This window comes from Chiloscyllium plagiosum, unplaced genomic scaffold (assembly GCF_037043375.1).
Source record: "Chiloscyllium plagiosum isolate Xiang-an unplaced genomic scaffold, Cpla_swu_hap1 HiC_scaffold_4, whole genome shotgun sequence".
Taxonomy (NCBI): domain Eukaryota; kingdom Metazoa; phylum Chordata; class Chondrichthyes; order Orectolobiformes; family Hemiscylliidae; genus Chiloscyllium; species Chiloscyllium plagiosum.
In genome coordinates, this window is record NW_028270142.1 from 74,644,472 (window position 1) to 74,716,560 (window position 72,089).

A 72,089-nucleotide genomic window follows, 5' to 3' on the forward strand; every position below is an offset into this window, starting at 1 on the left:
TAGTCAACATGGCTTTGTGTGTGGGAAATCATGTCTCACAAAGTTGATTGAGTTTTTTGAAGAATTAACAAAAGGATTGATGAGGGCAGAACGGTAGACGTGATCTATACAGACTTCAGTAAGGCATTTGACAAGATTCCCCATGATAGACTAGTCAGCAAGTTTAGATCTCATGGAATACAATGAGAACTAGACATTTGGATAGAGAACTGGCTCAAAAGTAAAAGACAGAGGGTGGTGGTAGAGGGTTGTTTTTCAGACTGGAGGCCTGTGACCAGTGGAGTGCCACAAGGATCAATGCTGGGTCCTCTACTTTTTGTCATTTACATAAATGATTTGGATGCAAACATAAGAGGTACAGTTAGTAAGTTTGCAAATGACACCAAAATTGGAGGTGTAGTGGACAGTGAAGAAAGTTACCTCAGATTACAACAGGATCTTGATCAGATAGGCCAATGGGCTGAGAACTGGCAGATGGAGTTGAATTCAGATAAATGCGAGGTGCTGCATTTTGGGAAAGCAAATCTTAGCAGGACTTATACACTTAATGGTAAGGTCCTAGCGAGCATTGCTGAACAAAGAGACCTTGGACTGCAGGTTCATAGCTCCTTGAAAGTAGAGTTGCAGGTAGATAGGATAGTGAAGAAGGCGTTTGGTATGCTTTCATTTATTGGTCAGAGTATTGAGTTCAGGAGTTGAGAGGTCATGTTGCGACTGTACAGGACATTGGTTAGGCCACTGTTGGAATATTGCGTGCAATTCTGGTCTCCTTCCTATCGGAAAGATGTTGTGAAACTTGAAAGGGTTCAGAGAAGATTTACAAGGATGTTGCCAGGGTTGGAAGATTGGAGCTATAGGGAGAGGCTGAACAGGCTGGGGCTGTTTTCCCTAGAGAGTCGGAGGCTGAGGGGTGACCTTATAGAGGTTTACAAAATTATGCAGGGTATGGATAGGTAAATAGACAAAGTCTTTTCCCTGGGGTCGGGGAGTACAGAACTAGAGGGCATAGGTTTAGGGTGAGAGGGGAAACATATAAAAGAGACCTAAGAGGCAACTTTTTCATGCAGAGGGTGGTATGTGTATGGAATAAGCTGCCACAGGACATGGTGGAGGCTGGTACAATTGCAACATTTAAAAGGCATTTGGATGGGTATATGAATAGAAAGGGTTTGGAGGGATACGGACCGGCTGCTGACAGGTGGGATTAGATTGGGTTGGTATATCTGGTCGGCATGGACGGGTTGGACCGAAAGGTCTGTTTCCATGCTGTACATCTCTATGACTCTATGACTGTGCAAACATTCGCATTTGGGACACAGTTGTCTCCTGTATCTGATTTCTCTATGCAACCAAGTGTGTCTGATTAATGTTAGTGGGTCCCTGATGGCATCCCTTCATTTTGGGAGAGGTGTGCATCAGCGTTGCTTTATGTCCAGTGTGAGGGGGATAAAAACACATGCCTGGAAGCCATGCCCTCAGGAAGGGCTCGCAGCACGACTTATGGCGGAATAACCAAGAACAGCCAGGAGAACTGCCCCCTAAACCTGTGAGATTTAGTTTGGTGGAAGAGAACCAGTCCTACATTGGAGAGGAAAGAGATTCTAACATCTCAGTTCAAGCCTGTAGATCAGTGTGGGTAATATTCTTTCTCAGGCAGATAGGTAGAGAGAGAAAATATTGTGAAGTTTGGAAAACGATCACGTGGTATTTTTATAAGGAATATTTTGTTAATAAAACTGAGTTAAACTGCAAATCAAATTTTTGTCCTTTTGTCCGCCTCACCGACAAGAATAATGAATTAGGTAAAGTATTTTTAATATATAAATTTGTCAAAGTGTCCAAAGCACTGGCAACAGAATACTACTGGCAAATTGGCAGAAAAGAATTGGTACTTCTGGATAATAGGAAAGCAATGTACTGGAAAATGACTGTGCATGGGTTCTGGAGGAATGTTTTGTGGCCAGTGATAATGTCACTGTCTCTTAGTCAGAAGACCTGGGTTCAAGTCCCAGCTGTGTCAGATGTGTGTGCTGACGTGCGTGACAGATTGATTAACATGTTCCTCTTAAACACATAGAAAAGGTCAAAGACTTTGTGTGCAGTGATATTGTCCCTACCTTTGTACCAGAACGTTTAGGTTTAAATCCTACCTGTCATTGAAGTGTGAGGTAACATATTTGTTAGGGGAGTTTGGACTGTGGGAGTTGAACAGTGCTTTCGCTCTGAAAACAAAGAGCAGATTTCAATTGTGCATTCACTGCCTATTATGCATCCTAAAGGATAATATTAGCAATATCATTGTAAGCTCCTGTGCAAACAGGAGGCAATTAAAAGAAAAACTAATTCTGAGAAGGTTTTGGGAAATCAAAGCACAGTAGGGAAGGGGGGAACAAACTTTGATAAAGTAGGAGAAATATTCACTGACTACTCACTGTCTTGATTAAGGAGATGTTAACAATATTAACCTATGACACAGAATGGCCATTGTGTTCTTTGTTTGTAATTTGGAATTTAGATAATGCAATGTATGTAGTACAATGTCTTTCAACTTCTCTGTGTACTCCAGAGCTTTGTTTCAGTTTTATAACTAAGGCAGATTTCTCCTTGCATAGCTGGAATAAATGATCATAAAACCTGTACTGCAGTGTTGTTCCGATGACTAAGATGAGCATCTTGCGAGGCATGCCAAATGCTTTCTGAATGGCTGAAGCCACCAATCACCAATTTGTGTTGAAATCTGCTTTTTGTAGAGGAGGTGTCATTTGGCCCTTGCAGTCCAGAATCTAAATTTGTCCTCAAAGTCTTCCCCACTCTTGCCGGCACCAGTGGGTGCAAGCACATAGTGATTGTAAATGAGACATGATCAACTGTTTCAGTGTCAAAGCTCCTGCTGCCACATGGTAAAATAATACCTCCAATTTATACCAAATTAGTATTGGTGAAATCCTCACAGAGACTGAAGGAGGACCATGCTGGTGTTATTTATGCTAATATGATAAAACAGAATGCTATAATCTGTGATTGCATGTCAGAGGGCTTCTTCACCACTTTTATAGCAGAACAACAGTGAAAAATGATTAATGCTGAAGGATGGGTGAAACCTAAAGGGAACACATGGAAAACAAGAAAATGTTGGTGGATCTGTCGCACAAAAGAAAAAGATCAGAACAAGGTAATGATCATCACCACTTTACATTTGCAATTGTGCAAAAGAAAAGACAAAGAATCCTGGATTTTCCTTGAGAGCTGTTCTGATGCACTATCCCTACCTCTGAGCCATGGGATCTGGCTTCACATCCCACATGCTCCAAATGCATATGATAACATTGTTGAACAGATTGATTAGGAAAATATTCGCGGTTGGGACCATAGAAATGGGATTGCAGCCTATTGACTGCAGTAAAGTCTGGGGGTGGAGTCCAGAGTAGACAGAGAGAGATAGCCTGGAGATTGATGTCAGAGAGCTGAAACTTGAAAACTTAGACCTGTACTGCTCTCTGAGGGCATGGATCTGGACTGAAGATTGATGTCATTTCTTGGACCAAAGTAGGAATTGTGCACGTTCCAGCCCTTATACTGTTGCTTTGGTTGCTGCCTGGAGGTTACTTGGACTATTGCTGGTGTAGGTTAGGGCTACTTGAACAGTTACAGTTTCTGTCTAGAGGTGCTTTGGCCTTTTGCTGTGGACTCTGTTGCTCCTAACTGTGGCCTATTACTTCCTGGGGCTTGTGCAGCTGCCTAGGGGCAGCGAGGTTCATTTTGTTTGTCTTTTTCTCAATTACTGAGAGGCTGGTATGTCTTGAAATATTAAGGTGACTCCATCACCAATGCTGCCTCGAGCAGGGATTAGTTGCACCAATGGTGGGGAAGCCATTACTGCTTCCGCCTCAGTGGTGGTTGTGGCCCTATCGAGGGCTCAGAGACAATAACAGGAATGAAGTGGACTCGGATATCCAGTGACAATATATCCAACACCTCCCCCCACTGAACTCTCCCTCACTGCCTGGGGAACCCTGAAGGAGTTTCTCGAAGAAAATCTTGATTGCCACAAAAAAGTCCATCTGGCTTTGAAATGATTCAAGACATTCCTTGCTGGTCTCCTTAAGGAAGTAAGGGCCCTATGTGTTCTTCTTCATTCCACACACTAAGTGCGACAGTGACAGTTATGCAATACTGCTGACATGAAGACAATCATAGCTGGTCTCAGCATCAACAGCAGCAGGGAGCACCAACACAGGTTTCAGAATTTCTCAATCCTCCAGGGTAGGAAATATATGGTGTGTTTCTGACAGAAGCCAAAAACACCACTCTGTCAGGTGAAGCCATCTGGATCTTAGAATGGCAGGGAAGGGGTTATATCAGTCACCTCCAGTCTGGCAAGGAGGCCATTTGTTAGCTCCACATTTTCAGTCAGAGATTTTGGAGATCGAGGAGCCTGTGCCATGGTGTTTGCTTCACCTGACCATATGACTAGGGGTAGTGTGATACTTCACTTTGTGAACATGTATGCTCCTCTGGTCAGAGCAAGGCAAATGAAAGGTGTCCGCTCATCTTGCCTCTGTCGATGAAGCCCAGTGTATTATCCCCAGCAGAAATTTAAGTCAAGGAGAACCTCATGGCTGGTCTAGCATGGAAGTGAAGGAATTTAAGGGACTTGATCATTCACATTCAACAATGTGAAATTTCCATCCTGGCTTCACTTTTATGGTCAGAGCATTGTGAATGATACAGGGAAAGTATATCTCCTGTGTTTCAGCATCCTCCATGTGGTATGCACCACGCATCGATCACCACTTGATGGGGCTCACTGTAACCTGAGCCCAGCTGGGTCTGCATGCGAGCACTTTAATAATCTTTTGCTGGAGGACATGCAGTTCCAAGACTTGTTCTGTCAGTGCTAAACTGGCTGGAGAAAGAAGGAAGGGGGCTTTCCCTTCTTAAGGCTATGATGGCATCCGGGCAAGAGTTACTTCAGCATCTTAGAGCATAGAACAGAACAGCACAGGGATGGGCCCTTTAGAACATATAACATTACAGTGCAGTACAGGCCCTTCAGCCATCATTGTTGCGCTGATCTGTGAAAGCAATCTGAAGCCAATCTAACCTAGACTATTCCATTATCATCCAGATATTAATCCAATGACCATTAAATGCCCTTAAAGTGGGTGAGTCTACTACTGTTGCATGTGGCGTGTTCCATGTCTTTACTACTCTCTGAGTAAAGAACCTATCTTTGATATCTGTCCTGTATCTGTCATCCTCAATTTAAAGCAATGCCCCCACGTGCTAGCCATCATCATCTGAGGAAAAAGGCTCTCACTATTCACCCTATCTAATTGTTTGACCATCTTGTATGTCTCTATTAAGTCACCTCTCAACCTTCTTCTCTCTAATGAAAAGAGTCCCAAATCCTTTAGCCTTTCCTCATAAGATCTTCCCTCCACACCAGGCACATCCTAGTAAATCTCCTCTTCACCCTTTCCAAAGCTTTCACATCCTTCCTATATTGTAGCGACCAGAACTGTACACAATACTCCAAGTACACTGCACCAAAGTTTTGTATAGCTGCAATATGACCTCATGGCTCTGAAACTCAATCCCTCTACCAATAAAAACTAACACACTGTATGCTTTCTTAACAACCCTATTAACCTGGGTGGCAACTTTCAGAGATCTATGTACATGGGTACCGAGATCTCTCAGCTCATCCACACTACCAAGAATCTTACCATTAGCCCAGTATTCTGCATTCCTGTTACTCCTTCCAAAGTGAATTAACTCACACGTTTCTACTTTAAACTCCATTTGCCATCTTTCAGCCCAGCTCCACAACTTATCTATGTGTCTCTGTAACTTGAAACATTCTTCCACACTGTCCACAGCTCCACCAACCTTAGTGCCATCTGCAAATTTACTAACTTATCCTGTTACGCCCTCATCGAGGTCATTTATAAAAATGACAAACAGCAATAGACCCAAAAAAGATCCCTTCTGTACCCCACTAGTAACGGAACTCTGGGATGAATATTTCCCATCAACCATCATCTTCTTTCAGCTAGCCAATTTCTGATCCAAACCGTTAAATCACCCTCGATCCCATGCCTCTGTATTTTCTGTACTGGCCTACTGTGAGGAACCTTTTCAAATGCTTTACTGAAATCCATATACACCAAATCACCCGCTTTATCCTCATCCACCTGTTTGGTCACCATCTCAAAGAATTCAATAAGGTTTGTGAATCTGCCATTCACAAAACTGTGTTGACTATCCCTAATCAACTTATTCCTTTCCAGATGGTTTTAAATCCTATCCCCTTTAATCCTTTCCAACATTTTATGTACAACTGAAGTAAGGCTCAGAAGTCGATAATTTCCAGGGTTGTCTCTACTTCCCTTCTTGAAAAAGGGAACGACATTTGCTATCCTGCAGTCTTCTTGCACTATTCCTATCGACAATGATGACATAAAGATCAAAGCCAAAATTTCTGCAATCTCCTCCCTAGGTTCCCAGAGAATACTAGGTTAAATCCCAACTGGAAACGTGTTGCTGGAAAAGCGCAGCAGGTCAGGCAGCATTCAAGGAGCAGGAGAATCGATGTTTCGGGCATGAGCCCTTCTTCGGGCTCATGCCCGAAACATCGATTCTCCTGCTTCTTGGATGCTGCCTGACCTGCTGCGTTTTTCCAGCAACACATTTTCAGCTCTGATCTCCAGCATCTGCAGTCCTCATTTTTTCCTAAATCCCAACTGGCCCAGAGGACTTATCTATTTTCACACTTTCCAGAATTGGTAACACCTTCTTCTTGCAAACCTCAATCCTGTCTAGTCTAATAGCCGGTATCTCAGTATTGTCCTCAATAGCATTGTCTTTTTCCAGGGTGAGTACTGACAAAATATATTCATTTAGCCCCCCTCCTATTTCCCAGACTCTATGCACAACTTCCCACTACTTTCCTTGACTGGCTGTAATGTTTCTCTAGTCATTCTTTTATTCCTGGCATACCTATAGAAAGCTTTGAGGTTTTCCTATCTGCCAATGACTTCTCCTGCCCCCTCCTGGCTCTTCTTTGCTCTCTCATTAGGCACTTTCTGGCTAACTTGTAACTCTCAAGAGCCTTAACTGAGCCTTCACTTCTTCTGCCTCTTGACAAGTTAGTAAACCATGGGTACCTGGCTTGACCACTTCACCCCTGCTTGACAGATAAATATGGCACGGTGGCACAGTATTCAGCACTGCTGCCTCACAACGCCAGAGACCAAGGTTCAATTCCCGCCTCAGGCAACTGTCAGTGTGGAGTTTGCACATTCTCCCCATGTCTGCGAGGGTTTCCTCCGGGTGCTCCAGTTTCCTCCAACAGGTCAAAAAGGTGCAGATGAGGTGAATTGGCCATGCTAAATTGCCTGTAGTGTTAGGCGAATGGGTAAATATAGGGGAATGGGTCTGGGTAGGTTGCTCTTCGGAGGATCGGTGTGGACTAGTTGGGCCGAAGGGCCTGTTTCCACACTAAGTAATCTAATCTAATCTTATCAAGGACACGCAGTAGCTGCTCCTTGAATACGCTCCACATTTCAATTGTGCACATCCCCTGCAGTTTCCTTCCCCATCTTATACATCCTAAATCTTGCCTAATTCCATCATAATTGCCTTTCCCCCAGCTATGTCTCTTGTCCTGCTGTGTATACCTTTCCCTTTCCATTGTTAATGTAAATGTAACCGAATTGTGATCACTATCACCAAAGTGCTCACCTACCTCCAAATCTAACACCTGGCTGGGCACATTACCCAGTACCAAGTCCAATGTGGCCTCGCCCTTTGTTGGCTTGTGTCAGGAAACCCTTGCAAAACAAAAACTGACCCATCTAATGTACTCAAACTATTAGCACTTCCAGTCAATATTTGGAAAGTTGAAGCCCCCGAAACAACTACCCTGTTACTCTAGCTGCTATCCAGAATTATCTTTGCAATCCTTTCCTCTCCATCTCTGAAAATGTTTGGAGGCCAAAAGAAAACCCCCAACAGGGTGACCTCTCCTTTCCTGTTTCTCATCCCAGCCTCAGTAGACGAGTCCTCATCTTTCTGCCACCATAATACTGTCCTTGATTAACAATGCCACACCTTTCCCTCTTACCATTTTCCCTGTTCTTACTGAAACATCTAAACTCCAGAACCTGCAACAACCATTCTTGTCCCTGCTCTATCCATGTCTCCAAAATGGCCACAACATTGCAATCCCATGTACTGCAAGTTCACACACCTAATTCCTGCTGGCATTGAAGTAAACACACTTTAAACCACTTTCCTGCTTGCCAGAAAACTCTTGTGACATTGAAACCTCACAACTCCCAACCTCCTGTACAATGGGGCTACAATTCAGGTTCCCATCCCCCTATTGAATTATTTTGGCCCGTGATATCTGTGCTGACTATGATGCGGTTCTGAACTACTTCCATCTGCCTGCAAATGAACTGTACCATTCTATTCTCTGCCCACTCATGTACCTGTCTAAATGCCTCTTAAATGCTGCTATTGTAACTGCTTCTACCACCTAACTTGGCACACGTTCCAGGCATCTAGTCTGCATAAAAGCTTTTTCTCACGCATCTCCTTTAAACTTTTCCCCTCTCACCTCAAACCTATGCCCTCTAATGTTTGACATTTCCATCCTGGGAAAATACATCAACAATCCACCCTATCCATGCATCTCATAACTTTGCGATCAGCTTGATACTCAGCCCCCGATGCAGTAGTGAAAACAATCCAAGTTTGGTTAACCTCTCCTTATCGCTAGTATACTCCAATTCAGGCAACACCCTAATAAATGTCTTCTGCACCCTGTCCAAAGCCTTCACATCCTTCCTATTCTGCAGCAACCAGAACTGCTCACAGTACTCCGAATTTGGCAGTTACAACATGATTTTTTAACTTTTATAATCCATGCCCTGACTGATGAAGATGTGATGACATCCACCTTCTTTATCACCATATCTACTTGTGTGGCCATTTTCAGGGAGTGATGGACTTGGACCGCAAGACCCCTCTTTCTCAATGCTTCTCAGGATCCTGCCATTTACAGTACAGTTTGTTCTTGCATTTGACCTCTTTTGTCAGGAGTAAGCGAGGGGGTCAACAAATTCGTGGAGAAGGAGATGGTCAACCTGGAGGCACATCTCAATCAGCCTGAAGCAGACCCAGTCCCACAGGGTCTGTATGAGAAAATGAAGGGCATGCTGAGGGACTTAAAATACTTTGCATCCGGAGGCACAATTGTGAGATTGTGGATTGTGGATCTGTTTCCTCAAGGACCTCGACTGTGACACCCCTTGTATTAGCTGGAAAGAAGGCAGAAGATTCATCAGCATCCAGTCTCCTTCCTCAGCATGGATTACAAGATTTTTTCCAGATTGTTGTCCACTCATCTTGGCTACATGCTAGATTATGTGATCCACCTACCCAGTCCTATATTTCTCCAGCCCGATGACCTTTGACAATATCCATCAATTCTATCAATTAAGTGCCTTTATGTCCTTTGATCAGGAGAAGGCACTTGTTGGAGGGGATCACGAGTATCTACTTGAGATTGTGCAAGCAATCAGGTTTGAGAAGGTTCGTCACCCAAATTTGATCATTCTCTTCAGAGGCCTTAGAATAGTAGAGATTCAGAAGAATCAACAGATTTCTTTTTTGGATTAGCCTCCTTCCCACTGCTTCCCCACTGCCCTCCCCCCACCTCTCCTTGTCTCCCTATCTCTCGCTCACCATTAATGGGTTGCATTGCTTTTATCAGTGATTTTAAAAAAAGCACCCAGTTATGTGTAAACGCAATTCTGGACATAGGATAAGAGGAAAAGTAAGAAAATAAAAGCACTGAGTTCTCCCCCTCTTCTGTGCCTACATTTGTGTCCAAGTCCTTGGAGAGGGAGCACGCAGGGTGCATTAAAACAATCAATGTTTTTGTAGAAAGGTGGGAACTCCAGGAGGTGGAATGCATTATCTCCCCTTCCAACTTCACTTTGATTTAGCTCCCAACCTCCCAAAACTACTTCAGCTTTGGTGGAGTGCATAGACCTTGTTAAGCATTGCTCATAATTTGATTAATTGGAAAACAAATGTAATATAGAGATGGTGGATACCAGATAAAGGTGATCATTCAGTTATGTGTGAAATAGCAGTTATAGAATACCAAATACTGTATTAGGTTCTGGCAGATAATGGGTGAAAAATGAACCAGGTGATTTAGTGATGGAAGAAACAACATTTAGTTGTGTGCAAAGGAACTTCTGGGTATAGAGTCATAGACCTGTAGAGGATGGAAACAGACCCTTCAAACCAACTCATGAATGCTAACCAGATATCCTAAATTAATCTAGTGTCATTTGCCAGCATTTGACCCATATCCCTTTAGACTCTTCCTATTCATCCAGATGCATTTAAATGTTGTAATTGTCCCAGCCTTTACTACTTCCTCTGGCAGCTCATTCAAAACATGCATCATCTTACTACATGAAAAGTTGCCATTAGGTCTCTTTTAAATCTTATCCCTCTCCCCTTAAACCAATGTCCTCTCGTTTTAGACTCCCCCACACAGGGGAAAATACTTTGTCTATTTACCTTATTGTTATGAAATTAAAGACTTGTACTGTACTTTTAAGAGAGAGTGAAGGTTGTTTTGACAGTGAGAGTTTGCAGGCAACTGTCATATGACTGTCTAGCAGTCTCAGACTGCTAGAAAATTGAAAATATGTAACATTTTGCTGTAAACTAGATACCTCAGCTGTTTTGACCACCAATTAGTTTAAATTATGCCCCAGGATACTAAAACCTAATTGAATTTGAATATTACTGTTTCGACAACATTGAACCAATAAGACGATCCAATGTTTGGGGTATAAATAAGATAACATTTTGAGAGTTAGCCAGAGAAAGCCATCCAAAACAATCTCAGTGAAAGGTACCTTTTTCATATGAAACAACTTTGCAGCAAAAGACTGAAGATGACCCAGGGAGATATTCAGCTGAAAGAAGACAGACTGCGACACTGACAGCCACTGTTTGGTTTTGAAAATCATGCTGATGTAATTTTAATAGGAGCTTTTATTGGTTCAGTGTATCGTTATAGAGTTGGAAGTTGATAATAGACCTTAAAGAGAAAGGAGACTTAAATTTGTGAATAGTTGAAGAAGTTAAAGAATAAATTGATGGGTGACATGGTGGCTCAGTGGTTAGTACTACTGCCTCACAGCACCAGGGACCTAGGTTTGATTCCCACCTTGGGCGACTGTTTGTGTGGAGTTTGCATATTCTTCCCATGTCTGTGTGGGTTTCCTCAGAGCACTCCAATTTCTTCCCACAATCTAAAGATGTGCAGGTCAAGTGAATTGGCCATGCTAAATTGCCCATAGTGTTACGTGCACCAGTCAGAGGAAGTGTGGACTTGTTGGGCCCAAATGTCAATTTTGCTGCTCGTCAGATGCTGCCTGAATTGCTGTGCTCTTCCAACACCACTGATCCAGAATCTGGTTTCCAGCATCTGCAGTCATTGTTTTTACCTCGTTGATTTTAACTGTACTGCGAAACCTCTTGCAAAGATGCCTGCCTTGAAGAAGTTTTCCTCCTCTCTCTACAAGAATCTCAGGGAGTCCCTCTCCCACTGCAACTCCCAGGTCATTTCCTCTGCCCTGAAGCTCTTCAACCATGTCGTGAAACAAACTCGGTACCACAGCCACATTTGCTTCCTCAGTGCATGCCTCCGTAACCAACTCATCCCACACGGACTCCGGACCACCTTTAAACCAGCAGAGTTCGGACCCGAACAGGACAAACAGTACAGACTACAGATTCAAAAACACCAGCAACAGTTCTCCTTCAGGATCCTCCGCTCCACGCTTGCAGCAATGCGCCGGCACCTAACCTCTCTACAGTCTGCCCTGCCTCAGCTGAGGGCCACACTCTCTCAGAATTGCAAAGGACACACTCTGTGTTCATCCTCAGGAGAATTCATACTCTCAACAAACAGTATTTCAATTCCATTTCAAACATCAAAAACTGTAAGTACAACAAACTTTAATCCACCCACCTCCATAACCAGCGCTCCTCAAACATTCCAGAAGATTCCCCTGGCCTTGGAAACGCCATTAGCCATGCGGCTGATGCAGCTACCACCCCCATGCTGATTGATGATGTCACTTCTGCCCCCATCATGGCCACTCCCACAGCCACTTCCGGCCCTCACACCATCGCCGATGCCACACGCTCAGTGACTTCCGCCACCTGTACTGCCGTGTCTGCCACCACTTCCGACCCCACCAGTGCCACTCACCTGCATTCTGCTGACACGCGCCCCCACAGACCTCACTGTCATTATCCCCACCTCTCAGAACCCCGAGGGGAACACTACCCCTGCTCATGCCTCCACCCCCATTCCCCCCACCATCACACCCACTCCAGGTACTGGCTCCGACCCCACTCCCAGCTCCACGCCCACACCAGATTCCAGCTCCCAGCCCTGCCGAGTTTTCACCATCCCTCCAGACCTCCCACTCACTGAGGACGAACGATCAGTCCTCAGCAAAGGACTCACCTTCATCCCTCTCCGCCCACGCATCAATGGATTTAATACACGCCGTGACATCGAACACTTCTTCCGTCGTCTCCGCCTCCGAGCTTACTTTCACAATCAGGATTCCCGCCCACCTTCCGAGGACCCCTCTCACCCTCACAACGCGCAGCCCTCCAATCCCTCTGCTCTAATCCCAACCTCACCATCAAGCCAGCGGATAAAGGGGGCACAGTGGTAGTCTGGCGCACTGACCTCTACACCGCTGAAGCCAAACGCCAACTCGAGGACACCTCTTCCTACTGCCCCCTCGACCATGACCCCACCACCCATCACCAAACCATCATCTCCCAGACCATATAGAACCTCATCATCTCAGGAGATCTCCCACCCACAGCTTCCAATCTCATAGTCCGGGAACCCCGCACTGCCCGGTTCTACCTCCTTCCCAAGATCCACAAGCCTGACCACCCTGGCCGACCCATTGTCTCAGCATGCTCCTGCCCCACTGAACTCATCTCTACCTACCTCGACACTGTCCTATCCCCCCTAGTCCAGGAACTCCCCACATACGTTCGAGACACCATCCACGCCCTCCACCTCCTCCAAGATTTCCGTTTCCCATGTCCCCAACGCCTCATCTTTACCATGGATATCCAATCCCTCTACACCTCCATCAGCCATGACCAGGGCCTCCAAGCCCTCCATTTTTTCCTCTCCAGACGTCCCCAACAGTACCCTTCCACCGACACCCTCATTTGTTTGACCGAACTGGTCCTCACCCTTAACAATTTCTCCTTTGAATCCTCCCACTTCCTCCAGACCAAAGGGGTAGCCATGGGCACACGTATGGGCCCCAGCTATGCCTGTCTCTTTGTTGGCTATGTAGAACAGTTGATCTTCCGTAATTACACCGGCACCACTCCCCACCTCTTCCTCCGCTACATTGATGACTGCATTGGCGCCACCTCGTGCTCCCGCGAGGAGGTTGAGCAATTCATCAACTTCACCAACACATTCCACCCTGACCTTAAATTTACCTGGACCATCTCTGACACCTCCCTCCCCTTCCTGGACCTCTCCATCTCCATTAGTGACGACCAACTTGACACTGACATTTTTTACAAACCCACCGACTCCCACAGCTACCTGGATTACAACTCTTCCCACCCTATCTCTTGCAAAAATGCCATCCCGTATTCCCAATTCCTCCGCCTCCACCGTATCTGCTCCCAGGAGGACCAGTTCCAACATAGAACATACCAGATGGCCTCCTTCTTTAGAGACCGCAATTTCCCTTCCCACGTGGTTAAAGATGCCCTCCAAAGCTTCTCGTCCACATCCCGCACCTCCGCCCTCAGACCCCACCCCTCCAACCGTAACAAGGACAGAACGCCCCTGGTGCTCACCGTCCACCCTACAAACCTCCGCATAAACCAAATCATCCGCTGACATTTCCGCCACCTCCAAAAAGACCCCACTACCAGGGATATATTTCCCTCCACACCCCTTTCCGCCTTCTGCAAAGACCGTTCCCTCCGTTACTACCTGGTCAGATCCACGCCCCCCTACGATCCACCCTCCCATCCTGGGAATTTCCCCTGCCACGCAGGAACTGTAAAACCTGTGCCCACACCTCCTCCCTCACCTCTATCCAATGCCCTAAAGGAGACTTCCACATCCATCAAAGTTTTACCTGCACATCCACTAATATCATTTATTTGTATCCGTTGCTCCCGATGCGGTCTCCTCTACATTGGGGAGACTGGGCGCCTCCTAGCAGAGCGCTTTAGGGAACATCTCCGGGACACCCGCACCAATCAACCAAACTGCCCCGTGGCCCAACATTTCAACTCCCCCTCCCACTCTGCCGAGGACATGGAGGTCCTGGGCCTCCTTCACCACCGCTCCCTCACCACCAGACGCCTGGAGGAAGAACGCCTCATCTTCCACCTCGGAACACTTCAACCCCAGGGCATCAATGTGGACTTCAACAGCTTCCTCATTTCCCCTTCCCCCACCTTATCCTAGTTTCAAACTTCCAGCTCCGCACTGTCCCCTTGACTTGTCCGGACTTGTCCGACCTGCCTAGCTCCTTTTCCACCTATCCACTCCCCCTCTCCTCCCTGACCTATCACCTTCATCTCCTCCCCCACTCACCTATTGTACTCTATGCTACTTTCTCCCCACCCCCACCCTCCTCTAGCTTATCTCTCCACGCTTCAGGCTCTCTGCCTTTATTCCTGATGAAGGGCTTTTGCCCGAAACGTTGATTTTGCTGCACGTCGGATGCTGCCTGAATTGCTGTGCTCTTCCAGCACCACTGATCCAGAGTTGTTGGGCCAAATGGCCTGTTTCCACACTGTAGGGAATCTAATCTGATATTTTTCTTTAAATGTTGCAATTTGGGAGTTCCCTGTCACTCATACTTTAACAGATTATGAGGCAAGGTGAGCTTTTCTGGCTGTTCTGTTTAATTAGCAGAGGGGTTCACTGTTGTGTAGTAATACTATCCATGCCCCTCATGATTTTATAAACCTCGAAAAGGTCACCTCTCAGTCACTGACACACCAGGGAAAATAGCTGCAGCCTATTCAGCCTGTAGTTCAAACCCTCCAAACCTGGCAGCATCCTTGAAAATCTTTTCTGAACACTTTCAAGTTTCACAACATCTTTCCTTTTGCAGGGAAACCAGAATTACATGCAATGTTCCAAATATGGCCTAACCAATATCTTGTACAGCCACAACATGATCTCCCAACTCCTATACTCAATGCATTGAACAATAACGCAAGCATACCAAATGCCACTATACTGTCTACCTGGGAATCCACTTTTCAGGAACTATGAAGTTGCATTCCAAGGTCTCTGTTCAGCCACATCCTTCACATATTTACCATTTAGTGTATAGTCCTGCTCTGACTGGTCTTTTCAAAATGTAGCACCTTACATTTATCTAAATTAAACTCTGCCTGCCACTCTTTAGCCCATTGGTCCTTCTGATCAAGACCCCGTTGCTCACTGAGGTAGCCATCTTCCTCCGCTGTTTAGTGTCATGTGCAAACTTACTAACCATGCCTCCTATGTTCACTTCCAAATGATTTATTTAAACAATGCAAAACAATAGACCCAGCATCGATCCTTGTGGCTCAACACTGATCACTGGCCTCCAATCTGAAAAGCATACAAATAAAAAGAACACCACAGAAACAGGCCCTTTGGCCCTCAAAGCCTGTGTCAATCATTATGCCCTATCTAAACTAAAAAACCTCTACCTTTATTCATCCATATCTCTCTATTCACTCTGTATTTATGCAGCCATCCAGGTGCCTCTTAAATGTCACCAAAATGCATGCTGCAACCACCTCTTCTGGCAGTGCATACCACGCTTCAACCACATCTCCCTTAAAGTTTCCCTCTCTCATCTTGAACCTGCATACCTTTGTAATTGAAACCTCAAATCCTCAGAAAAGCCTCTAACAATCCACCTCATCAATGCTTCTCAATTTTATAGGCTTCTATTAGGTCTCCTTTCAGCCACCGTCATTCCAGTGACAACAATCTTTTTAATCTTTCTTCATACCAATGCCCTTGAGACCAAGCAACATCCTAGTGAATCTTCTTTACACTGTCTCCAAAGATTCCATGTCTTGCTGGTAATGTAACGACTAAAACTACACACAATACTCCAATTGTGGCCAAACAAGGATTTTATACAGCTGCAACATCAGTTGTCAACTCGGGTACTCCAGCCGATGAAGGCAAGCATACCATATGCCACATAATCACATTAGGCAAACGTGAGTACTGCAGATGCTGAAAATACGAGTCGAGATTACAGTGGTGCTGGAAAAGCATAGCAGGTCAGGCAGCATCCGAGGAGCCGGAAAATCAACGTTTCGGGCAAAAGCCCTTCATCAGGAATCCACCTGCATTGCCACTCTTAGGGAACTGTGAACTTGCACACCAAGATCCATCTGTATGTTAATTTAGATTTAGATTTAGGTTTTATTGTCAAGTGTACTCAAATACGAGGTATAAGAGTACTGTGAAAAGTCTACAATGTCACCACACACAGCACCATTTTAAGTACGAAGTACCTAGGCGCATAATCTTAGTTACAGAAGTCGAAAAATAAGGAAATAATTTAAAAAGTTCAGCACCACAATTTTCTTTGCATAAAAGTAGAAAAATGAAGAAATAAAGTTAATAATGAACCATTATGCTCCTTTCCTAAGCCTGCAGATGCACCAAACTCACAAGTTTAATGATATCCTTCCTATAGGAGAACAACCAGAATTGTATGCAGTACTCTTAAGGTGGTCTCATCACTGTCCTGTATAGCTGCAACATGACATCCCAACTCCTATACACAATATAGGCAAGCATGCCAAACACCTTCTTCACCACCCCGAATACCTGCAACTCCACTTTCAAGGAACTATACATCTGTGTTCCTAAGTCTACTGCACTCCTCGGTCATCAGCAACTTTTTCAGCAATTGAAATTATTTTTTGTCACGCAATCATCAGGACTGGTATGCAAGAATCCAAGCTTTGAAAGTGAACACCAATTCATGTAGCATACAATGAGGTGCTGATTGGTTGGATCATTGTTGGCGTGGAGATGCCACACAATCCGTTAACTGTCAATCTTAGCCAGCTGATGAGTGGCAGACAGGGTAAGTGGACTCTGATTAGTCAGGGGTTGACATTGGGAATGCAGCAGGGTTTGGCAGTTTCTTTCTCAATGAAAAGGGTACAATGAATACACCAATTCATTTTTCTTCCACAGACAGAATCCAATACTTAAATAGATGTATCTCTTAGAATATGTAAATAAATCTCACTACAAATCTAACTGATAATCTTAAATTTGTTTCTGCTGAAATTCTTGGTGTAGTATGGAATTATTTAGTTACTGTTGTCCAATAGCAAAATTCCATCTTTTATTTATTTTTTTCCTTTTTTTTTAAATTTTAACCCCCACACTACCACCTAAGTGCGGTAGTGCTTATTTTATCCCCAGAACCCATGGTGTGTGTGTGCAGGTGTGAGACACAGTGAAAGACAAAGTGCACGAATCTTTATTCAATTTCCACCACCAGGAAGATAGGAAAACACCCGGGTGGCCATTGACAAGCACTGCCCTTCAATTCCATCTTTTATTGAGTTTTGCAAGCACAGCTGGTTGGCTCATTGTCTGCTGCAGACAATCAAAGGAACTTGGTATTTGATGTGGTCCATCAGTCCTTATGATGTACAACAGACATATTTGGCAACACACAAGATTATTCTTTTCTGTACAAAATGTCATTGTGGTTTGATGGCAGCATTCTGTTCATGGAAAATATTACATCGGTGTTTACATAAATTGGCAATGGAAGATAGCTAATTTCACCTGCTGCTGAAATTTATGAGACACCCTCCCTTGCAGGGTAATCTGAGGTTGATTGTGCACCTGTCAGGGACATCCATGACAACCATTTGCTCTTTCATGAGGTTGTGTGAGTATACAGTATATCAAGCAATTACTTTCAGCAAAGATGAAGTGCCTCATTAACTTCTCCTGTGGTGATAATCATGTTTTCTGAAAATTCCTAAATGACAACATTTAGTGATTTTAAGTTGACTAATTTTTTTAAGTTATAAATGGGAAAATAAAGAATATTGTAAACAGCTATTGAAAAATGAATAAATAGTGCTTAAAAGTATGATATATATCTATTGTCCATAATAATGATTGTCAAAAGCTATTGAGCAAGTTTAAGGCTCAGGAGATATTTGTCTTGATAATGGAATATAAATTCCAAACCACACTGCATTTCTAATTAGTCAATAATGGTAGAATATTAGTTATTTTCTGGTATTCAGAATGAGTGTTAGTGTGGCCATTGACCATGCATCATTAAGATGGAGTACACTTAACATCTGTCCATAACAAATGGGACATAATCACCCTGCAACCCAAAGGCAGTTGTTTGAAGCAAAGCACCCATAAAAATCAATGCTGTGAGCTACTTAATTTATTTTCCAATCATTCATCTGCTGGTATTAATAGATATTAATTTCAAGCCAGATTAGTGAGCTTTTTATTCAGAAACTGACATATCCAATCTTTTTTAAAAGCCCCCGAGTGCATTTGTTAAAACTTCATATAAAACTAAAACAAAGAACTGAGGATGCTGGAAATCAGAAATACAAACAAATTGCTCAAGAAACTCAGCAGGTCTGGTAGCATCTATGAAGATGAGATGACGTGGCGGCTCAATGGTTAGCACTGGTGCCTTACAGCACCAAGGACCCATATTCGATTCCACCCTTGGATGAATTTGCATATTCTCCCTGTGTCTGCATGGGATCCACTCTGGAAGTTCAGGTTTCCTTCCACAGTCCAAAGATGTTCAGGTTAGGTGGATTGGCCATGCTAAACTGCCCATAAGGTCCAAGGATTGCAGGCTAAATGAATTAGCCATTGAAAATGCAGGGTTCCCGGGATAGGTGGATCTGGGTGGATGCTTTTCAGAGGGTTCGTGCAAACTCGATGGGCTGAATAGGCTGCTTCTGCACTGTAGGGGTTCTTTGATTACATAAGAAAGCAGGGTTAATGTTTTGAATCCAGTGACACTTCTTCAGAATTGATTATAGCTTGGAAAAAATTAGTCTATTTGCTGAAGATGAGGTGAAGAGGAAGGCAAAGGAGTAAATGATAGATGGAGATGGAGCCCAGAGTGAGAGAACAACAGTTGGGCAGTCAAAAAATGGGTAAATATCAGCCTGGGAGGCTCAATAGCTGCTGACAATCAATTGTCTTCCAAGGTCCCAGACATACTTCCAGGTGAAGCAGTGATTTACCTGCACTTCACTTGATTAATGCTCATAATGTGGTCTGCTCAACATTGGGGAAATGAAACAAATGGGGTGACTGCTTTGCATAAAATCTATGTTCTACCTGTAAAATTGACACTGACCTTCTTGTAGCTTGTCGCTTCAACACGTTATTGTGTTTCCCGGCCAACATCTGTGACTCAGGATTACTGCAGTCCTCAAGCCAAGCTCAATGCAAGCTGGAAGCACAACATCTCAGTTTCTATATAGGAATCCTGCATCCTTTAGGACTCAAATCAACTTCAATAATTATAGGGATAAGTACTTTTTCCCATGTCCTAACTCTAACCCCCAAAAATCAGCTCTTGTTGTCACATGAACTGCTACCATAATCAAGCCACTGTGGGCTGAAGGACTTATTCCTGTGCTTTAATGTTCTTAGTTCTGAAAAAGGGTCACTAGATCCAAAACATTAACCATGTTTCCTCTCCACAGATGATGTCAAGCCTGCTGAGTTTTTCCAGCAATTTCTGTTTCTGTTAAAACATTATGGTTAAATGAATTCACTATGAATGGTAGGATTTTATGCTATCTTCCTTGCTGATCTTCAAAAGTAAAGGGCTAAGAACAATGTGTTGTGACATTAAAGTTGTAAAACTCATTCTCAAGTTAATTATGCTATAAAATTCCAACCACATCTGTCTTTGGCTTTGAAATCTGACCACAAAACAACATGGGTTATTATCATTCTCAAAATTAGCTTTTTCTTTCCAAATACAATTAAAAGAACAGTGCTATAGAGATAAAGAGAGAGACCAAGAGACCAAGAGAGAGACAGGAGCATTCCCCTCTCTCTTTATATACACATATATTTTTATTTGGCCTAGTTGCATTATCGCTGGACCTTTAATCTAGAAAGTCAACTAATGTTCTGGGTACCCAGCCAACAACCTGCATTGACAGAATTTGGTGGAACTTGAATTCAAATAAAGAAAGGTCTGGAATTAAGAATCTTCTGATGATGGCGGCATGGTGCCTCACTGGCTGGTACTGCTGCCTCACAGCACCAGGGACCCGGAATAAATTCCACCCTTGAGCAACTGGCTGTGTGCAGTTTTCACATTTCCCAGTGTCTATGTGGGTTTCCTCTCAGAGCTCCGATTTCCTCCAACAGTTCGAAGATCTGTTGGTTAGGTGGATTGGCCATGCTAAATTGCCCACTGTTCAGGGATGTGTGGTTAGCTGCATTAGCTTTGGGAGGTGCAGGGTTACAGGGATAGGGTAGGTGGGTCTGTGTGGGATGCTCATCAGAGGGTTGGTGTGGACTCAATGGGCTGAATGGCCTGCTTCCAAAGAAGGGCCTGTGCCCGAAACGTCGAATCTCCTGTTCCCTGGATGCTGCCTGACCTGCTGTGTTGTTCCAGCAATAAAGTTTCAACACTGAATGGCCTGCTTCCAAACTGTAGGGATTCTTTGACTCTAAAATTCAAGGATGACCATGAAACCATAGATGATGTTGGAAAAGTTAAGGGGTGGCAAGGTGGCTCAGTGGTGAGCAGTGCTGCCTCACAGCGCCAGGGACCCAGGTTCAATTCCAGCATCAGGTGACTGTCTGCATGGAGTTTGCACATTCTCCCCGTGTCTGCATGGGTTTTCTCCAGTTTCCTCCCACAATCCACTTCAGATGAATTGGCTATGCTAAATTGCCCATAGTGTTAGGTGTATTAGTCAGGGGAAAAGTTAGTGTAGGGGAATCATTCTGGGTGGATTATTCTTTTGAGGGTCGGTGCGGACTTGTTGGACTGAAGGGCCTGTTTCCATACTGTAGAGATTCTGTTGCATTAATTGCCATGAAGTCTCAACAAATAAATGAAGCCGATGGACCGCCAGACATAAACCAAGGCACCAGAAAAGATAACAGTAGAAATAACCCTAGTGGGTAAGGGGTTCAGATTTTTAGATCACTGGGATCTTTCCTGGGGCAGAGATACCTGTTGAAGAGGGACAGTTTGCACCTGAAATGAAGGGGAACCAATACCTTGGCAGCCAGGTTTGCTAGTGCTGCAAGAGAAGGTTTAAACTAGATTGGCAGGGGTTGTGGGATCCTCAACAGCAGCGAGGCAAGTGCAAGGCTCAAAGGAGATACAGTAATCAGAACTAGTAAATTGAATAGAAAGGTCAGGCTCAAACATGACAGAGAGCAAGGAATGACTGTGGATTGAATTGCATCTATTTCAATGCAAGAGGGCTGACAGGTAAGGCCGATGAGTTCAGGGCATGGATAGGTACGTGAAACTGGGACATTATAGCAATTACAGTCACATGGCTAAGGGAGGGGCAGATTGGCAGATTAGTGCATTCAGGAAAATTTTCTCAAGTAGTACATAAAGGGTCCTACTCAGGAATGGGCAAAACACAAACTATTCTTGCAAATTAGGGCAGGACAGGCGACTGAGGTGATAGTGGGAGAGCACTTGAGACCAGTGGCCATAGTTCTGTTAATTTAAAATAGTATGGAGAGTGACAAAACTGGTCCACAGGTTTAAGTTCTTAATTGTGGCAAGACGAATTTTGATGGAATTAGACAGTGGCTTGCAGAGGGTGATTGAGTTGTTTGTTTGCAGGCAAAGGGACCTCTGGGAGGCCTGTAAAAGTGAGATAACTGGAGTTCAAGGTCTACATGTTCCTGTGGGGGTGAAAAGCAAGGAATAGAGAAACCTGGATGGCTAGGGATATTGAGGCTTTGACCAGAAAAAGGAGGCATGGCTCAGGTACAGGCAGCTGGGATCAAGGGAACCCTTAGAGGAATATAGGGGATACAAGAGATTACTGAGGAAGGAAATCAGGACGGGGAAATGGGGAGAAGATTAGGGTGAATCCAAAAAAGGTCCTTTAAGTAGATGAAAGGAACAAAGAATAACTGGAGAGAGAATGGGACTCCTCAAGGACCAAAATGGACATGTTTGTATAGAACCACAGAAAATGGGTGTGGTCCTCAATAAATATTTCTCCTCTGTGGAGAAAGACATGAAGACTTGGGAACTTGGGTCAGTTAGTAGTGATATCTTACGGACAGTCCATATCAGAAAAGAAGAGGTATTGGACATATTAGAATGCATGAAGTTGGATAAATCTCTTTGTCCTGACCATAGGTATCCAAGAACACTGCAAGAGGTAAGAGAAGAAACTGTGGGGCCCTGGCTGTTATTTTTGCATCATTGATGCCCACAGGTGAGCTCCTGGAAGACTGAAGCTTAGCGAATGTTGTGCCCTTATTCAAGAAAAGCTGCAAAGAAAAATATGGGAATTACAGACCAGTAGGTCTAATATCTGTGGTAGTTAAGTTACTTGAGAAGATTCTGAGAGATAAAATTTACATGCATTTGGAAAGACAGGGTTTGATTGGGAATAGTCAGCATGGCTTTGTGTGTGGGAGACCATGCCTCACAAATTTGTGAAAGTTCTTTGATAAAGTGACCAGGAAGGTTGATGAGGGCATGGTGATAGATGTAGTCTATATGGATTTCAGGAAGGTCTTTGATAAGGATCCACAAGGTAGATTGCTCTGGAAGGTTTGATCGCATGGAATCCAAAGGGTTCTGGCAACTGAATACACAATTGTCTTGATGGCGGGAAACAAATGGTAATAGTGGAAGGATGCTTGTCAGACTAGAGGCCTGTGACTAGTGGAGTGCATCAGGGGTCAGTGCTAGGCCCATTGCTGTTTGTTATCTATATCAATGATTTGGATGAGTGTACAAGACATGGTTAGTAAGTTTGCACATGGCACTCAAATAGATGGTATTGTGGACAGTGAAGACGGTTATCAGAAATTGCAGCAGAGCCTTGGTCAGCTGGGGAAGTGGTCAAAAAATGGCAAATGGAGTTTTATGTAGATAAGTGTGAGGTCTTGCATTTTGGAAAGTCAAGTCAAAGTAGGACCTTTATGGAGAATGATAAGGCCTTTAATGAGTGTGATGAGGATGAAGCCAATATTCCACTTCTGATTTTTTTTTCACTTTTCAAGTTCTTAGCGATTTCTGTAAATGGGCATCTACATCGTTTTGTTCCTGCAAGCCTCTCTTCCTCAGGCAACCATGCTAGGTTGCCATGCTTAGATTCAAGGTCAATGACTAACTTAATCCGTCCATAACCTTTCGTAATTTCCTACCCATAATCTTTACCACTTTTTGTGTCTTAATTTAGTATCCCCTGTAAACAACTCTGTTTCTTCAACAAAGTCATTACAAACATATGCAGTGAAACTCCAGGCCTGATCCCTCAAGAATATTATTGCCATTTCTCACTAATAAATGCATTATTTCTATTTACTACATCAGATAAATTACAAACCTATGTTCTTAGATTTCCTGTTACTAGTTACCAGTAGTTCCTACTATAGATCCAATGATGCTAAACCCATTGGGATAAATAGGCAGAGAGTGGATGGGGATGTAAAATAAACAAAATCTGAAATCCAACCCTAAGTACCTCCCACTGGCCTACATCCCATTTCAGTAGAATTCCAAAGAAGAGTAATTCTGGACACGCAATGTAAACTCTATTTCTCCACCGATCATTCCAGATGGGATTTTGCAGCACTTCTTATTTTTATTTCAGTTGAGGCAGTTTGGTGTGCAAGACCAATCTGCTCCTTGGAAGTAAGTTTCTAATTTCAAAACTGTAAAGAGGCTGCAAACCTCACCAGTTATTTCCATTTCATACTGGATTGGTTTCTTGGACCTTGGCTAACCTGATAACTGTAAGGTGTTAAGGCCATCTAGAATGGAACAGTTAAATGTGCTTCCAGCAGTACTCATGGCTGAGGTGACAGCATGGTGGGAATGTAACTATCCCAATAATCCTGAGGTCCGGTTGGTGGAATTTGAATTCAAATAATAAATTTGAAATTGAAAGCCAGAATCAGTAATGATGACTATCATCAATAGTTATAAAAACCATTTTGGCACTTAAGGAAAGGATATCTTCCATCCCTACCTGATCTACATTTGACTCTAGATCCACAACAATGTGGTTGACTCTTAAATGCGTTCTGAAATTTTGTGAGCAAGCTATTCAGTTCAAAGGGAATCAGGATTGGGCAACAAATGCTGACCTTGCCAACAAAGCCAATGTTCCATGAAGGAATAAAGGCAAAAAAAAGAGAACTGGTATTTATCCCCTGGATCCACAAGCTTAACTAGAAACCACCTTGCAATCAAAATTGCAATTAAGTCCTTCCATTTCTGTTCTTTTCCTAAATTCAACTCTCCTACACATGTCTTCAGTGTCGGCTTGAATCCTGCCTACCTCCTCTAACTCTAACTCGAAAGGATCAATCTTGTTCCAACATCAGATTTCTCCAACACATATATTATCAGCTGTTCAGTCTCAAATTTAGTTCTTATTGCCTGAGAAACAAAGAGACATAATAAAGTCATGTTCCTCAGGCAGGACGCCAAATTTCTTTTCATAAAAATTTCTCCCAGCTCCTTCTTTCCTTATCTCATAGTTATTGTCAATGTTCAAGTCTGACAAGTATTTGAACAATCAAGTCTTTCACCATGAGGTTTTGACTTGTGTTGTGCCACTTGCTTGCCCCAGGTATGGTGTTCATTGCTACATGAGACCAAAAACTGGCAATGGCAATAAAACTGTGATAATCAAATTCCAATTTTCAGACAGCATTAGGAGCTTTTTCAACAACTGATCAGTGTTCCACCACTGCATCAAACATTGAAGTATGCTTTATTTAGCAACCACATCATTTCCTCATGGAACCTAGCCGTTGTTGTGAAGAAACTAATCCATTTTATCACATTTTTCTGACAACTGCAGATGGTGAAATTCTCTCACACATGCAACTCTAATATCTTCAGCCTACTCAGCACTGTAAATTATTCAGCAGCTTGCAAGCCTTGCCTACAGCATGCAACAACAATGCTGAGTGAAACAATCTTGTGAGCAACATGTCAACAGAGCCACCAAACTTCACCAATTCTAAGTGACCTTCAGTAAAAGTCAGCCAACAAGTCTCAAGGAAATATAGCTGCATTGTTGTTTGACAGGGTGACCATAAAATGATGAACTAAGTTGATAAAGCTCTAGATAGGGAGAAGTAGAAACATAGAAAAATATAGCGCAGTACAGGCCCTTTGGCCCTCGATGTTGCGCCGATCCAAGCCCACCTAACCTATACTAGTCCACTATCCTCCATATTCTGGATCAGTGGTGCTGGAAGGGCACAGCAATTCAGGCAGCATCCGAGGACAGGCAAAATCGACGTTTCGGGCAAAAGCCCTTCATCAGGAATAAAGGCAGAGAGCCTGAAGCGTGGAGAGATAAGCTAGAGGATGGTGGGGGTGGGGAGAGAGTAGCATAGAGTATTCTTGTAGAGAGAGGAGGAAAACTTCTTCAAGGCAGGCATCCTTGCAAGAGGATTCGCAGTAGGGTTAAAATCAACGAGGTAAAAACAATGACTGCAGATGCTGGAAACCAGATTCTGGATCAGTGGTGCTGGAAGGGCACAGCAATTCAGGCAGCATCCGAGGACAGGCAAAATCGACGTTTCGGGCAAAAGCCCTTCATCAGGAATAAAGGCAGAGAGCCTGAAGTGTAGAGAGATAAGCTAGAGGATGGTGGGGGTGGGGAGAGAGTAGCATAGAGTATTCTTGTGGAGAGAGGAGGAAAACTTCTTCAAGGCAGGCATCCTTGCAAGAGGATTCGCAGTAGGGTTAAAATCAACGAGGTAAAAACAATGACTGCAGATGCTGGAAACCAGATTCTGGATCAGTGGTGCTGGAAGGGCACAGCAATTCAGGCAGCATCCGAGGACAGGCAAAATCGACGTTTCGGGCAAAAGCCCTTCATCAGGAATAAAGGCAGAGAGCCTGAAGTGTGGAGAGATAAGCTAGAGGATGGTGGGGGTGGGGAGAGAGTAGCATAGAGTATTCTTGTAGAGAGAGGAGGAAAACTTCTTCAAGGCAGGCATCCTTGCAAGTTTTCCTCCTCTCTCTACAAGAATACGCTTCAGGCTCTCTGCCTTTATTCCTGATGAAGGGCTTTTGCCCGAAACGTCGATTTTGCCTGTCCTCGGATGCTGCCTGAATTGCTGTGCCCTTCCAGCACCACTGATCCAGAATCTGGTTTCCAGCATCTGCAGTCATTGTTTTTACCACTATCCTCCATATGCCTATCCAATGCTCGTTTAAATGCCCATAAAGAGGGAGAGTCCACCACTGCTACTGGCAGGACATTCCATGAACTCACAACTCGCTGAGTAAAGAATCTACCCCTAACCTCTGTCCTATACCTACCACCCCATAATTTAAAGCTATGCCCCCTCGTAATAGCTGACTCCATATGTGGAAAAAGGTTCTTATCGTCAACCCTATCGAAACCCCTAATCATCTTGTACACCTCTATCAAGTCACCCCTAAACCTTCTTTTCTCCAATGAAAACAACCCCAAGTGCTTCAGCCTTTCCTCATACGATCTTCCTACCATACCAGGCAACATCCTGGTAAACCTCCTCTGCACCCGTTCCAGTGCCTCCACATCCTTCCTATAGTATGGCGACCAAAATTGCACACAATACTCCAGGTGCGGCTGCACCAGAGTCTTATACAACTGCAACATGACCTCAGGACTCCGGAACTCAATTCCTCTACCAATAAAAGCCAGTACGCCATATGCCTTCTTCACCGCACTATTTACCTGGGTGGCAACTTTCAGAGATCTGTGTACATGGACACCAAGATCCCGCTCCTCATCCACACTACCAAGTATCTGACAATTAGCCCAGTACCCCATCTTTTTGTTACTCTTACCAAAGTGAATCACCTCACACTTACCTACATTGAACTCCATTTGCCACCTTTCTGCCCAGCTCTGCAGCTTATGTATATCCCGCTGTAACCTGACACATCCTTCCTCACTGTCAACAACTCCACCGCAAACTTGCTCACCCAACCTTCTAGCCCCTCCTCCAGGTCATTTATAAAAATGACAAACAGCAATGGTCCCAAAAAATATCCTTGCGGAACACCGCTAGTAACTGCACTCCAAGATGAACCTTTACCATCAATTACCACCCTCTGTCTTCTTCCAGCCAGCCAATTCCTAATCCAAACCTCCAACTCACCCTCAATGCCATACCTCCGTATCTTTTGCAGTAGCCTACCATGGGGAACCTTATCAAACGCCTTACTAAAATCCATATACACCACATCTACCGCTTTACCCTCGTCTACCTCCTTAGTCACCTTCTCAAAGAATTCAATAAGGTTTGTGAGGCACGACCCGCCCTTCACAAAACCATGCTGACTATCCTTGATCACATTATTCCTATCCAGATGTTCATAAATCCTATCCCTTACAATTCTCTCTAAGACTTTGCCCACAACAGAAGTGAGACTCACCAGCCTATAGTTACTAGGGTTATCCCTACTCTCCTTCTGGAACAAGGGAACCACATTTGCTAGCCTCCACTCTTCTGGCACTACTCCTGTAGACAAAGAGGACATAAAAACCAAGGCCAATGGCTCTGCAATCTCCTCCCTTGCTTCCCAGAGAATCCTAGGATAAATGCCATCAGGCCCAGGGGACTTATCTATTTTCACCCTTTCCAGAATTTCCAACACCTCTTCCCTACATACCTCAAAGCCGTCCATTCTAATTAATTGTGACTCAGTATTCACACCGGCAACAATGTCCTGTTCCTGAGTGAATACTGACGAAAAGTATTCATTCAGTGTCTCCCCAATCTCTTCAGCCTCCACACGCAACTTCCCACTACTATCCTTGACTAGACCTATTCCTACCCTAGTCATTCTTTTATTCCTGACATACCTATAGAAAGCCTTTGGGTTTTCCCTAATCCTACCAACTAAGGACTTTTCATGTCCCCTCCTTGCTGCTCTTAGCTCTCTCTTCAGATCCTTCCTGGCTACCTTATAACTCTCAATCGCCCCAATTGAACCTTCACGCCTCATCTTTACATAGGCCGCCCTCTTCCCTTTAACAAGGGATTCCAATTCCTTATTAAACCACGGCTCCCTCACACGACCCTTTCCTCCCTGCCTGACAGGTACATACTTATCAAGGACACTCAATAGTTGCCCCTTGAACAAGCTCCACATATTAGTTGCGCCCTTTCCTTGAAGCCTACTTTTCCAAGCCACGCATCCTAAGTCATGCCTCACCGCATCATAATTTCCCTGCCCCCAGCTATAACTCTTGCCCTGCAGTGCACACTTATCCCTCTCCATCACGAGAGTAAAAGTCACTGAATTGTGGTCACTGTCCCCAAAGTGCTCACCTACCTCCAATTCTAACACCTGGCCTGGTTCGTTACCCAGAACCAAATCCAGTATGGCCTCACCTCTTGTTGGCCTGTCTACATATTGTGTCAGGAAACCCTCCTGCACACATTGGACAAACACCGACCCATTTAATGAACTCGAGCTATTGCTTTCCCAGTCAATATCTGGAAAGTTAAAGTCCCCCATACCAACCATCCTGTTACTTTCACTCTTCTCCTGAATCATTCTCGCAATCCTTTCTTCTACGACTCTAGGACTATTAGGAAGCCTGTAGAAAACTCCTAACAGGGTGACCTCACCTTTCCTATTCCTAACCTCAGCCCAAACTACCTCAGATGGCGAGTCTTCATCCATCGTCCTTTCCACCGCTGTAATACTATCTTTGACAAGCAATGCCACATCTCCCCCTCTTTTACCCCCACCTCTGACCCTACTAAAACATTTAAACCCTGGAACCTGCAACAGCCAATCCTGTCCCTGTTCTACCCATGTCTCCGTAATAGCCACAACATCGAAATCCCAGGTACCAACCCACGCTGCAAGTTCACCTACCTTATTTCGTATACTTCTTGCATTGAAGTATACACACTTCAAGCTACTTTCCTGTTTACAGGCACCCTCCTTTGAGATTGATGCCATGTTCCTAACCTCCCTACACTCCAGGTCCTGCACCCTAAAGCTACAGTCTAGGTTCCCATGCCCCTGCAGAGTTAGTTTAAACCCCCCCCAAGAACACTAGCAAACCTGCCCCCAAGGATACTGGTGCCCCTTAGGTTCAGGTGTAGACAATCCTGTTTATAGTGGTCCCACCTTCCCCAGAAAGAACCCCAGTTATCTAGATACCGGAATCCCTCCCTCCTGCACCATCCCTGTAGCCACGCATTTAACTGTTCTCTCTCCCTATTCCTCAACTCTCTATCACGTGGCACGGGTAACAAACCAGAGACAACAACTCTGTTTGTTCTAACTCTGAGCTTGCAACCTAGCTCCCTGAAAGCCTGCCTAACATCCTCAGCCCTCTTCCTACCTATGTCGTTGGTGCCAATGTGGACCACAGCTTTGGGCTGCTCCCCCTCCCCCTCCCCCTTAAGGACCCGGAAAACACGATCATAGACGTCACGTACTCTTACACCTGGGAGGCAACATACCAAATGTGAGTCTCTCTCGCCCCCACAAAACCGCCTATCTGTGCCCCAAACTATCGAGTCCCCAATAACTATTGCTCTGCTCTTCTCCACCCTTCCCTTCTGAGCAACGGGACAGGCTCCGTGCCAGAGGCCTGAACCCCATCGCTTACCCCTGGTAAGTCGTCCCCCCTACAAGTATCCAAAACTCCTGCACACATTGGACAAACACCGACCCATTTAATGAACTCGAGCTATAGCTTTCCCAGTCAATATCTGGAAAGTTAAAGTCCCCCATAACAACCATCCTGTTACTTTCACTCTTCTCCTGAATCATTCTCGCAATCCTTTCTTCTACGACTCTAGGACTTGTTCTTGAGGGGAACGGCCGCAGGGGTTCCCTGCACTGGCTGCTTTCTCCTAGTCCCCCTCACTGTCACCCATCTGTCTGCAATCTTTGGAGTTACTACTTCCCTAAAGCTCCAATCTATGACTCCCTCTGCCTCCCGAATGATCCTAAGTTCATCCAACTCCAGCTCCAGTTCCCTAACACGGTCTTGGAGGAGTTGGAGATGGGTGCACTTTCTGCAAGTGTAATCAGCAGGGACGACCATGGCATCCCTCACCTCAAACATGTTGCAAGAGGAACATTGCACTGCCATCCCTCTAAAAGTAATCTTTTTAAAAAAAAACTAGGTCTAAAGAATAGAACAAGCAAAATGCAGCACTTACCTACTTACCACAACGGGTCTTATTATTAGGTTAGAGGAGGAGGGCGTAGTGCTTCCTCCTCTGTAGTGCCTCGGGTTCCTCTCCTGCGCGCTTTTATAGGGAAAAAAAACCTACCCAGGTAAGCTTGCACTACACCAGCTTCCGGGTCCGCTCCGCGCTTTTTTTTAAGAAAAACTTTCAAATTTAAACCGTTAAACAAACGTCACCGAGCCTTCAAGCAGCCACTGTCAAACAACCCTTACCTGTTCCGCTGAGAGAGTGAAGTATTGATATCAGTGACACAAGATGGCCTGGCCTCGCAAGCAAACGTTTCCTAAGCATGGCACAAGCACAATGGCTCTAGTAAGTAGATAAAGAGAGAAAAAACATGTGTTATCTTACAATTGTCTCACTCATGGATCAAACCCTATTTTGGACCTGTAATCCATTTACCTTTTCTTCTTTCCGGACACTCAGTGATCCAAGTAGGGCAGAGCTGGGATCTGCATCTCATCCTGTTATATGGTGTACATTTTATATCTCAGACCTACACTGAGATGTCATAAGTTTTTACATGTGTAGAACATTGGCAGTGTTTTAAAATAGTTACTTTACATTTTGGCTCTGGTCTCCAGCTCTTTCAAAGTTTGTTTACTATTTTTTTAATCCACTTCTAAATTTAAACATTTAAGGGCAGAGAGCATCATTAGTGATTTGTTATATTCAAACACAAAACATTTGAGCACTGTATCTTTTCCCTTTAGTAAAACTATTATTTTAAACCATTATTATTATTATTATTATTATTAATAAAATATTATTTTAAACCATCCAAACCAATAAATGGTATCCTGTAAAGTTCAACTTCTCCATTTTCTTTAAGTCCCAGAATAATCTTTGTGACACAGAGGTCTTCAATGACTACATTGAGGTCTATACCTTTGAAGTTGTGTTTTTACATGGTCAGTTTGATGAGAATTACAAATATCACCCTCAGTCATCAGAAAAGGAAAGTTACCCTCATAATCATTGTCCTCAAAATATTGTGGTCTTGCTCACAAGCAAGCTGCATTTCATTTAGTGTTGTCATCAACAGATAAACATTGATATAGGTAGAAGCAAATTACTGCAGATTCTGTACTGAAAACAAAAAATGCTAGAGATCATAATAGGTCAGGCTGCACCATGGAAAGAAAACAAGTCAACATTTTGAATGTAGATGATTCTTCCTCAGATCTGACATTAAATTTGGAGGTGGCAGCATTTATGCAATAGTTAGGGGGTGAGGTTTGATGCCAGATAAATGTCTGATCTTCTTTCGTCCAAATGTGCTTGTGGTTTGGCTGTTTGAATGAAACCTGATTTCCAAATTCAAATCATGGTTCCCTTGCATTTGCTTGTTTGTTGGAGTGTATCTGCACTTTAGCTTGTTGCTTTGCAATTTCTTCTGCATTTGGTGTACACTACATGCAAAAGTTTCGATCCCTTGTATTTTCTAATGCAGATTTCCAAGTCAGAGTATGCGTTGAAATGATTGGTGTGAAATTGGTTTTGAATGTGTTGTTCAAATGTTTATTCTATCAGACCAGCTGTCAGATTGTACTTTATCACCCTGTTGAATAACTTAAAACCACTGTTTGAACAGTGTTGATTAATTCCTTAGTTTGCTGGAAACTAATTGGGGAAAAAATTCTGATCCATTGTCAGTAGCGATTTTTTCTGGCAAACCCCATTTTGTAAACAACATGTCTTAAGTGGTAGTTATGGGATTTGTTGCAGTGATTTCTGGCAATCTTCAAAGCGGACTGTGAGCAACAAGTACAAATGTTGATTTTGAAGCACTACATGCATTTCTCCAAAAATATGAAATTGAACGTCTTGTCGTTGCTTGTTGGCAACGGTGTCTGTTGTAGAGATTCAAAACATGGTTTAACAGATTTTTAATGGCGTGCATAAGATTTGCAGTGTCGCTGTTAGAAATGCAGGTCCCTTTAAGGGTAAACCAGAACAGCTCTTCTTCAGGATCAGCTGAGCCAGCTGTTCCATCTCCTGGTCAGTCCATGATGGGTAGATGCCTTGCTGGAGGAGTTACGGGAACCTCAGTTGAGTACCACTCATCTCCTCAATCTATGGATCTACCTCAGCCCAGCTGAGAAATCCTAACTGGTGATTTGGCGGTTACTAGAGGTCTAAGTCTTAGCTTGCCTGGGCCACTGGACAGAAATATATTGAGTGCTACCTTACAGGGGCCAAATGTTGCTCAGAAACCAACTGCACACCTCCACGCTATGGAAGTGGCTGATCTCTTTGACCCCTCTTCCTGGTATTGTCACAAAAATCCAGAGTGCTGGTTCAACTCTTCTGGGTCAAGGAGATTTTTCAGGTTGAGGCAGAAATTCTGAGTCTCTCTATTGAAGAGGGCAGTCAATCACTGGCATACCTCTGTACCCAGATGGTGGCTTTCTGCTTTCTGATCATGCAGCAATATCTTTATGTTGAGCCTCTTATGACAGTGCACTCTGGTGATGTATTTTTTCCATCAATTATGACATGCAGCCCCTGTATGTTCAAGTCTCCTTCAGGACACTCTGTGACTTTTACCAAGAACATTGACAACTCATGCTGGGCCTTTCAGCCATTGGGACTGTGACTATCATCAGAGAATCTCTAGTCCAGAATCTGCACCTCCACCATTGCGGGTTTGAGTGACTGGTTGAGGGGAGGTCCATGGTTGTGAGGGTGACCAGAATAAGGGACATGTTCAGTGGTGGAGGCCTGGGCTGGAAGTTGCCACAGGGATTGGCAATCAAGGTAGCGTTGGACATCTAGCTGATGGCTGATTCCATCCATTGTCTGAAAACGGCAGTGTTCAGATCTAATGTCATGCACCAGTTGGAGGATGCTCAGGTGTGTGATGGAATCCAGTCTGGGTGAACCCCTGCTCAGACAGAATTTTACATTGGCCCCAGCATCCTGAACCTTCTGTGGAATCTGTGGTTACTTTCATTTGCCAGGGTGTCTTTGGAGAGGAAGCATGCAGTGTGCATCAATGGTCTTGATCATTTTAGAGAGAGGGGATGTAAATATCATCCCCTCCAACATTATTTTGAGTTAGTATCTTCCCTCTCTTCCTACCTCCCCTTCATTTTTGATGGCTTGCATTGCCCATAATGGGCTTTGTTCTTAAATACTTGGTTGGGCACAGTGGTTGTAGTTAAAAAGAAAAAGACAACTGAGTTCTTCCCTGCAGTCCAGCCTGTCCATGCCGATCAGATATTCTAAATTAATCTAGTCCCATTTGCCAGCATTTGACCCATACCTCTCTGAACCCTTCCTATTCATATGAGGAGAAAGTGAGGTCTGCAGATGCTGGAGATTAGAGCTGGAAATGTGTTGCTGGAAAAGCGCAGCAGGTCAGGCAGCATCCAGGGAACAGGAGAATCGACGTTTCGGGCATAAGCCCTTCTTCAGGAAATCCTGAGACAGGGTGGGGGGAGGGGAAATGAGGAAACTGGTGAAATCCGAGTTCATCCCTTGTGGTTGGAGGGTTCCTAGCCGGAAGATGAGGCGTTCTTCCTCCAACCGTCGTTTTGTTGTGGTCTGACGATGGAGGAGTCCAAAGACCTGCATATCCTTGGTGGAGTGTGAGGGGGAATTGAAATGGTGAGCTACAGGGTGGTTGGGTTGGTTGGTCCGGGTGTCCCAGAGGTGTTCTCTGAAATGCTCCGCAAGTAGCCGGCCTGTCTCCCCAATATAGAGGAGGCCACATCGGGTGCAGAGGATGCAATAGATGATATGTGTGGAGGTGCAGGTGAATCTGTGGCGGATATGGAAGTTTCCTTTGGGGCCTTGGAGGGAGGTGAGGGGGGAGGTGTGGGCGCAAGTCTTGCACCTCCTGCGGTTGCAGGGGCGGGTGCCGGGAGTGGAGGTTGGGTTGGTGGGGGGTGTGGATCTGACGAGGGAGTCACGGAGGGAGTGGTCTTTACGGAATGCTGATAGGGAAGGGAAGGGAAATATATCCTTGGTGGTGGGGTCCGTTTGGAGGTAGCGGAAATGACGGCGGATGATGCGCTGTACATGGAGATTGGTGGGGTGGTAGGTGAGGACCAGTGGGGTTCTGTCCTGGTGGCGGTTGGAGGGGCGGGGTTCAAGGGCGGAGGAGCGGGAAGTGGAAGAGATGCGGTGGAGGGCATCGTCGACCACGTCGGGGGGGAAATTGCGGTCCTTGAAGAAGGAGGCCATCTGGGTTGTGCGTTTTTGGAACTGGTCCTCCTGGGAGCAGATGTGGCGGAGTCAAATGAATTGGGAGAATGGGATGGCGTTTTTACAGGGGGCAGGATGGGAGGAGGTGTAGTCCAGGTAGCTGTGGGAGTCGGTCGGTTTGTAGTAGATGTCCGTGTTGATTCGGTCACCTGAGATAGAAATAGAAAGGTCGAGGAAGGGGAGGGAGGAATCTGAGACTGTCCAGGTGAATTTGAGGTCGGGGTGGAAGGTGTTGGTGAAGTGGATGAACTGTTCAACCTCCTTGTGGGAGCACGAGGCGGCGCCGATACAGTCATCGATGTAGCGGAGGAAAAGGTGGGGGGTGGGGCCAGTGTAGTTGCGGAAGATGGATTGTTCCACATATCCTACGAAGAGGCAGGCATAGCTGGGGCCCATGCGGGTGCCCATGGCTACTCCTTTCGTTTGGAGGAAGTGGGAGGATTGGAAAGAGAAGTTGTTCCTGAAGAAGGGCTTATGCCCGAAACGTCGATTCTCCTGTTCCCTGGATTCTGCCTGACCTGCTGCGCTTTTCCAGCAACACATTTCCAGCTTCCTATTCATATACCCATCCAGATGCCTCTTAAATGTAGCAATTATACCAGCCTCCACCACTTCCTCTGGCAGCTCATTCTGTACATTCACAACCCTCTGCATTAAGTTAAAAATCACACAACACTAGGTTATAATCCAACAGGTTTAATTGGAAGCACTAGCTTTCAGAGCACTGCTCCTTCATCAGGTGGTTGTGGAGGACACAGTTGTAAGACACAGAATTTGTAGCAAAAGTTTACAGTGTGGTGTAACTGAAATTATACATTGAAAAATACGTTGATTGTTTGTTGAGTCTTTCATCTGCTCGAATACCATGATAGTTCCACTTATTACATATGTAAATCACAAAACTTTTTTTAAAAAGCCACTGTTTAAGAAGGGCGGTAAAGACAAGCCAGGGAACTATAGACCGGTGAGCCTGACCGGTGGGCAAGTTGTTGGAGGGAATCCTGAGAGACAGGATGTACATGTATTTGGAAAAGCAAGGACTGATTCAGGATAGTCAACATGGCTTTGTGTGTGGGAAATCATGTCTCACAAACTTGACTGAGTTTTTTGAAGAAGTAACAAAGAAGATTGATGAGGGCAGAGCAGTAGATGTGATCTATATGGACTTCAGATAGACGTTTGACAAGGTTCGCCATGGGAGACTGGTTAGCAAGGCTAGGTCTCATGGAATACAGGGAGAACTAGCCATTTGGATACAGAACTGGCTCAAAGGTAGGAGACAGAGGGTGGTGGTAGAGGGTTGTTTTTCAGACTGGAGGCCTGTGACCAGTGGAGTGCCACAAGGATCAGTGCTGTGTCCTCTACTTTTTGTCATTTACATAAATGATTTGGATGCAAGCATAAGAGGTACAGTTAGTAAGATTGCAGAGGACACCAAAATTGGAGGTGTAGTTGACAGCGAAGAGGGTTACCTCAGATTACAACAGGATCTGGACCAGATGGGCCAATGGGCTGAGAAGTGGCAGATGGAGTTTAATTCAGATTAATGCGAGGTGCTGCATTTTGGGAAAGCAAATCTTAGCAGGACTTATACGCTTAATGGTAAGGTCCTAGGGAGTGTTGCTGAACAAAGAGACCTTGGAGTGCAGGTTCATAGCTCCTTGAAAGTGGAGTCACAGGTAGATAGGGTAGTGAAAAAGGTGTTTGGTATACTTTCATTTATTGGTCAGAGTATTGAGTACAGGAGTTGGGAGGTCATGTTGCGGCTGTACAGGACATTGGTTATGCCACTATTGGAATATTGCGTGCAATTCTGGTCTCCTTCCTATCGGAAGGATGTTGTGAAACTTGAAAGGGTTCAGAAAAGATTTACAAGAATGTTGCCAGGGTTGGAGGATTTGAGCTATAGGGAGAGACTGAACAGGCTGGGACTGTTTTCCCTGGAGCGTCGGAGGCTGAGGGGTGACCTTATAGAGGTTTACGAAAATATGAGGGGTATGGATAGGATAAATAGTCAAAGTCTTTTCCCTAGAGTCGGGGAGTTCAGAACTAAAGGGCATAGGTTTAGGGTGAGAGGGGAAAGATATAAACGAGACCTAAGGAGCAACCTTTTCATGCAGAGGATGATACATGTATGTATTGAGCTGCCAGAGGATGTGGTGGAGGCTGGTACAATTGCAACATTTAGGAGACATTTGGATGGGTATATAAATAGGAAGGGTTTGGAGGGATATGGGCCGGGTGCTGGCAGGTGGGACTAGATTGGGTTGGGATATCTGGTCAGTATGGACAGGTTGGACCGAAAGGTCTGTTTCCATGCTGTACATCTCTATGACTCTATGATTGGTGTTAGCCAGAAAATAAGTTGAAGGTGTTAGACCCCTGTGTTCTCTGTTTGTGCCATAATGTTTAGACTGACTTTAATCTAAAAAGTGAGTTAACAGAGTTTTACATGAATTCATGCAGTTTTTGAGCAAAGTACACTGTGCCTCTGCAAGTACAAATTCACCCCATAAACATATATGTGTGTGTCTGTGCGTGTATGTATGTCTGTCTGGGGCAGGGGGTTGTGAGTTTGAGAGTGTATATGTATATGAATGTGAGTGTAAAGTGTCTAAGTCTGTGAGGGGGTGCATGTGTGAGTGTCGGAGTGTGTGTGTCTGTAGGGGTGTGTGGAAATCTTGCCCCTTGGGTCTCTATAACCTCTATAAGATCACCCCTCACCCTTCAAACTCCAGGGAAAATAGCCCCGGCCTATTCAGTCTCTCCCTATATCTCAAACATTCCGACCCGAGCAACAGACTTAAAAATCTTTCCTGAACCCTTCCTAGTTTCACAGCATCCTTCCCATAACAGGGAGACCAGAATTGAATGCAGTGTTCCAATAGTGGCCTAATCAATTACCTGTATAGCCACAATTGCAATAAATTCTCTTTTGTTTAAATCTAAGTGGTTGGGCCAGCTGCATCATTTCTTGAATATTCACTATACACCTGTTTACAATAACTAACAAAGTTAGGGCCTGGGCTATTTTCTTGAAATGTTTTGATGTGTTTTGGCCTGGTCCATAACAGCCTATAAATTGCATTTGCACATTGTCAACAAAGGTTAGTTCAAAATGAAAATACTTTGGCAATATAATTTCCTATTATGTATAACTAGAACAAAGAAAGTACAGCGCAGTATAGGCCCTTCAGCCTTCGATGTTGTGCCAGCCTTTTATCCTATTCTAAGATCAGACTAACCGACATACCCTTCATTGTACTAACTTCCACGTGCTTATCCAAGAGTCACTTAAATGTCCCTAATATATCTGACTCTCCTTTCACTGCTGGAAGCGCATTCCATGCACCCACCACTCCCTGAGTAAAGAACCCACCTCTCCCCTAAACCTTCCTCCAATTACCTTAAAACTATGCCCCCTCATGATAGACAATGCCACCATGGGAAGAAGTCTCTGGATATCCATCTATGCCTTATCATCTTGTACACCTTTCTCTCATCTTTCTTCACTCCAATGAGAAAAGCTCTAGTTCCCTCAACCTTTCTTCATAAGTCATGAGCTTCAGTCCAGGCAGCATCCTGGTAAATCTCCTCTAAAGCTGAACACAATATCCCAACTGTGGTCTAACCAGGGCCCCATAAAGCTGCAGCATAACTTTACGGCTCTTAGACAAGAGAGAGGTGACCAGTGAGAGGAGGAGGTGAACAGAGAGTGGGTTAGGAGTGATGTGGATAAGGAGGTTTAGAAGACATGTGGATGAGGTGATTTAGAAGACATGTGGATAAGGAGGGTTAGGAGAGATGTGCATAGGAGGATTGGGAGCGATGTGCATAAGGAGGGTTGAGAGAGATGTGGTAAGGAACGTTAGGAGAGATGTGGATAAGGACAGTTAGGAGATACCTTGTCCTACCACTCAACTCCCGACCCCCGGGGCGGGCTGCTTCCTAGCAAGGAGAAGGAAAACTTTGGTGTCAAATCTCTGCTGCCTTGCGGTCAGACCCACACATGGGAAAAGCGTTAGGAGTAAACCTCGAGGAAAAATCTGGTGCCGGGGCCCCGAAGGCAGTTTGTTGTCATCTACAACCTTGTTCTGGCAGCTCCTGCAATGGTAACAACTGTAACATCTTTCCTGTTCCTTTGGATTAATTTGTGTCGTGGAGAGGGGAGAAGGTGCTTCATGGGCAACAGCTTGTTCTCCATGCCACACCACCTAGGCTTGCATCCTACCAACACTGCACCTGGAGAGGACACTCCAGCTTCGCATGCAGTGTCAACACAACATGGGGGAGGCAGCAGATACCGCTTTTAAGTCATCACTAAACTGCCACACAGCGCGATGCCAGGGGTTGCCCCTGACGGTGGGACAAATTTTCAGATCCCACTGGACAGCTAACACCCGCCTCAAGCTGGGCAGCCTCCAGCTCGTAAGATGCAGTCCTGCCATAATCTGCTATCCTCACTGAGTACATGGGGATTAGGAATTATCCAAACAGCAGATTGCAATCACTGCACCAAGCAACAAAAGAAAACAACTAAAGAGACCACCTCTAAAACTGGGAAATTGGAACATCCAGACAATAATGAACAACCTCTCAGAAAACCTTCAGGACATCATCGACTCTTGGAAATCTGCTGTCATAAATAACGAGCTCAAGAGACTCAATGTGGGCATAGCTGCCCTCCAGGAAACAAGGCTGGCAGAGGCGGGCTCACTGAAATAGAAGTTCTATATGTTTGACTAGCTGGGGAAGGGCTCGAATGAGCCCAGAGAGCATGGAATCGGCTTTGCAATAAATAATACCCTGATGAACACAACAGAACTATGGCTCAGAACAACTCATGACTCTTCGCCTCAACACCACCACAGGCCTGGTCACCCTTGTCAGCGTGTATGCCCCGACATTGTCCTCCATGCCAGATACAAAGGACGAGTTCTACGACAATCTTTCCAGGGAATTTATCTGTCCTTTTTTAAAAACTTTTTTAGCGCATCCTCCTTCCTAACATTAAGCTGTTCAAGCTGCCCTCAGAAACATCATGGTCCCTCTCAGTAGTGAATACTGAAGCAAAGAATTCATTAACGATGTCCCCTAAATCCTCCAACTCCAGGTGCAAGTTCCTTCCACTATCCCTAATCAGCCCTACCCTCACTCTGGCCATCCTTTTGTTCCTCACACAAGTGTAGAATATCTTAGGTTTTTCCTTAATCCTACCCGCTCAAGCTTTTCATGCTCCCTTCTAGCTCTCCTAAGTCCATTCTTCAATTCCTTCCTGGTTACCTTGTAAACCTCTAAAGTTCTGTCAGATCCTTGCCTCCTCAACTTTATGGAGAAAGTGAGGACTGCAGATGCTGGAGATCAGAGCTGAAAATGTGTTGCTGGAAAAGCGCAGCAGGTCAGGCAGCATCCAAGGAGCAGGAGAATCGACGTTTCGGGCATAAGCCCTTCTTCAGGAATAAGGAAAGTGTGTCCAGCAGGCTAAGATAAAAGGTAGGGAGGAGAGACTTGGGGAAGGGGCGTTGGAAATGCGATAGGTGGAAGGAGGTCAAGGTGAGGGTGATAGGCCGGAGTGGGGGTGGGGGCGGAGAGGTCAGGAAGAAGATTGCAGGTTAGGAAGGCGGTGCTGAGTTCGAGGAATTTGACTGAGACAAGGTGGGGGGAGGGGAAATGAGGAAACTGGAGAAATCCGAGTTCATCCCTTGTGGTTAGAGGGTTCCTAGGCGGAAGATGAGGCGCTCTTCCTCCAACCGTCGTGTTGCTATGGTCTGGCGATGGAGGACTCCAAGGACCTGCATGTCCTTGCTGGAGTGGGAGGGGGAGTTGAAGTGTTGAGCCACGGGGTGGTTGGGTTGGTTGGTCCGGTTGTCCCAGAGGTGTTCTCTGAAACGTTCCGCAAGAAGGCGGCCTGTCTCCCCAATATAGAGGAGGCCACATCGGGTGCAGCGGATGCAATAGATGATGTGTGTGGAGGTGCAGGTGAATTTGTGGCGGATATGGAAGGATCCCTTGGGGCCTTGGAGGGAAGTAAGGGGGGAGGTGTGGGCGCAAGTTTTGCATTTCTTGCGGTTGCAGGGTGGGTGCCGGGAGTGGAGGTTGGGTTGGTGGGGGGTGTGGACCTGCCGAGGGAGTCATGGAGGGAGTGGTCTTTTCGGAATGCTGATAGGGGAGGGGAGGGAAATATATCTCTGGTGGTGGGGTCAGTTTGGAGGTGGCGGAAATGACGGTGGATGATACGCTGTATATGGAGGTTGGTGGGGTGGTAGGTGAGGACCAGTGGGGTTCTGTCCTGGTGGCGGTTGGAGGGCCGGGGCTCAAGGGCAGAGGAGTGGGAAGTGGAGGAGATGCGGTGGAGGGCAGCGTCGATCACGTCTGGGGGGGAAATTGCAGTCTTTGAAGAAGGAGGCCATCTGGGTTGTACAGTATTGGAACTGGTTCTCCTGGGAGCAGATGCGGTGGAGACGAAGGAATTGGGAATATGGGATGGCATTTTTACAGGGGGCAGGGTGGGAGGAGATGTAGTCTAGGTAGCTGTGGGAGTCGGTCGGTTTATAGTTTATATTGGGGAGACAGGCCGCCTTCTTGCGGAATGTTTCAGAGAACACCTCTGGGATAACCGGACCAACCAACCCAACCACCCCGTGGCTCAACACTTCAACTCCCCCTCCTACTCCACCAAGGACATGCAGGTCCTTGGACTCCTCCATCGCCAGACCATAGCAACACGACAGTTGGAGGAAGAGCGCCTCATCTTCCACCTAGGAACCCTCCAACCACAAGGGATGAACTCAGATTTCTCCAGTTTCCTCATTTCCCCTCCCCCCACCTTGTCCCAGTCAAATCCCTCGAACTCAGCACTGCCTTCCTAATCTGCAATCTTCTTCCTGACCTCTCCGTCCCCAACCCCACTCCGGCCTATCACCCTCACCTTGACCTCCTTCGCATTTCCAACACCCCTCCCCCAAGTCCCTCCTCCCTACCTTTTATCTTAGCCTGCTGGACACACTTTCCTCATTCCTGAAGAAGGGCTCATGCCCGAAATGTCGATTCTCCTGCTCCTTGGATGCTGCCTGACCTGCTGCGCTTTTCCAGCAACACATTTTCAGCTCCTCAACTTTACGTAAGCTTCCTTCATCCTCCTGACCAGATGTTCCACATCTCTTGTCACCCAAGTTTCTTTCAACCAAGTATCCCTTCCTTGCATCAGTGGGACAAGCCTGTCCAGGACCATCAGCAGGTTCTTCCTAAACAAACTCCACATTTCTGTTGTGCAATTCCCTGAGAACATCTCTTTAGGCACCCCAGTTCCTGCCTTGTAATTGTAATTCCCCCTCCCCCAATTAAATACTTTCCCATACCATCTGCTCCTATCCTTCTCCATGAGTATAGCTAAGGTCAAGGAGTTGTGATCACTATCAACAAAATGCTCTCCCACTGAAAGATGTAACACCTGGCCTGTTTCATTGCCAAGCATCATATCCAATATGGCCTCCCCTCTAGTCGACTTATCTCCATACTGTGTCATAAACCCTTCCTGGACACACCAAACCGCTTAATCAAAACTGTTTGAACTAAATAGGTCTAATCAGTATTAGGAAATACTAGATCAAAATATTCCAAATTATAATATTGCCAGTTCACCTATGATTAACTGCAAAAAATTGTGCTGTCCACCACTCACTGTGAATGTGACACGAATAGTTGGCTGTTCATGCACCAGATGGAATAATTTGCTAGTAAAATTGCAGCTTGTTGAACATCAGTTCTGGGCCTTCCATGCTTTTCATTCTTTTGAATAATAGCTTCCATGTATCTACATCACAATTAATTGCTGTTTTATTCAAAGGATTTAATACAAAATCCAAAAAGCCAGCATAATTTCCTTCAAAGCTGTGTGAAGCTACTGTAATTATACTTAAATAGTCAGCTTTAAAAATTAAAAAAATCCACCAAGTGGCATGACATTGAGCAATTTTTTGTGGGGGAGAAGTATATTATTCAACAGCAGCGTACTATTTTTAATTATTAATTTTTGCTTACATTATCACAACAGCTATGGAACATTGTAGGAATATCATTAAAAATCTGATTTCTAATTGAGCACAATAAATAAATAATTAACAAATTCTCAAGTATTCACAGAAAATAATTTACAACCAAATTTAGATTTAATGGTGTTTGCTTTATTCTTAGCTTTGCTGGCAGGCCATGCAACATGAAAAGTTTAAATTTTAGGCTAAATTAAGAATATATAAATGATCAATGATGTCACTGCATAAATAAAAATGGCATCACTGTGCAAAATAAGAAATATGTAACTTAAAAAATGTAGATGATTGCACAAGGGTCTGCCAAAAGAAGATTATTTGTGGTAAAGTGTTTTAGTTGAATGGACATGCAGATGCAAAGACTAACAAAAGTAATTCCATGTACTTCTCTGAACGTTACCAAGCACTTCGCTCCAAACTAGTCTATGCCAACCATGGGAACCCCATTTCCCTGCACTTGGCTCATATCCTTCTATCTATCTTTCCTATCCATGTATTTGCCCAAATGTCTTTTAAATGTTGTTAATGTACCCGCCTCAGCCACTTCTGCTGGCAGCTCATTCCATATGCATACCTCCCTCTGTGTAAAAACGTTGCCCCTCAGGTTCCCTTTTTTTCTTACCTTCAACTGATGCCCTCTGAGTGCATTCACCCTATCCATGCCTCTCATGGTCTTTAACATTTCTATAAAATCTCCCCCCAGTCTCCTATGCTCTAAAGAAAACAAAATGCCTTTGCTTGTCCAACGTCTCCCTATAACTAAATCCATTGAGTCCTGACAACTTCCTTATAAATTTCTTCTGCACTCTTTTCAGTTTAATAACATCTTTCCTATAGCAAGGTGGCCAAAACTGAACACAACACTCTAAGCGCGGCTTCACCAATGTCCTGTACATCTGCAACATTACTTCTCAACTTCGATACTCATTGCCCTGATTGATGAAGGACAGTTTGCTGAAAGATTTCTTCCCTGTCCTATCTACCTGTGACTCCACTTTCAGAGACCTGTGCACCTGAATTCCAAGGTCCCTCTGTTCCACTACACTCCTTAAGGTCCTACCAATCACCATGAACCTCTCACCTTGCTTTGACTGTCCAAAATACAAGACTTATCTATATTAAATTTGTCATTTCTCGGACCACTTCCCCAGCTGATCAAGATCCTACTGTAATTTCTGAAATCTTTCCTCATTGTCCAAGATACTGCCTATTTTAGTGTTATCTGAAAACTTACTAATCATGCCTTGTATATTCTCATCCAAATCATTGATATAGATAACAAACAGTAATGGGCCCAGCGCTGACCCCTGAGGCACACCAATAGTCACAGACCTCCAGTCCGACAAGCATCCTTCCACTCTTACCCTCTGCTTCGAGTCGCAGGTAGATAGGATAGTAAAGAAGGTATTTGGTATGCATTCCTTTATTGGTCAGTGCACTGAGCACTGGAATTGGGAGGTAATGCTCCGTATGTATAGGACATTGGTTAGGCCACTGTTGGAATATTGCGTGCAGTTCTGGTCTCCTTCCTATCGGAAAGAATGTTGTGAAACTTGAAAGGGTTCAGAAAAGGTTTTCAAGGATGTTGCCAGGGTTGGAGGGTTTGAGCTACAGGGAAAAGTTGAATAGATTAGGGCTGTTTTCCCTGAAGCGTCGAACGCTGAGGGGTAACCTTATAAAATCATGATAGGATAAATAGACAAAGTCTTTTCCCTGGGGTTGGAAAGTCCAGAATGAGAGGGCATAGGTTTAGGGTGGGAGGTGCTGGCAGGTGGGACTAGATTGGATTGGGATATCTGGTTGGCATGGATGAGTTGGACCGAAGGGTCTGTTTCTGTGCTGTACACCTTAGATTAGATTAGATTAGATTACTTACAGTGTGGAAACAGCATCTCTATGTCTCTATGACTCTATCAAGCCAACTGTGTATTCAATTAGCCACGTCTCCCTGGATTCCCTGTGAACTAACCTTTCAGAGCAGCTTACCATGTGGGACCTTATCAAAGGCTTACTGAAATCCATACAGGCAACATCCACTGCTTTGTCCTCATCAACCTTCCTGGTCACTTCATCAAAGAACTCAAACGAATTTGTAAGGCATGATCTCCCACACACAAAGTCATGCTGACTACTCCTAATCAAACCCTCTCTTTCCAAATGCATTTATATTTTATCTCTCAGAATCTTCTCACATAACATACCTACCACAGATGTTTGGCTTACTGGTCTACAGTTCCCAGGTTTTTCTTTGTAGCCTTTCTTGAATAAGGGCACAACATTCGCTACCCGTGATGCAAAAATATCAGCCAGGGCTCCCGTAATGTCTTCTCTGGCCTCTTGCAGTTTTCTTAGATATATCTGGTCAGGACCATGAGATTTATCCACCTTCGTACATTCTAATATGTCAAACACCTTCTCTCCTGTGGTATGGACTGTCCCCAAGATAACAGAACTAATTTCCCCAAGTTACCAAGTCTTCATGGTAAACGCATATTTGTTGTGCTGTTTCAATGACAATAATCAAGTTAGATTAGTTATGTGGAATTAGGAATCCGCCACATTGCTGTGGATCTGGAGTCACAGTTAGGCCAGATCACATAAGGAAAGCAAATTTTCTTCTCTAAAAGACATGAGTGAACCAGGGTTCACATTGGGTTTTTTAAGACAATCGATGGTCATGAGTATCATGAGACATTACATTCTAGTCACATAAATAATCTTCAATCATCATTCTCTGCATCCTGCTACTAAGGGAATTTTGGATCCAATTTGCCAAATTCCTACTTCTTTGACCTGGCTCCCATGTGAGACTTTGTCAGAAGTCTTACTTAAATTCATGCAGACTGCATTAACTATACCACCTTAATCTAAACATTTATTCAGCTTTTTGAAAAATAGTGGTTAAAAAGTGAGAAGGATAGCCTTAAAATACAAGAGGGTATAGAATGTCACTGGTCAGATGGGCTGATTAGTGACAACTGAAATTCAACCCAGATAAGTGTGCAGTGATGCACTTGGGCTTAACAAACAAAGCAGCAGAATACACGATGAATGATGTGACCCTGGAAAGCACTAAGGATCAGAGAGATCTTGGTGTGTTTGTACACCAGTTCTTTAAGGTAATGGGGCAGCTAGATAAAGAGATTAAGAAAGCATATGAGATAATTTATTAGCTGAGGCATGGCATTTAACAGCAGGTAGATGATGCTGGAATTGTATAAAATTCTGCTTAGGGCACAGTTCTAGTATTAGGTGCAGTTCTGGAAGCTACATTTATAAGAGGGATGTGATTGCATTGGAGAGGATGCAGAGGAGGTTTACAAGGATACACCCTGGCTGGAAGTTATGATGAGACATTGGCTAGACTGAGCTTGCTTTCCTTGGAGTAGTGGATACTGAGGGAGGACATGATTAAAATGATAAAATTATGAGGGACATAGATGGCTGACAAAAAGAAATCTTTCCCCTTGTTGGAGAGATCAACGACCAAAGGCATCGATTTAAGGAAAGGAGCAAGAAGTTTAAAGGCATGTGAGGAATATTTTTCAGCCAAAACATAGTGGAAATCTAGAACTCACTGCCTGAAAGGGTGGTAGAGGCAGAAACTCTCATAGCTTTTATTTAGATGTGGTCTTGTGATGCCAAGTATATAACACTGTGTGCCACTTGTTGAAAGTGAGATTATAGTGATTTAGTACTTGCTTTTGACTGGCACAGATTTGATGAGCTGAAGGGCCTTTTTCTGTGCTGCAGGCTTCTATGACTCTATAACTCAATGAAGGTAGGCTGTTCTTTGACTAATCTGTGAGACAGCTCTCCCAATTTTGGCACAAGCGCATAAATGTCAGTAAAGCAGAGTTTGGAAGGTCAAAAGGGCTAAGTTTATCGCTGTCATTTCCAGTGACTCAGTCAATACCAGGTGATCCACCTGGTTTCATTTAATCTTTGAGGCATTTCAGTGATTTGATACCACTGGCACAGCCATTTTAGTGGACAGTTAAGCATATTCACATTGCTGTGCTTCTGGAACCAAATAGCTTAGATTCCCTACAGTGTGGAAATAGGCCCTTCGGCCCAACCACTCCACACCGACCTTCCAAAGAGTAACCCATCTCCCTCCGAATGATGCCTCTAACACTATGGGCAATTTAGCATGGCCAATTCACCTGATCTGCACATCTTTGGACTGTGGGAGGAAACCAGAGCACCTGGAGGAAACCCACGCAGACAGTTGCCCAAGGCTGGAACCGAACCTGGGACCGTGAGGCAGCAGTGCTAACCACTGAGCCACCGTGTCACCCATAGAAGTCAAGACTGGTAAGAACAATGGGTTTTATTCCCTAAAGGACAGTTGTGAACTAGGTGGGGTTTTTAATGATAATCAACAAAGTTTACATGGTCACTTAGACTTTTAATGCCAGATAGTATCATAAGTTCAATATGTGGAGGAATGTCTTCTTGAGAGTAAAGTACATATCATCACAAAAACCATGTCATTTTAAGGAATGCTCACTCAACATTGCAGGCCTCTCAAGTTGCTTCTCATCGATTCAGGTAAGTAAGTAACTTTAGCACAGGCACTTTTTGTAACTTACTTTCCTTCTGCAACAGACACTGTTCAGGTTTAAGACAACTTAATTATTTTGAGTTTGAACAATAAGTTCCAGGATTTGGCAAAAACATCATCATGTTTATTTTCTATGTAGCTAATGGCAGAAATTTTACAAATTGATTCAAAATTGAAGCCTTCTTCAAAGTATGCAGTAATATGATTGATGACACAACAAAAAAAAGTTGGTCTCCCTCCTCCTTGGGGAGATCAAGAGACACTCTCATTCTCCGTGCAATAAGATATCGATTCCACCAATTTTTAAAAACTAGAAATGGTTGCTGTTTGCAATCTGTGCTGAAATTTACAGGAGCTGGAACAAGTGCAATAATACATTGTCATTAAGTAAGGGAACTCATTATTGTGGATATTGGACCCAATCATTGAGCAAAACCAACAGATGGAAACCTTATGCTATGCACCAAGCTTAATGCAATCAACAAAGCTGTAATTCTCGAGAGTGGGGTGCTGGAAAAGCACAGCAGGTCAGGGTGCATCTGAGGAGTAGGACAACCAAAGTTTTGGGCAACGCCCTTCATCAGGAATGAGGCTGTGAGCAGTGGAGGTGGTGAGATAAATGGGAGTGGGGTGGGGCTGGGGGGAAGGTAGCTGTGAGTGCAATAGATAGATGGAGGTGGAGGTAACAGTGATGGGTCGGAGAGGAGGGTGGAACAAATAGATGAGAAAAAAGATTGATAGGTAGGAGAGGTCATGAGGTGTGTGCCGAGTTAGAAGGTTGGAATTGGGATAAGGTGGGGGGAGGGGAAATGAGGAAACTGGTGAAATCCACATTGATGTCATGTGGTTGGAGGGTCCAGTTTCACCAGTTTCTTCATTGTGACCCTGAGTCTAGGATTAAGAAAGCAAATGTAATGTTGTCATTTATCTCAACAGGGTTGGAATATAGAAGCAGTGATGTGCTTCTGAGACTTTATAAAGCTCTGGTTAGGCTCCATTTAGAAAACAGTGTCTAATTTTGGGTCCCACACCTCAGGAAGGACATACTGGTACTGGAGCATGTCCAGTGGAGATTCACACGGATGATCCCTGGAATAGTAGGCCTAACATATGATGATCAGCTGAGGATCCTGGGATTGTATTCATTTGAGTCTAGAAGGTTGATGGGAGATCTAATAGAAACTTACAAGATATTGCATGGCTTAGAAAGGATGGACACTAGGAAGTTGTTTCTTTCGGGGGGGAGACTAGGACCAGTGGGCACAGCCTTAGAATGAGAGGAGGTCAATTTAGAATGAAAATAAGGATACATTTCTTCAGCCAGAGATTGGTGGGCTTGTGGAATTCATTGACATGGAGTGCATTGATAAATTCTTGATCTCGCAAGAAATTAAGAGCTACGGGGAAAGTGTGGATAAGTGGAGTTGATATGCCCATCAGCAATGATTGAATGACAGAGTGGACTCGATGGGCTGAATGGCCTTACTTCCACTTCCATGTCTTATGATCTTACCGTAGAACATAGAACATAGAAAAGTACAGTACAGAACAGGCCCTTTGGTCCACGATGTTGTGCCGAGATTTAATCCGAATGTAAAATATAGTAACAACCTATGCACCCCTCAACTCACTGCAATCCACGTGCATGTCCAGCAGTCACTTAAATGTCCCCAATGACTCTGCTTCCACCACCACCGCTGGTAACGTATTCCATGCATTCACAACTCTCTGTAAAAAACCTACCTCTGACGTCTCCTTTGTACCTTCCTCCTAATATCTTCAAACTATGACTTGTCGTACCAGTCAATCCTGCCCTGAGGAAAAGTCTCTGGCTATTGACTCTATCTATTCCTTTCATTATTCTGTACACCTCTATCAGGTCTCCTCTCTTCCTCCTTCTCTCCAGAGAGAAAAGTCCAAGCCTGTTCAACCTTTCTTCATAAGGCAAGCCCTCCAGTCCAGGCAACATCCTAGTAAACCTTCTTTGCACCCTCTCCAAAGCCTCTGTATCTTTCCTATAGTAGGGCGACCAGAACTGGACACAATATTCCAAGTGTGGCCTCACCAGGGACTTGTAGAGCTACAGCAATACCTCACAGCTCTTAAACTCTATCCCCTCCGTTAATGAAAACCAAAACACCATATGCTTTCTTAACAACCCTACCCACTTCGGTGGCAACTTTGAGGGATCTACGTACTTGCACACCCAGATCCCTCTGTTCCTCCACACTGCCAAGAATCCTGTCTTTAATCCTATATTCAGCATTCGAGTTCGACCTTCCAAAATGCATCACTTCACATTTATCCAGGTTGTACTCTATCTGCCATTTCTTAGCCCAGCTCTGCATTCTGTCTATGTCGCGCTGCAGCCTGCAGTAGCCCTCTACACTATCGACCACACCTCCAACCTTTGTGTCATCTGCAAATTTACTAACCCACCCCTCAACCTCCTCATCCAAGTCATTTATAAAAATTACAAAGAGCAGAGGCCCAAGTACAGAGCCCTGCGGGACCCCACTCAACACTGTCTCCCAGGCAGAATACTTTCCATCTACAACCACTCTCTGCCTGTGAGGATTTCTCATTCGCCCAAATTCTACCTCTCATGGATTGAAATTGATTTTGGAAAACAAACTTTGATTTGTGGACCAACTCATAATCATCAGCCATTTCAGCTGCTAGTTTTGCTGTTTTAGCTCTCTGCCCTTCCACCCCCAGAAAACTCCCAGTGACTGAAAGAGCCATTGCTACTGTTTAAACCAACAGTAATAAACACACAGAGCAAAAGACACTAACACCTACCACTCGCTGCCTTCGAGACCAGTAACCCAATCCAAAATTGGAACTGTAGAACAAATCCCACAAAGAGCTTCCAGTCTGCTAGGCCAGGCCAGATCACCTCAAAACATTTCAAGAAAGTAGCTCAGACCCTAACTTTACTCATTGTTTTCAGCGGGTGTGGAGTGAATATTCCAGGAGTGATGCAGTTGGCCGAAACACTCAGTTTTAAACAAAACAGAATTTATTTGCAAGATTACCAAATGAAATGCAAACAAAAGGGAACAGAATATCGAAAACTTCACCTCTCCAAAAACCCAACAGATTTTCCCAACTTCATGATGCTGTTCCAAATTCCTGCAACAATCCCCATAAACACTCCTTGGCAAGAAAGATAAAATCAAACACAGGTTCTTACAGGAGAGAGAGAGGTGGCAGAGAGATTCAGTGTGGAACACCTTCCTCCATGTCACTGTTCCTTTTACCAGCAGCATCAAATTACTAACTGTTTGCTCTGAACAGCTAGAGTAAACCTAAACCAAACCAGAGGCAAGCTGAGCTGGGAGATCTGGCCACTTCCCTTTCACTGTAAAAGTGTTTTTTTTTAATGTGAAAGCTTTTTGCCTGCGGCAGTATCTGTTAGCTATAATCATATTGGCCCTAAATGTCTCTGCATTTATGGCCTCTCTGAAAGGAAAATCAAGGACAATATAAACTTGTTAAAGGAGCAGCATCATCATAAGACCATAGCTATGTTTCAGCTATAGTTCACTTGCCTAAACTGCATGAGTAATAAGCACTACAACACTCACCAGAGCTTGTCTCCAAGTAACTGCTGCTTTGCTACAGGTCCCACAACCTCACTATTAAAAGGTTTCAGTCTTGCCTCCAAGTTCAGAGGCCATCTCAGGAAGCCTTGCCACAACACCTCAACCATCTTAGTAATCTGCAAAAGAACAGTTCCTTGGACTGATAAGTGAGCTACATGACTTTATGAGAGTTGAGATTTTTACACATGATTCGCGTTAATCACCATTTCCACACTAGAACCAATAGGATTCAAATCCTGCATGATGCCCTGAGCCAGACTCCTGTGACATGAGGACATAGAGTCATAGAGATGTACAGTATGGAAACAGACCCTTCGGTCCAACCCGTCCATGCCGACCAGATATCCCAACACAATCTAGTCCCACCTGCCAGCACCCGGCCGATATCCCTCCAAACCCTTCCTGTTCATTTACCCATCCGAATGCCTCTTAAATGTTGCAATTGTACCAGCCTCCACCACATCCTCTGGCAGCTCATTCCATATACGTACCACCCTCTGCGTGAAAAAGTTGCCCCGAGGTCTCTTTTATATCTTTCCCCTCTGACCCAGGGACTCCCTGGGGTCAGGAGTCACTCTAGTTCTGGACTCCCGACCCCAGGGAAAAGACTTTGTCTATTTATCCTATCCATACCCCTCTTAATTTTGTAAACCTCTATAAGATCACACCTCAGCCTCCGACTCTCCAGGGAAAACAGCCTCAGACTGTTCAGCCTCTACTTGTAGCTCAGATCCACCAACCCTGGCAGCATCCTTGTAAATCTTTTCTGAACCTTTTCAAGTTTCACAACATCTTTCCGATAGGAAGGAGACCAGAATTGCATGCAATATCCCAACAGTGGCCTAACCATTGTCCTGTACGGCCGCAACATGGCCTCCCAACTCCTGTACTCAATACTCTGACCAATAAAGGAAAGCATACCAAATGCCTTCTTCACTATCCTCTATATCTGCGACTCCACTTTCAAGGAGCTATGAACCTGCACTCCAAGGTCTCTTTGTTCAGCAGCACTCCCTAGGACCTTACCATTAAGTGCATAAGTCCTGCTAAGATTTGCTTTCCCAAAATGCAGCACCTCGCATTTATCTGAATTAAACTCCATCTGCCACTTCTCGGCCCATTGGCCCATCTGGTCCAGATCCTGTTGTAATCTGAGGTAATCCTCTTCGCTGTCCACTTCACCTCCAATTTTGGTGTCATCTGCAAACTTACTAACTGTACCTCTTATGCTCGCATCCAAATCATTTATGTAAATAACAATAAGTAGAGGACACAGCACCGATCCTTGTGGCACTCCACTGGTCACAGGCCTCCAGTCTGAAAAACAACCCTCCACCACCACCCTCTGTCTTCTACCTTTGACCCAGTTCTGTATCCAAATGGCTAGTTCTCCTTGTATTCCATGAGATCTAAACTTGCTGACTAGTCTATCATGGGGAATCTCGTCAAATGCCTAACTGAACCTTGTCGAATGCCTTACTGAAATCCATTAGATCACCTCTACTGCTCTGCCCTCATCAATCTTCTTTGTTACTTCTTCAAAAAACTCAATCAAGTTTGTGAGACATGATTTCCCACACACAAAGCCATGTTGACTATCCCGAATCAGTCCTTGCCTTTCCAAATACATGTACGTCCTGTCCCTCAGGATTCCCTCCAACAACTTGCCCACCGGTCAGGCTCTCTGGTCTATAGTTCCATGGCTTGTCTTTACCGCCCTTCTTAAACAGTGGCACCACATTTGTCAACCTCCAGTCTTCTGGCACCTCACCTGTAACTATCGATGATACAAATATCTCGGCAAGAGTCCCAGCAATCATTTCTTTAGCTTCCCACTGAGTTCTCTGGTACACCTGATCAGGTCCTGGGGATTTATCCACCTTTAACCATTTCAAGACATCCAGCACTTCCTCCTCTGTAATCTGGACATTTTGCAAGATGTCACCATCTATTTCCTTACAGTCTATACCTTCCATATCCTTTTCCACAGTAAATACTGATACAAAATATTAATTTAGTATCTCCCCCATTTTCTGAGGCTCCACACAAAGGCCGCCTTGCTGATCTTTGAGGAGCCCTGTTCTCTCCCTAGTTACCCTTTTGACCTTAATATATTTGTAAAACCCCTTTGGATTCTCCTTAATTCTATTTGCCAAAGCTATCTCATGTCCCAGTTTTGACCTCCTGATTTCCCTCTTAAGTATATTCCTACTCTCTTTATACTCTTCTAAGGATTCACTCGATCTATCCTGTCTATACCTGACATATGCTTCCTTCTTTTTCTTAACCAAACCCTCAATTTCTTTAGTCAACCAGCATTCCATATACCTACCAGCCTTCCCTTTCACCCTGACAGGAATATACTTTCTCTGGATTCTTGTTATCTCATTTCTGAAGGCTTCCCACTTTCCAGCCGTTCCTTTACCTGCAAACATCTGCCTCCAATCAGCTTTTGAAAGTTCCTGCCTAATACTGTCAAAATTGGCCTTTCTCCAATTTAGAATTTCAACTTTTAGATCTGGTCTATCCTTTTCCATCACTATCTTAAAACGAATAGAATGATGGTTGCTGGCCCCAAAGTGCTCTCCCACTGACACCTCAGTCACCTGCCCTGCCTTATTTCCCAAGAGTAGGTCAAGTTTTGCACCTTCTCTAGTAGGTACATTCACATACTGAATCAGAAAATTTTCTTGTACACACTTCAAAAATTCCTCTCCACCTAAACCTTTAACACTATGGCAGTTGGGGAAGGAGAACGTGTCTGGGAAGGTTGGTGTGGACTTGTTGGGCTGAATAGCCTGTTTCCACACTGTAGGGATTCTATTCTTTGACATGATCCAAGACAAAGCAGCCAGCTTGTCAGGCATCACATCCACAAATATTCACACCCTCCACCACCAACGTTCAGTAGCAGTAAACATGTTCCAAAGGTAATAACCTGAGCAGGTTGAGTAGAAAATTGTCTTTTAAAATATAATTTATGTGGTGTAATGCAGAAATTCACTAAGTCTCTTTATGTAGCACCTTCAAAACTCATGTCCACTACCATCTAGAAGAACAATGGCAGCACTTACCATCCAGAATTGGAAATATATTGCGGCTTCTTCAATATTGCTGGGTCAGATTTCTGGAACTAACTTTGTAATGGCATTTGGGTCTACATATGACATACAGACTGCAGCGGTTTAAAAGAACAACCACCACCATCTTCTCAAGGGTAATAAATCCTACATCCTATGAATCAATTTTTTAAAAAAATCTTAAACCAAAAAGTCAAAAATTGTTAATTAACGTGAGGGAAGAGGGCTTTGATGGGATGAAAAACAAGAAGTGCATGGTTGTAATATCTTCAACTTTAACTTGGTATTAACGAACAGAATAAGACTGAAGGGATATAAGAAGGGTTACAAGGTGGAAATATCCTATTGAAAGGACAAGTTAGTTTTGTTCACGTTGACCCACAAAACTGGACAGATGCACTTGGATGTTTATTCGTGCATATGCAAGGAAAGCATTCTCTTCCCATTGTAAAACATTTGGATCTAAAAGCGCTTTTACAAAACTTTAACTTTTTATAATTATTTTACATGGCAATACATTACATCAATATACCAATCACCTCTAATACGTATGATTCCATTTATCCAATCATGGTAAAATTCCAACTATAATGCTTGAATAGTAAATCACCATCAGGGTGCAAACACAGGAACTATGAGGGGGAGAGGTGGAGATAAGCAGATAACTTCTTTTAATCTTGTTTTAATGTGACGTCATGGGAAAGGAGTTATTTGCTCTTGGTTTTAGCATCATTCACATGGGAGTGTTATCATTTTACTGTCCTGTGATTCCTTTGTAAATCTAGGAGATGACCATTGTTTTGAAGTCTTTGGATAGCATTGAGGCTTAATGGTTAGCACTGCTGCCTCAAAGCACCAGAGACCTATTCTATCCTTGGGTGAATATTTGTGTGCAGTTTGCACATTCTCTCCATGCCTGCGTTTTTTTTCTCTGGATATAAAAAAGATGTGCAGGTTAAGTGAATTGGCCATGCAAAAAATGGCTAGGGATGTGTAGGCTAAGTGGCTTAGCCATGGAAATGCAGGGTTACAGAGATGGATTGGGTCTGGGTAGGATGCTCTTCAGCAGGGTCAATATAGATTCAATGGGCCAAATGGTCTGCCTTCACATCATAGAAATTCTTTGATTCTCTTCTGGGTTTTTTTCTGATAACAGAGAGGGATGCCAGACCTGGACTCTTGTTTCACCAAAAAAGCTAGATACACCCAACAGCCCATGGGTCATAACTTTTCCCAAGTTTGAGTTCTTGTTTCACTACAAAACCCCTTCAACATGTTTCTACCTATCAGAACCAAAGTATGACATCGCAGGAAAACATGTGATTGGTACATATCTCTTCTGGATCTCTTGGGATCCAGAATTTAGCTTTGGAGGAGCCTCAGACAATAAATGTCATTGCCAAAATTTGAGGCTCTTGCTCCCAGTCTGGACAAGGACACAGATTGCAAGGAGAATCAGCAAGCTGACCAAAGCACCATGGTACAAAGCACAGTATTTAAGTGAGGGGAACAAAGAGATATGTAGTAATATATACAGCATTTGCAACATGATAGATTAGTTGATGGCACAAATAGAAATAAATGAACACAACTTGATACCTATTACAGAGATATGGCTACAGGGTGACCAAGACTGGAAACTCAATATTCAAGGACATTTCATGGAATGCCCTGCCAGTAGCAGTGGTGGACTCTCCCTCATTATGGGCATTTAAGCGGGCATTGGATAGGCATATGGAGGATAGTGGGCTAGTATAGGTTAGGTGGGCTTGGATCGGCGCAACATTGAGGGCCGAAGGGCCTGTACTGCGCTGTATTCTTCTATGTTCTATGTTCTATGTTCATCTTCCAGAAAAATTGGCAAAAGGAACAGGAGGAGGAACAGCGATGGTAATAAAGGAAAATGTCATTACATTGATGTATAGTGATATACCATGCAATAAATAATGATGTGCAATGAGTTTGGGTGGAAACACGGAAGAGTGCTTCACTATAGGACAAAATATAAAACAGGAAATAATGGAGATGCGTAAGTAGGGCACTTCAATTGTCATTGGTGATTTTAATCTGCATATTGCCTGCACAAAAATTTATTCCAGTCAAAAAAAAGACTATGAGAAGGATGAACCAACAGGAAGAGTATCCAAACAAAAACTAAAGCATATAAAGAAGCAAAACACTCGTTGTAGACCAAAGTTTTTTTTTTTCGAAACCAGCAGTGTCTGTCTAAAAAGCTAATACGGATGGCAAAAATTGATTACGAAAAGAGGGAGCAGGGAAATGACAGATAATTTAAACTAATATTGTGCATCAGTATTCATGGTGAAGGACATGTAAATACCTCAAAGATATCAACAAGATTTGCAACAGTCTCTATCATGAGGGGCATAGTATTTGACAAACTAATGGGCCTGAAGGCAGAAACTTGTCCAGGAACTGATGGCCTGCATCAAAGAGTATTAACATAAATGGCTGCTGAAACTGATTGGATTTTGGGACAGCTTCAATGAATTGGAAAAATGCTAATGTCATAGCCCTGTTCAAGTAGCAAAGAACACAGAAAGCAGGCAAGCCACTTAACCTAACATCTGTTTTTGGAAAAATACTACAGTTCATTAATAAGGAAGAAGTAGCAGGACATTTAGAAAACTGTAACACAATACAACATGGTTTTGTGATATGGAAATTACATTTGAGTAATTTCTTAAAGCTTTTGATCTTAAACAGATTGATAAAAGTGAACTGGCAGAAGGCAGTATTTGGATTTCCAGAAGGCATTTGATAAGTTGACAAATAAAGGCTATTTCAGAAAATAGGAGCTCCTGGTGATGGGGGCAATATGTTAGCATAGCTTGAGGATTGGTTACCTGACAGAAGAGAGGGAGTTGGAATTAAAGGATCTTTTTCAGGTTGGAAATACATAACTAGGGAAGTGACACAAGAAGTAGTCATAGAGTTTCAATTATTTGTTATCTATATTAATGACTTGGAGGAGGGAGCAGAGTGTAATACATCTAAATTTGCTGGTGATGCTAAAATAGGTAGGAGGACATGTATATACACACAGACCTACAATCTATTGTTCTAGCCATTGGCAATCAACACCAACAGAACAAAAACAGGGAGATGAGGTTCCTTGATCTCTCAAAAGAGTTGGTTCATCACAAGAAGACACAGCAGTGTCAGGGGGCACCAAGCCAGCAGCAGAGCAAATAGACCCTTCCTGAAGTTTCCTATAAGGGCACTCTAGTCATTGTTGGCCTTCCATCTCCACTTTGTCTGCAACCTATTTTGTGGGCGGCACGGTGGCACAGTGGTTAGCACTGCTGCCTCACAGCGCCTGAGACCCGGGTTCAATTCCCGCCTCAGGCGACTGACTGTGTGGAGTTTGCACATTCTCCCCGTGTCTGCGTGGGTTTCCTCCAGGTGCTCCGGTTTCCTCCCACAATCCAAAGATGTGCAGGTCAGGTGAATTGGCCATGCTAAATTGCCCGTAGTGTTAGGTAATGGGTAAATGTAGGGGTGTGGGTGGGTTGCGCTTCGGTGGGTCGGTGTGGGCTTGTTGGGCCGAAGGGCCTGTTTCCACACTGTAATGTAATCTAAACCTTCAGCCCTGTGGGTATTCAAGCTGAGAGGTGTGCATTTGCCTCTGGGCACAACACACTCAGCCTGTCTTGTCAATCTAAGCACCCCCAGAGTCACCTATCAAAACTTCAAGACTAACAGGCTCTGCTGTAGGGCATGCTCCCTTCATCCTAGCTGCAGACTCCAGGATTAGAGGGAATAAAAGGAAAGGAAGGAGCCATTCTATTAGCACATAGATAGTATAGGTGAAAATTCATCATAAATACATTCTCATATTTGTAAATAAATATTTACTGTTTATCACTAGCTGGGTGAGAAAATAACATTCTAGCTACAATTACAAGAATGCAGGTATAATAGAACAATGAACAATATAGCACACTACAGGCACTTCGGCCCTCGATGTCGCACCAACCTGTGAAACCAATCTGAAACCCATCTAACCTGCACTATTCCATTATCAGCCATATATTTATCCAATTTATTTATCCGATCACCATTTAAATTTCCTTAAAGTTGGCAAATCTGCTATTGTTGCTGGCAGGGCATTCCATGCCCCTATTATTCTGAGTAAAGAACCTACCTCTGACATCTGACCTTTATCTGTCACCCCTCAATTTAAAGCTATGTCCCTTTGTGCTAACCATCACCATCAGAGGAAAAAGGTTCTTACTGTCCACTCTATCTCATCCTCTGATCATCTTGTATGTCTGTATTAAGTCACCTCTTAACCTTCTTCTCTCCAATGAAAATTTTCCTCAAGTCCCTCAGCCTTTCCTCATAAACCTTCCCTCCATGCCAGGCAACATCCTAGTAAATTTCCCCTGCACCCTTTCCAAACCTTCCATGTACTTCCTATAATGCAGCGCCCAGAACTGTACACAATACGACAAGTGCGCCTGCACCAGAGTTTTGTACAGCTGCAACATGACCTACTGGCTCCAAAACTCAATCCCTCTACCAATAACAACCCCATCAACTTCTATGGCAACTTTCAGGGATCTATGTACATGGACACCGAGATGTCTCAGCTCAATCACACTACTGAGAGTCTTATCATTAGCGCAGTACTCTGTATTCCTGTTACTCCTTTCAAAGTGAATCACCTCACACTTTTCTGCATTAAACTCCATTTGCCACTTCTCAGCCCAACTCTGCAGCTTAGCTATGTCCCTCTGTAACCTACAACATCCTCCCGCATTGTCCACAACTCCACCGACTTTAGTGTCATCTGCAAATTTACTAACCCATTGTTCTATGCCTTCATCGCCCGCTTCACAAAACTGTGTTGACTATCCCTAATCACCTTATTCCTTTCCAGATGATTATAAATCCTATCTCTTATAATTTTTCCCAACACTTTACCCACAACCGAAGCAAGGCTCACTGGTCTATAATTACCAGGGTTGTCTTTTCTCCCCTCCTTGAACAAGGGGACAACATTTGCTATCCTCCAATCTTCTGGCACTATTCCTGTAGACAATGATGACATAAATATCAAAGCCAAAGGCTCTGCAATCTCGTCCCTAGCTTCCCAGAGATTCTGGGATAAATCTCATCTGGTACAGGGGACTTATCTATTTTCACACTCTCCAAAATTGCTAACATCTCCTCCTTATGAAACTTAATCGTATCTCATCTAATAGCCTGTATCTCAATATTCTACTCGACAACACTGTCTTTTTCCTGTGTGAATACTGATGGAAAATATTCATTTAGCACTTCCTATCTCTTCGGGCTCCGCGCACAACTTCCCACTACTGTCCTTGACAGGCTCTAATCTTACTGTAGTCGTTGTTTTACTCCTGACATACCTATAGAAAGCTTTAGGGTTTTCATTGATCTTACCTGCCAAAGACTTCTCATGTTCCCTCCTGGTTCTTCATAGAACAAAGAAAATTTACAGCCCAGGAACAGGCCCTGCAACCCTTCAAGTTTGAGCTGATCCAAATCCACTGTCTAAACCTATTGCCCAATTCCTAAGCATCTGTATCCCTCTGCTCCCCACGTACTCATGCATTTGTGCAGACATACCTTAAATGAATCTACCATGCATGCCTCTGCTACTTCTGCTCGCAACGCATTGCAGGCACCTACCACCCTCTGTGTAAATTACTTGTCACATATATTCCCCTTAAACTTTCCACATCTCAGCTTGAATGCATGACCTCTCGTTATTGAATCCTTCACATCGTGAAAAATCTTATCTCTATCTACCCTGTCAATACACTTCATGATTTTGTAGACCTCATTCAGGTCCCCCCTCAATCTCCTTTTTTCTAATGAAAACAATCCAAACCTACTCAACCTCTCTTCATAGCTAGCACCTTCCATCCTTGTAAACCTTCTCTGCACCCTCTCCAAAACGTCCACATCCTTTTGGTAATGTGGCAACCAGACTGTACACAGTATTCTAAATGTGGCTGAACCAATGTCTTGTACAATTTTAACATGACCTGCCAGCTCTTATACTCAATACCCCATCTGATGAAGGCAAGCATACCATGTGCCTTCTTGACCACTCTATCCATCTGTGCAGCCACCTTCAGGGTACAATGGACCTGAACTCCCAGATCTCTCTGCTATCAACTTTTCCCAAGACTCTTCCGTTTAAAGTATAGTTCACTCTTGAATTAGACTCCCAAAATGCATCACCTCACATTTGCCTGGATTGAGCTCCATCTGCCCCTTCTCCGCCCAACTCTCTAGTCTATCTATATTCTCCTGTATTCTTTGATAGTCCCCTATGCTTTCTGCTACTCCACCGATTTTTGTGTCATCTGCAAACTTACTGATCAGACCATCAATGCCTTCATTGATGTATATGACAAACAACAGTGACCCCAGCATGGATCCCTTTTGAGAAACTTCCTTCAACTACTATTCTCTGTCTCCTGTTACTCAACCAGTTCTTTATCCACCTAGCTAGAACATCCTGCACACCATGTGACTACACTTTCTCCATTAGTTTACCATGGGGAACCTTATCAAACGCCTTACTAAAGTTTATGCATATGACATCTACATCTTCATCTACCAACTTGGTCACTTCCTCAAAGAACTCTATTAAGTTGGTAAAGCATGATCTACCCTGCACAAAATCATGTTGCCAACACTGATAAGCCCATTCTTTTCCAAATATAAATAGATTATATCCCTCAGTACCTTCTCCAGCAACTTTCCCACCACTGATGTCAGGTTCACTGGTCTGTAGTTACCTGGAATATCCCTACTACCCTTCTTGTACAGGGGAACAACATGAGCAACCTCCAGCACCTTACCTGTTTTTAAGGATGCTACACAGATATCTGTCAGGGACCCAGCTATTTTCTCTCTCACCTCCCTCAGCAACCTGGGATAGATCCCATCCGGTCCTGGGGATTTGTCCACCTTAATATCCTTTAACTTACCCAACACATCTTCCCTCCTTGTGTCTACGTCATCCAGAGTAAACAAACTTCTATCTCTAATCTTAGCATCCATCACCTCCCATTCCTCCATGTACATTGATGCAAAGTAATCATTGAGAATCTCATCCATTTTCTCAGGTTCAACACACAACCTTCCTTCCTTATCCTTTAGTGGACCAATCCTTTCTCTGTTTACCCTCTTGCTTCTGCTCGCTAAAGTTATTTCATGACCCATTTTAGTCTGCTTGACTCCTCGTTTAAGATTGGTCCTCCACTCCCGATATCCCTCCAAGGCCTGTTCTGTTCTTAGCTGCCTGGACCTTATGTATCCTTCCCTTTTCCTCTTGGCTAGTCGCACGATTTCTCCTGTCATCCACGGTTCATGAATTTTGCCTTTCTTATCCCTTGTTTTCAAAGGGATATGCCTAACCTGCGTTATCTTCAACCTATCTTTGAAAGCCTCCCACATATCAAATTTGGATTTTCCTTCAAATAGCTGTTTCCAATCCACATTTGCCAGCTCCCGTCTAATTTTAATATAATTGGCCTTGGCCCAGTTTAATACTCGTCCCTTAGGGCTACTCTCATCTTTGTCTACGAATATTCTAAAACTTACAGAATTGTGGTCACTATTCCCAAAGAAATCCCTCACTGCAACTTCTACCACCTGGCCTGGCTTATTCCCCAACACCAGGTCCAATATGGCCCCTTCCCTTGTCGGACTATTGACATACTGCTCTAGAAAACTTTCCTGGATGCTCCTTACAAATTCTGCCCCATCCAGACCTCTGACACTAAGTGTATCCCTGACAATGTTGGAAAAATTTAAATCTCTCATCACCACCACCCTGTTGCATCTACATCTTTCCATAGTCTGTTTACCTATTTGTTCTTCTACTTCACACTCACTGTTGGGAGGCCTGTAATACAGCCCCACCAATGTAACTGCACCCTTCTTTGCTCTCTCTTTAGGCCCATTCTGGCTAACTAGTAACACTCAAGCACCCTAACTGAGTCTTCATGTCCCATTTTTACATAAGCCTCCTTCTTCCTCTTGACAAGAGATTCAACTTCTTTAGTAAACCACGGTTCCCTCACTCAACCACTTCCTCCCTGCCTGACAGGTACATACTGAGCAAAGACATGCAGTAGCTGTTCCTTGAACAAGCTCCGCATTTTAATTGTGCCTATCCCTTGCAGTTTCCTTGCCCATGCTATGCATCCTAAATCTTGCCTAATCACATCATAATTGTCTTTCTCCCAATGGGAATCCTTAGCATTGGAATTTCCTATCCAACAACATTGTGGTTTTACCTATTCACCACCATCTTCTCCAGGCAACTTGGGATGGGCAATAACATAAGAACATAAGAACTAGGAGCAGGAGTAAGCCATCTGGCCCTTCAAGTCTGCTCCACCATTCAATTAGATCATGGCTGATTTTTTTGTGGACTCAGCTCCACTTTACCCACCCTCTCACTGTAACCCTTAATTCCTTTATTGTTCAAAAAAATCTATCTTCGCTTGAAGAACATTTACTGAAATAGCGTCAACTCTTCACTGGACAAGGAATTCCATTGATTTACAACCCTCTGGGTGAAGAAGTCCCTTCTCAATTCAGTCCGACTTCTGATCCCTCTAATCTTGAGGCTATGCACTCTTGTACTAGTTTCACCTGCCAGTGGAAACATCCTCTCTGATCTATTCCCTTCATAATTTTGAATTAGAATTAGAATCCCTACAGTGTGGAAACAGGATCTTTGGTCCAACAAATCCATACTGACCCTCTGAAGAGTAACCCACCCAGACCCATTCCCGTACATTTACCTCTGACTAACAACCTACACTATGGACAATTTAACATGGTCAATTCACCTGATCTGCACATCTTTGGATTGTGGGGGGAAACTGGAGCACCCGGAGGAAACCCACAGACACGAGGAGAACCGTGCAAACTCCACACAGACATTTGCCTGAGTCTGGAATCAAACTTGGGTCCCTGGTGCTGTGAGGCAGCAGTGCTAACCACTGAGCCACCATGCCGCCATACGTTTCTATAAGATCCCCCACCATTCTTCTGAATTCCAATGAATATAATCCCAGTCTACTCAGTCTCTCCTCATAAGCCAACCCCCTCAACTCTGGGATCAGCAGAGAGCGGCGCGAGCTGGGCGGAAGTGAAGTTGGAGCTGGGAGCTGGTCGGGAAGGTAAGTGATTGATATTTAAGAACTTACCTCGACGCCAACGGTCTTTTCGCAGCAGAGAGCGGCGCGAGCTGGGCAGAAGTGAAGTTGGAGCTGGGAGCTGGTTGGGAAGGTAAGTGATTGATATTTAAGAACTTACCTCAACGCCAACGGTCTTTTCACAGCAGAGAGCGGCGCGAGCTGGGCAGAAGTGAAGTTGGAGCGCAGAGCTAGTCGGGAAGGTAAGTGATTGATATTTAAGAACTTACCTCAACGCCAACGGTCTTTTCGCAGCAGAGAGCGGCGCGAGCTGGGCGGAAGTGAAGTTGGAGCTGGGAGCTGGTCGGGAAGGTAAGTGATTGATATTTAAGAACTTACCTCAACGCCAACGGTCTTTTCACAGCAGAGAGCGGCGCGAGCTGGGCAGAAGTGAAGTTGGAGCGCAGAGCTAGTCGGGAAGGTAAGTGATTGATATTTAAGAACTTACCTCGACGCCAACGGTCTTTTCACAGCAGAGAGCGGCGCGAGCTGGGCGGAAGTGAAGTTGGAGCGCAGAGCTGGTCGGGAAGGTAAGTGATTGATATTTGAGTGGGTGTGTTCTAGACCCCAGGCCCTACAGAGTAGGGCCTCCCTCCCATCCTGGATCAGTGGTGCTGGAAGAGCACAGCAATTCAGGCAGCATCCGAAGACAGGCAAAATCGACGTTTCGGGCAAAAGCCCTTCATCAGGAATAAAGGCAGAGAGCCTGAAGCGTGGAGAGCTAAGCTAGAGGAGGGTGGGGGTGGGGAGAGAGTGGCATAGAGTCATGGTTGAAGAGCTTCAGGGCTGAGGAAATGACCTGGGAGTTGCAGTGAGAGAGAGACTCCCTGAGATTCTTGTAGAGAGAGGAGGAAAACTTCTTCAAGGCAGGCATCCTTGCAAGAGGATTCACAGTAGGGTTAAAATCAACCTGAAGCTCTTCAACCATGACTCTATGCCACTCTCTCCCCACCCCCACCCTCCTCTAGCTTAGCTCTCCACGCTTCAGGCTCTCTGCCTTTATTCCTGATGAAGGGCTTTTGCCCGAAACGTCGATTTTGCCTGTCTTCGGATGCTGCCTGAATTGCTGTGCTCTTCCAGCACCACTGATCCAGAATCTGGTTTCCAGCATCTGCAGTCATTGTTTTTACCTCCCTCCCATCCTCCTCCTCTAACCTAACTTTAAAGTCCACAGGTAAGCTACTCAGTGTTCTTGTTTTGGAGACGAAGTGTAGAGTAATGGCAGCGCAGGCAGTGGAATGTTCCTCCTGCAGGATGTTTGGGTAGGGGTGACCACCGATACTCCTGCCGACTTCATCTGCAGGAAATGCAGTCAGATCCTGCTCCTCACAGAACGAGTTAGGGAACTGGAACTGGAGTTAGATGAACTGAGGATTATTCGAGAGGCTGAGAGGGTGATAGATAGAAGCTACAGGGACATAGTTACGCCAGAAAACAGAGGTAGCAGGGTAACAGTTAGAGGTGGGAAGGGGAGGAAGCAGGCAGTGCAGGGATTCCCTGTGGTCGTTCCCCTCAACAATAAGTATACCGCTTTGGATGCTGTTGGGGGGGACGGCCTAGCAGGGGTAAGCTGCAGTGACCAGGTCTCTGGCACGAGGTCCGGCTCTGAGGCTCAGAAGGGAAAGGGGGAGAGGAGGAGAGGGCAAGTTATAGGAGACCCTTTGGTTAGAGGGACGGACAGGCGGTTCTGTGCCCATGGGTGAGACTCTCGGATGTTTTGTTGCCTCCCGGGTGCCAGAATCTTCAGAATCCTTAAGGGGGAGGGTGTGCAGCCAGAAGTCGTGGTGCACGTTGACACCAACGACATAGCTAGAAAGAGGGGTGGGGAGGTCATTGAGGAGCTCAGGAAGTTAGGCTGGAAGCTAAAAGCTAGGACGGATAGAGTCGCCATCTCTGGGGTGTTGCCGGTGCCACGTGACAGTGAGGCAAGGAATAGGGAAAGAGTGCAGTTGAACACGTGGCTGCAAGGATGGTGTAGGAGGGAGGGCTTCGGGTATTTGGACAATTGGACTGCATTCTGGGGAAGGTGGGACCTGTACAAGCAGGACGGGTTGCACCTGAACCAGAAGGGCACCAATATCCTGGGAGGTAGGTTTGCTAGCACTCTTCGGGGGGGTTTAAACTAATTTGGCAGGGGGATGGGATCTGGACTTGTAGTCCAGCAAGCAGGCTAGCTGTTTGTCAGGATGTACAAGAATGTAGGGAGGCTGTGGAGAAGGTAGCACTGACAGGAAGTACTTGCGGACACAGAGATGGGCTCAAGTGTGTATATTTCAATGCAAGGAGTATCAGAAATAAGGTGGATGAACTTAAGGCGTGGATCGGTACCTGGGACTACGATGTTGTGGCCATCATGGAAACGTGGATAGAAGAGGGACAGGAATGGTTGTTGGAGGTTCCTGGTTACACATGTTTCAGTAAGATTAGGGAGGGTGGTAAAAAAGGAGAGGGGTTGGCGTTGCTAATTAGAAATGGTATAACGGCTGCAGAAAGGCAGTTCGAGGGGGATGAAGTCAGAAATAGGAAAGGTGCAGTCACCTTGTTGGGTGTTTACTATAGGCCCCCCAATAGCAGCAGAGATGTGGAGAAACAGATTGGGAAACAGATTTTGGAAAGGTGCAGAAGCCACAGGGTAGTAGTCATGGGCGATTTCAACTTCCCAAACATTGATTGGAAGCTCTTTAGATCAAGTAGATTGGATGGGGCGGTGTTTGTGCAGTGCGTACAGGAAGCTTTTCTAACTCAGTATGTAGATTGCCTGGCCAGAGGGGAGGCCATATTGGATTTGGTACTTGGTAACGAACCGGGACAAGTGATGGGCTTGTTAGTGGGTGAACATTTTGGTGATGGTGACAACAATTCTGTGACTTTCACCTTGGTTATGGAGAGCGATAGGTGCGTGCAACAGGGTAGATTTTACAATTGGGGGAAAGGTAAATATGATGCTGTAAGACAGGATCTGTGGAGCATAAGTTGGGAGCACAGGCTGTCAGGAAAGGATGTCGTGGAAATGTGGAACTTTTTCAAGGAACAGATACGACATGTCCTTGATATGTATGTACCTGTCAGGCAGGAAAGAGATGGTCGTGTGAGGGAACTTTGGTTGACGAGGGAGGTTGAATGTCTTGTAAAGAGGAAGAAGGGGGCTTACATAAGGTTGAGGAAACAAGGTTCAGACAGAGCATTGGAGGGATACAGGATTGCCAGAAGGGAGCTGAAGAAAGGGATTAGGAGATCTAAGAGAGGGCATGAAAAATCTTTGGCGGATAGGATCAAGGATAACCACAAGGCATTTTATGCGTATGTGAGAAACATGAGAGTGACAAGAACGAGGGTAGGTCCGATCAAGGACAGTAGTGGGAGACTGTGTATTGAGTCGGAAGAGATAGGAGAGGTCTTGAATGAGTACTTTTCTTCAGTATTTACAAACGAGAGGAGGAGAGTGTGAAATGGACTGGTAAGCTAGAGGAGATACCTGTTAGGAAGGAAGATGTGTTGGACATTTTGAATAACTTGAGGATAGACAAGTCCCCCGGGTCTGACGGGATGTATCCTCGGATTATGTGGGAAGCAAGAGAGAAAATTGCAGAGCCGTTGGCAATGATCTTTTCGTCTTCACTGTCAACGGGGGTGGTACCAGGGGACTGGAGAGTGGCGAATGTTGTGCCCCTGTTCAAAAAAGGGAATAGGGATAACCCCGGGAATTACAGGCCAGTTAGTCTTACTTCGGTGGTAGGCAAAGTAATGGAAAGGGTACTGAGGGATAGGATTTATGAGTATCTGGAAAGACACTGCTTGATTAGGGACAGCCAGCACGGATTTGTGAAGGGTAGGTCTTGCCTTACAAGTCTTATTGAATTCTTTGAGGAGGTGACCAAGCATGTGGATGAGGGTAGAGCAGTGGATGTAGTATACATGGATTTTAGTAAGGCATTTGATAAGGTTCCCCATGGTAGGTTTATGCGGAAAGTCAGGAGGCATGGGATAGAGGGACATTTGGCCAGTTGGATAGAAAACTGGCTAACCGGTCGAAGTCAGAGAGTGGTGGTAGATGGTAAGTATTCAGCCTGGAGCCCAGTTACAAGTGGAGTTCCGCAGGGATCAGTTCTGGGTCCTCTGCTGTTTGTAATTTTTATTAATGACTTGGAAGAGGGAGTCGAAGGGTGGGTCAGTAAATTTGCAGATGATACGAAGATTGGTGGAGTTGTGGATAGTGAGGAGGGCTGTTGTCGGCTGCAAAGGGACTTCGATATGATGCAGAGCTGGGCTGAGGAGTGGCAGATGGAGTTCAACCCTGCCAAGTGTGAGGTTGTCCATTTTGAAAGGACAAATAAAAATGCGGAATACAGGGTTAACGGTAGGGTTCTTAGTAAGGTGGAGGAGCAGAGGGATCTTGGGGTCTATGTTCATAGATCTTTGAAAGTTGCCACTCAGGTGGATAGAGCTTGTAAGAAGGCCTATGGTTTATTAGCGTTCATTAGCAGAGGGATTGAATTCAAGAGTCGTGAAGTGATGTTACAGCTGTATAGGACTTTGGTTAGGCCACATTTGGAGTACTGTGTGTCGTTCTGGTCGCCTCACTTTAGGAAAGATGTGGAAGCTTGGAATGGAGAATAGGTCGTACGAGGATAGGTTGAGCGTGCTAGGCCTTTTCTCATTGGAACGGAGAAGGATGAGGGGTGACTTGATAGAGGTTTATAAGATGATCAGGGGAATAGATAGAGTAGACAATCAGAAACTTTTTCCCCGGGTACAACAGAGTGTTACAAGGGGACATAAATTTAAGGTGAAGGGTGGAAGGTATAGGGGGGATGTCAGGGCTAGGTTCTTTACCCAGAGAGTGGTGGGGGCATGGAATGCGCTGCCTGTGGGAGTGGCAGAGTCAGAATCATTGGCAAACTTTAAGTGGCAATTGGATAGGTACATGGATGGGTGCTTAAGCTAGGACAAATGTTCGGCACAACATCGTGGGCCAAAGGGCCTGTTCTGTGTGTATTGTTCTATATGTTCTATAACCTAGTGAACCTCCTCTGCACCCCTCCAGTGCCAGTACATCTTTTCTCAAGTAAGGAGACCAAAACTGTACACAGTACTCCAGGTGTGGCCTCACCAGCACCCTGTACAGCTACAACAAAACCTCTCTGCTTTTAAACTCGATCCCTTTAGCAATGAAGGACAAAAATCCCATTTGCCTTCCGAATTACTTGTTGGCTGCAGATCAATCTTCTATGATTCATGCACAAGGACACCCACTTTGCTCTACCACTCATCTTAGTGTCATCTGCAAACTTTGACACACTACATGTGGTCCCCAACTCCACATCATCTATATAAATTATGAACAATTGCGGTCCCAACCCCGATCCCTGAGGCATACTACTGGTCACTGATTGCCAACCAGAATAGCACTCATTTATCCCTACTCTTTACTTCCTATTAGTCAAACAATTCTCTATCCATACTAATACTCTACCTATAACATCATGCATCCTTATCTTATGCAGCAGCCTCTTGTGGCACCTTGTCGAACTCCTTTTAGAAATCTAGCTACACCACAAACACTGGGTTCCCATTGTCCACCTTGCCCATAATGGCTTCATAGAATTCGAAATATTTGTTAAGCATGACCTGCCCTTCATGAACCCATGCTGCACCTGCCCAACAGGACAATTTCTATCGAAATGCATTACTATTTCTTCCTTGATAATAAAGGTATCTTCCCTTCTACAGAAGTTAAACTAATAGGTCTATAATTCCCATCTTTTGTCTAACTCCCTTTTCAAACCATGGCATCACATTTACTATTTTCCAATTTGTTGAGACTGCCCCAAAGTCCAGCAAATTTTCAAAAATTATCACCAGTGCACCTGCTATTTCTCCCACCGTCTCTTTTAGTACCCTGGAATGCATTCGATCAGGGCCAGGAGACATGTCTATCCTTAGCTCCATTAGCTTGCCCTACACTGCCTCTTCCGTAATAATGATTGCTTCCAGATCCTCATCTACCTTTGTCCCTTTGTCAATTACTGGCATGTTATTAGTGTCCTCCACTGTGAAGACCAATGCAAAATACACATTCAATGCCTCGGCCATTTCATCATATCCCATAACCAAATGCCCCTTCTCATCCTCATTTTACATATTTATAGAAATTTTGCTATCTGTCTTTATATTTCATGCTAGTTTTTTTTCTCATATTCCATTTTATTTTTCCTTATAGCTCTTTTTGTTGACCTGTTGACCTTTAAAGTTTTCCCAATCTTCCAGTTTCATGCTGTTTTCGGCCACTTTCTATGCCTTCTCTTTCAATTTGATGGCTTCCCTTATTTCCTTAGACAACCATGGCAGATTACCCCTTTTGTTACAGTCCTTCCTTCTCACTGGAATATACTTTTACTGAGCACTTGAAAGTCCTCCACTGCTCGGCAACTGTCCCACCATTAACTCTTTGTTTCCAGTCTATTTAGCCAAATCCTCCCTCATTCTATTGTAGTCTCCCTTGTTTAAGCACAGGATCCTGGTATTGAATTTTATCTTCACACTCACCATCTGCATTCTAAATTCAACTCCTTCCATTAGGATCCCTAACTATGAGGTCATTAATTATTCCTATCTCATTGCGCAGGATCAGATCTTGGCTAGCTTGGTTCCTCGTCGGTTCTATTACATACTGTTCAAGAAAACTATCACAGATACACTCAACGAACCCCTCCTCAAGGCTACCCTGACCAAGCTGGTTCAGCCGTGCAGTGGTCCACTCCTTCTGCTCCAATCCCAACCTCACCATCAAACCAGCAGATAAAGGGAGTGCAGCGGTAATTTGGCTCACCAACCTCTACACCGCTGAAGCCATTTGCCAACTCGAAGACACCTCCTCCTACCGCCCCCTCGACCATTACCCCACCCCCCAGCATGAAACTGTCATCTCCCAGACCATCCAGAACCTCATCACCTCAGGAGATCTCCCACCCACAGCTTCCAACCTCATAGTCCGGGAACCCTGCACCGCCCGATTCTACCTCCTTCCCAAGATCCACAAGCCTGACCACCCTGGCCGACCCAGTGTCTCAGCATGCTCCTGCCCCACTGAACTCATCTCTACCTACCTCGACACTGTCCTAGCCCCCTAGTCCAGGAACTCCCCACATACGTTCGAGACACCACCCTCTACACCTCCATCCGTCATGACCAGGGCCTCCAAGCCCTCCGTTTCTTCCTCTCCTGACATTCCCAACAGTACCCTTCCACTGACACTCTCATTCGTTTGGCTGAACTGGTCCTCACCCTTAACAATTTCTCCTTAGAATCCTCGAGAAAAAGTGAGGGCTGCAGATGCTGGAGATCAGAGCTGAAAATGTGTTGCTGGAAAAGCGCAGCAGGTCAGGCAGCATCCAAGGAACAGGAGAATCGACATTTCAGGCATATGCCCGAAAGATTCTCCTGTTCCTTGGATGCTGCCTGACCTACTGCGCTTTTCCAGCAACACATTTTCAGCTCCTTAGAATCCTCCCAATTCCTCCAGACCAAAGGGGTAGCCGTGGGCACCCGTATGGGCCCCAGCTATGCCTGTCTCTTTGTTCGCTACGTAGAACAATCCATTTTCCGTAGTTACACCGGCACCACTCCCTACCTCTTCCTCCGCTACATTGATGATTGCATTCGCGCCACCTCGTGCTCCCGTTGAGCAATTCATCAACTTCACCAACACATTCCACCCTGACCTTAAATTCACCTGGACCATCTTTGACCTTCCTGGACTTCTCCATCTCCATTAGTGACGACTGACTTGACACTGACATTTTTTACAAACCCACCAATTCCCACAGCTACCTGGATTACGCCTCTTCCCACCCTACCTCCTGCAAAAATGCCATCCCAGTTCCTCCGCCTCCGCCGTATCTGCTCGGAGGAGGACCAGTTCCACCACAGAACACACCAGATGTCCTCCTTCTTTCGAGACCACAATTTCCCTTCCCAAGTGGTTAAAGATCCCTTCCAACGCATCTCGTCCACATCCCGCCCCTCTGCCCTCAAACCCCACCCCTCCAACCGTAACAAGGACAGAACCCCCTTGGTGCTCACCTTCCACCCTACCAACCTTCGCACAAGCCACATCATCCGACGACATTTCCGCCACCTCCAAATGGACCCCACCACTAGGGATATATTTCCTTCTCCATCCATTTCCACTTTCCGCAAAGACCGTTCCATCCGTGACTACCTGGTTAGGTCCACGCCCACCCCCCCCCCAACAACCCACCCTCCCTTCCTGGCATCCTCCCCTGCCACGCAGGAATTGCAAAACCTGCACCCACACCTCCTCCCGCACCTCCATCCAAGGACCCAAAGGAGCCTTCCACATCCATCAAGGTTTTACCTGCACATCCACTAATATCATTTATTGTATCCGTTGCTCTCGATGCAGTCTCCTCTACATTGGGGAGACTGGACACCGCGTAGCAGAGCGCCATAGGGAACATCTCCGGTACACCCGCACCAATCAACCCCACCGCCCTGTGGCCCAACATTTCAACTCCCCCTCACACTCTGCCGAGGACATGCAGGTCCTGGGACTCCTTTCCAGCCACTCCTTCACCACCCGACGCCTGGAGGAGGAATGCTTCATCTTCTACCTCGGAACACTTCAACCCCATGGCATCAATGTGGATTTCACCAGTTTCCTCATTTCCCCTTCCCCCACCTCACCCCAGCTCCAACCTTCCAGCTCAGCACCATCTCCATGACCTGTCCTACCTGCCTATCTTCC